At 34.5% G+C, this 60,948-nt stretch overlaps 2 protein-coding genes across 2 annotated transcripts; one reads left to right on the top strand and one right to left on the bottom strand.

Moving 5' to 3' along the window:
* The first annotated feature begins 15,320 nt into the window (after nucleotides 1–15,320).
* LOC107914424 (vesicle transport protein SFT2B) lies at nucleotides 15,321–22,626 on the top strand. Its single transcript, XM_016843335.2, has 6 exons — nucleotides 15,321–15,628; nucleotides 16,118–16,171; nucleotides 17,548–17,621; nucleotides 20,044–20,161; nucleotides 20,297–20,355; nucleotides 22,324–22,626. Exons 1-6 carry the CDS (start codon nucleotides 15,476–15,478, stop codon nucleotides 22,400–22,402), a joined length of 537 nt encoding a protein of 178 aa, XP_016698824.1. The 5' UTR covers nucleotides 15,321–15,475; the 3' UTR covers nucleotides 22,403–22,626.
* A 1,609-nt stretch (nucleotides 22,627–24,235) lies between these two features.
* LOC107915863 (putative calcium-binding protein CML19) lies at nucleotides 24,236–24,956 on the bottom strand. Its single transcript, XM_016845060.2, has one exon. The coding sequence runs from the start codon at nucleotides 24,855–24,857 to the stop codon at nucleotides 24,447–24,449; it is 411 nt and encodes a 136-aa protein (XP_016700549.1). The 5' UTR covers nucleotides 24,858–24,956; the 3' UTR covers nucleotides 24,236–24,446.
* Between the last annotated feature and the right edge of the window lie 35,992 nt (nucleotides 24,957–60,948).

Genomic DNA, 60,948 nt, shown 5'->3' with positions numbered 1-60,948 from the left:
GGTTAAAGTTGTGGGTCTTTATGAAGAAATTAAACCAATTTTTCAAAATCAACCTAATAAACCCCCATTCCCAATTATTTTCACAAAAGCTTCTTCCCATCTCCTTTGTGTTGCCGTCCCTTACTATTCCTCACCCTCTCAATTGATTTTTGACTCCCAAACTATAATACTTTGAATTTTTATCATTTTCAAGCATTAAACCTCTCTAAATCTTGAAGAAATTACCCAAAAATCTCACTAATTTCATCATCTTCTCCATTTGTGGGTTTTCTGGATTTTCATCGAAAACTCATTATTCCTCTTATTAAACGTAACCATTCTCATTCTCCTTAGTTTTTAATGTTATTGGGTTTTTGAAACTGAATTTTTAGTCGTTAAGTCGCATGTTTTGATTAAAAGCTAAAAATCGAGTCTTTAATGGTAAATTTCGATTTTATGGATAAAAACTTGGTTTTAAAGTATTTTTCAATTAGCTTTAACCTAATTAGAAGCTTTCTAAAGTAACTTTGAAGTTTCGTCAATGATTTCTTGGGTTTTAATGAATTTTCGTTGTAATAGCCACAACTTGTCAAAAAATTTTGATACCTTAAAACACGTAATTTTGTGAAGTTTAAAGGTGGGGAATTAGTTGTAGATGAATGGAATTCGTTAATGCGAAAATATTAAACATAAAATGAGTTATTCAAATTTTAAGTTTGTAGTGCTAAAGGTTTTGGTTAGAGAAGAATGTAGCTTAGGCTTGTGTTTGAGGCTATTTAAGGTGAGTTATTGACTGAATATATGTATAGTTTATCTTGTTGAAGTGTCGGATTTGATATGACATTCAATGAGTAAAGATAAAGGCAAAGGGAAGCTTGTCTAAGCTTTCGGTTTTTAGCAAAGGTGAATTTTTGGTGAGTGTTTTAGAATCATTGCTCGTAGATGATTCGTTGTGTATTTTAGGAATTTAGAGGTAGCCCAAATCTCCTCTAAATTCTGAGTGTAAGTGTTCTTTTACCTATGCTAAATATGTGATAAATATATTTGTGAATTGTGATAAAGAGAATTATGATGTGATGAAATATGAACATTTTGTGATGACAATTGGGATGGTAAATATAATGGGTATGTAATTCATGCAATGTGACACTGTGTATAATGTGCTAATTATATGATTATGTGGTGAATACGTGCAAATAATCGGTAATTAATATTTGATGACGTTATGGATATTTTAGCCTTGTGACTTAATGAAACCGTTGGATATAGTTGGCATGCCATAGGATTGTGAGTACTCACTTATTTGTGTTATGATATATGGGGCGCTAAGGCCCAGGGACAGTTTGGGAGAGATAAGGGAATATGAGCCAAGCTCTATTCACTGGGATATGTATGTGTGGTGTGCTAGAGAGCATTAACTATATGCTTCACTTATGGGATATGTTTGACTCTATGAGTCTATGTGTGGTGTGTTAGAGATTCGTGTATCTGATGGGTGGTGATAAAGTCCACTTTATGTTTCATAAACTCAAGAGCCAAATTATCATACACTGTCACTAAATGCAATTATATGTAATTATACGTGCTTATATGTGACTGATATGTGTCGGAATATTGATATATATTGCTAAACATTCGTATAAATAAGGTATAAAAGAATGCGTGGAATATGACTAAATATGTGAATTATGACACTTAGTTAATGACATTTTGGGAATATTATGTATGTTGTTTGGTTGATGCGTGATGACTTGCGTAGTGGTTGTTCTAGGCATTCACTGAGCTTGTTAAGCTCACCTACTCCATTTTATCCTTTGTAGAGTAGTTTTGTTCCTAGTGTGAGTGGTGTGGCCATCGAGGGATTGATCCAAGCCTTTATTTATTCATTAGAGAAGGTGTTTTGCTTATTCTAGTTCTAGGGAATAAAAAGGCAATGTGGTAGACATTTATATCGATTTTGTAAGATGTATTGGGGATTATTTGTATATTGCGTATGTTTGGAAGCTTGTGAACTTAGACACGGTACTTGGTTTATTGTTTAGACATTTTGATGCTTATGTGACTAGGTGAATGAAGCATGACGTTTAGGGGCTAAGTTTGAATGATTTAAATGCTCTTATATGTTGAATTTTTGTAGCCTAAAATAGAGGTATCAATATGAAGGCTTTTAAAATGATACCTTTGTATTTTTGAAAGTGTAGGGAGTCAGAATACCCATTTGGTATCGTTACCTTGGCCCGAGTATCGATACTCGAGGTGTAATTATCAATACTTTGCGAAATGTATCGATATTTTCCAATGTTTTGAGGTTTGGCGAGAAACAAATTGCTATTTTGGTATCGATTTTCAAGGTGGTATCAATACCACTTAAAGGAAATATTGATACCATAGAGGCGGTATCGATACCTACGTAATATTTTTGGGAAAATTTGATAAATGATCCTAATGCATGATTAACACCCATGTTATGCTATTTTATGAATTCTATGTGTGGTCATAATCGGAAAAAAGATGCATGAGAAATAATAAGACATTTTAAATGAACAAGTAGTGAGATAGTACTATTGCATATCGATATTCGGCATGGCATCCAGGCCAGGTATGGGGTGTTATAAGGAGACCATTAGAAGGTCTATTAACACGATACCGGTCACTAGGTTTTAACATGAAGCATGAGATGTCGCAGCATAGTGAGTAGAATAAGAAAAAAAATCCAAGACTTCCTTCAATGTCGCGACACAGCCTGAGGATGTCGCGAAACAAGATCTGGTGTGTCGTGACATCGCCTCTGTACGGGAAATAACTACGAGCCAAGGGCATTTTGGTCCGCACAATCAAACATTAAATCATTTAGCATACATTAAGAAAAACCATTCATATTGTATAATTTTCTCTTTAGGTTTAGTATTTAATTTTTCTCTTTTCTTAGGTTTTAGGTTTTATTCCTGTTCTTGTTATTTGCCTTTGTGAATAAATTAGATTTTGGAATTACTTTCAACTCCGTGAGGATTCTGTGCTTAATTTCAATACAAATCAGGCTTCTTCTGAACTCTATTCTTGAATTTTTCTTCATGTTCATTCCTTCATTCAAGTTCATATTGTTTACTAGATCTATGAGGAACTAATCCCCCTATAGGGGATTAGCGAGTGGAGGTATGAATAATTAATTGTTTTATAGGGATTTCTTAATGGATCATCTGTTTAGGAAACGAAGAATTTGAACCCTAGGCTTGACAAACCCAGAAAGTCATCAAGATGTTAATTAACCCAAATTTGGTATTACCTATCCGTGAACACCTTGACCCTCAACCAATTTGGATTGAGGTCGGAAGATAAGTAGTTATTGCTGACTCAATATTTTAGTGGATGTATCGAAAGATCCTGCTGTGGTATTGACTAGTTGATTGAATAAGAAAACCCGAGATGACAGTTGATTATTACTACCAAAGCGAGCTAATCACCCATGCCCAAATTTGATATATATTCGATTATTTGATTCATTACTTTTCATTTATTTACCTCATTATTATTTTTAGTAATTTATCAAAAACCTTCCTTTCAATTCTTCGTACTATAATTTGATTAAAGTATTAATTAGATCTATTTATGCTTAGATTAGAATTAGTTTAGTGTACGCCTCTCTTGGTTACGATCCTCGGAGTACTTACCTACTCCATTGTAACTATATTACAACCTGACCCGTATACTTGTGGATACCGCTGTTTCACATGTTTTGTGCAGGATTTTTACTCTTGATGTTGGTACGTCCAGAGGTGGTCAAGTAGTTGGCATTATTGCCACGGAGGCAACGTCACTACATTAGTTTTAATTTTTTTCATATTAATAGAATAATTAGGAAATATTCGAGTTATAGCTACAATATTTAGTTATCTTATTACTTGTTGACACATTTTTGCTCTTCAAGGAACTTAAGAGTATACATTTTCATCGAAGATACCTGTAACAACGACTATAGAAATCAGTCTAGCATAAACAATGGATAATGTTGATTATATGTGGATGGATGAGGACTTTGATTACGATAGTGATATTTACGAGGAAGGGGTCTATAAGGAATGAGAGATCCACGAGGACTAGTGACAATTGAGGCTTGAATTAAGTCAATTTCAAGAAGAAATCCTCATTCCCTTACCAGATGATGACATTAGCAGCAATACAAATACGAAGGGGTATCAACACAAGCAAGACCAAAAAGCAAGCAATGAGGAGAATTTAATTGAAACCACTTGTGAGGAAAGGGATCTCTCGAACAACCAGTTAACCTTGAGTATGGCAGAATATCAGGGCATATTAGAAGAAATAACATCACAAGAAGTTATAAAACTGGTTGAAGAAATGGTTAAATTCTCTCGACAGAGACAACTTGCAAGATCAATATGTTATTGATCTACCCCAAAAATCAGAGCAAATGATATTCACTGCCAATCTAGTGGAAGAATGCCCGAAGTCTAAAAAATCTGTGATAAAGAGCGAGGATAAACACGCACTTTTAGGGGATTTACTCAACTTGAATGTTTTTTGCAAGACATTAATCCTTAATCAAATCCCCAAAAGTCTAATGATTTAGGGATCTTTCAGATGTTGACAAATATAAAAAAATATACATCGATAGGACTTATGACCACATGGCAGGCATTATCCGAACAATACCACTAGTAAGCATGGGGATAAGGCTGAAGGAGCCACAAAGGACTCGATTACTACCAGAAATACTTGATCAAATGGTGATATGACCCATAGAAAAACTCAAAGGCCTCTGGAAATGGAACCCAAGTTATGTTGTACGAAATGGCACACTAATCGAGACGTTTAAGGAAATTCCTGTAATACCATCTTTTTTAGAAGAATTATCTAAGCACTTTGTGTATAACAAATACGAATAGCGACCCTCGAACCTTTTGTAAAACAAGGACTATAAATGAAAATTAGGATGGTTGCACTGTTCCTTAATTCTACAAGTGATTAATGGTTACAAGCTACGGAAAGAATTATCGATGATTAGTGCAAGACGAAAAGGAAAGTTCTGAGAGAATGATAAACGAAGAAGCATAGAATGGCACATTGGGTGTTAGACCAATACGACCATAAAAAAATTACCGAAAATGCCCAAGTGCATACCAACTGAGCTGAAGGATGAGTCCTGTAGCAATACTTGAAATTTTTACGTAACTTTAACTAGCAGTACAAAATTGTATATTTTGCTGACCAAGTAATTAAAATTTTGCAGGAAGATCAGAAGTAGGGCTAACATGCACTTAACGCACCCTGAAGATCGAAAGTTTGGAAAAATCAGATCTAGTGTTACAACGCGGTAACCCTGTGTCGCAACACCGCGGCCGACAGTAAGAAACTAAGAAAATTATCTCGATATTGCGACACCACTCTTCTGTGTCATGACAGAGAAGACAGTTTCCCAAAAATTCTAAACTGCAAGGTGTGTTGTGACATCGAACCCAGGTGTCGTGACATTGGTGAATTGGCAGGGATGTCGCGACACGGAACCCCTGTGTCACGACATTGTTGCAATTTTCTGCAGGGTCAACTTGACTCGTTCGCACAACTCGGTGGCATAAACATTATTTCACTCAGTTTTTAACTTTACAAACCTCTAATTTTAACCTAAAAGCACTTCCAATCACCCTCTAAACCTCTCTTAACTTATAAAAATCTCTCTAATCTCTTCCATCCTAAAATCCCCTTTTTTAATCCAAACCCTAACTACACTAATCTCTTTGGTTGAGTCTAAAAGTTAAAATTGGGTGCAAAGCCATAGAAGCATTTGGAAAAAGGCAAAGAGGTTGAGGTAAGTATATCTTTTCTCATTCTACTTTTCCATTAATTATTTCTAAATTGTTCCTTGATTCATTTAGAAGTAGAATAGTAGAAAATGCCTTCTAGGAAAAGTAAGAAAACTATGGTCCAAAAAACTCCAGTAGTTTCGTACCCTGCAAAAATTAAGAATCCAAATGATGAAAAATATTTTCTCGAGTTACAGGGTAGGTCTTTCATCCAAAAGCGAGGGTTCAAACCCTCGATGGTTTTGTGTAACAAAATTTGGACTTTAGTTAGGTACCATCGCTGGGAGTGATTCTGTATCACTCCTAAGGAAACTACAGTGATCTCAGTAGTGCAAGAATTTTATGCTTCCTTTAAAGACCAAGAAATACCCATTAGGAGATATGTGAGTTCTATGATGTACCTTTCTATAGCAAAGACTTATTTAATAACACTGATTTAGACAAATTTGAGGATATAGATATGGACAATGTTATGAAGTGCTTAACTCAAGATAGAGGTAAATGGAATCGTAGGCCAGATACAGATTTTCCAGACTAACTTCAATCAAGCAATAATGCTCCCAATAGCAAAAATGTAGATGTAGTTCATAGGTACTAGAATTGCATCGGCATTAAATGTTTCTAACGTTAATACCTTTTGAGCTATTTTGTTGTATGGCATTTTACAGTGCAAGCAGATATGTTTGCGTAGATGGATCTATCGTAAAATGAGGCATTGTATGCATAGCCAAAAAGCTGAAATCTTCTTTCCCCACTTGGTGACAGAATCGTATCAAAGGGTAAAAGTTCCAATGGACAAGAATGAATAGTTCATTAAACCAACAAGAAGCATCATTAGAGATTCATTGTATACACAGTACGTCGAGCTTCAAAGAAAACAAATCATGAACTGTAATCAGAGGTGGAAAGAAAAGATGGATGTCCTAGTTTCACTTAAATGAAAAGAGAAGACGAAAGCTCAAATAGGGGCCAACAGGAGTGCGGAGGAAAAGCTTGATGGGATGATTATGTAGATGCATGAAACAAACCCAGTACTCCAAGAATTTGCCTGAATGGACGGGTTAAGAGCTCTAAATTACCTACCGAACATGTTTGGCCAAATGCAGACACATCATGGAAGTGAAGAGGAAAAGGTAACTTCAGAGAATGAGAGTGAACAAGGCCTCCCAAGAGAAGAAGATGATTATGATGCGGCTTTTTAGCCGCAATATTCTACACCGAAAGGGCCCATAATTTGAAGCCCAACCCGTCATGCACCTTTGATAGGTGGGTGCTTTCACCAAGAATATGGCTCAGGTAAAGGAAAAACCCTGATGGAAAGGAAGCGTTCGCCTTGTTGGAATGATTCGGATGAAGATTAAACTGAACTTTTATCCTTCTATTTTGGGATTGTATTAATTTGGGATGATTTTTTTAAGTTGTTAGGAGTAGAAATAATAGTAGATTAGTAGTTGTTTTGTGTTAAATTTTTCATGTAGGAACCCCACATGAAAGAGGTACAGTAATTAAGAGCTTTCAACGCGTAATGGAAGAAGCACCCACCAATAGTCTATGAAACCATCACGATCAATTGGGTAACTTCTTTCTTTATATTTTTAGGGGCTACACATTGAGGACAATGTGTTATCTAAAGTGTGGGGGGTAACATAGAGAATTTGTTTTAAATTTTTATGCGTTTCTTTGATTTTTCTTGTCATTTGTGTGCTTGAGCTTGTAGAAATACAAGTGATTGGTTAGGAGCAGGTACAAAGGTTAATTGTATTTGCAATAAATTTATCATGAGGATTGGTGATTTTAAATTTTTGATTATTAGACTGTTAAGTTCTGTATATTACCCTGTAAATAGGCATTAAAGTAATTGAATGTACCAAATGATATAGAGAATACAAGGAAATGAGCATGCTAGTATGATTGATAAATTGTTAAATTTGTGGTTGTTTGGTTGATTAGAGTTGTGAATATTGAGATACCTTGGGATGACCTAAGGAATTGTTTGGAGTACACCCAAAGCCAAAAAGCTAATCATATTATTCATCTGTAGTACCTATTTTTGAGCCAGAAAACCCTTCTTGATGAACCTTAATACAAAATGTAACACCCCTAACCCGTATCCGTCGCCGGATTAGGGTTACAAGGCATTACCGAACAAAACATAGTTCAGCACATTCATTTACAAGCCAACTCACATGGCTAATTTCATATCTCAAAACATATCCTATTGACACTAGCCTATACATGTCATATACCATATATACACAACTCAAAAGTACCAAGTAGATGGTTAGATAGTGTGACGTAGTCTCTAACGATTCCCAAATTCGAGCTAGCCTTGAATTCACTATAAAACATAGGGAAAAAAAACAAGGTAAGCTACAAAGCTTAGTAAGTTCGTACTAAATATACTTAACAATTCATAAAACACAAATCATCAATTTAAACAAATTAATGTATAATTCATGATAATACCAAACCTTCCATGTAACACCCCCTACCCGAGACAGTTGCCGGAGTCGAGCACGAGGCGTTACCTGACTTAACTTACTAGTTCGGAGCATAAAAAAATTGCTTTTAAAATTAATTCACTCACATTCAATCAATATGTCCCTAAAAGAACTCTCGAGACCCTAAAACATGCAACGAAAATGGTTCGAGTCCCAACCGGGAACATTAAAAATTTTCTGATTACTTAAACAAATAAAAATAATTTATTTCACTATTCACAATAAAACTGTCCACCTGCATAGCAGTCACTAAATTAATTATAACTCGAGCTAAAAAACTTGAAATTTAGATCCGTAAATTTTCCCTAAAACTAGAATTATATATATTTTTACCAGAAATTTTTCAGAATTTTTGGTTTAGCCAATTAGTATAGTATATTAGTTAAAGTCTCCTCTATTTCACTGATCGACTGTCCTGATCTCTTGTCACTAAAATTTAATTATCTCATTGTACAGACTTCATATGGTGTTCTAACTTATTTCTACAGAAAATAAACTCAATAAGGAATCTATACATATAAATTAAAACTCATAAATATTTTTTTTACAATTTTTAATGATTTTCCAAAGTCAGAACAGTGGATTCCAAAAACCACTTTGACCTTGTCTAACTAAAATGCAAATATCTCAGAATGCATAATTCCTTTGTCTACACTATTATTTTTCTATGAAAATAGACTCAATAAGCTTTAATTCTATATCTCATCCACCCTCTAATTCATTTTCTACTATCCTTGGTGATTTTTCAAAATCACGTCGCTACTGCTGTCTCAAAACTGATTCACTGCCAATTTTTACTTTTTCATGATTTCTATGCATAATTTATCACCTAGACTTTTATAACAACAAACACCTTCATAATTAGCCATTTTAATAACTATTCATCATAAAATATTTACATATCATCTTTTGGTCATAATTTAAGAATATACAATCGAAATGACTAAGTCCCTATACATGCTATAGCTCGAAACATTTATCGTCTTAAAATACCGAGTTGTGGTGGTTGAAAGTGTGAACGCTCTCCGACGTCTTCAAGATCCCGACTATGCTTGATAATACTATATGAAAGAAAAAGAAATAAAAGAAGTAAGCATAAAGCTTAGTAAGTTTACAAGTAAATAAATAACAATATTTATCATAAACCATCATACTCATAAATTTTCATCAAGCACTAGGATCTTTACTTTCTTCTTTACTTACTCACTTACTTGCTTAAATAACTTACGATTATAACTTACTCTTCACTTACTGAAATTCTTTTTCTCAACTGATAACTGAGACATTTTCAATCCTTTATAACTCACCTGAATCTAGTTATCATGCTTTTCCTTGAACTTTCATGTAACTTAATTCATTTTCTAGCCCATTGAATCACTTGGAATACTAAGGATACTCGGGTCTCTTGTCTGAATGTAACATGCCAAAGCTATGTCCCAGACATAGTCTTACATGGGATGTTTCCTGAACTGCCAATTCCATATCCCAGATATGGTCTTACATTGGAGTTCTCATATCGGTGTCCATGCCATGTCCCAGACATGGTCTTACGGGGGACCTCTCATCTCGGTGCCAACGCCATGTCCCAGACATGGTCTTACATGTGACCTCTCATAATCTCAATGATGCCAATGCCATGTCCCAAACATGGTCTTACATGGGATCTCATTCCCTTAATGTCATGACATTTGTATCCAATACATTCCCAATGTTTCAACGGGGCTTTTATCACTGATTCTCTATCACCTCATACTTAAGTCAACATTAGATATTTTCATGAAATAAATACATAATTGCTGAAAAATAACAGCATTAATAATAATTATCAAAATATTTCATTTATTTACCGTAAACTAACCTCGGTACAGAATTTGACCAAATCTAGCAACTTAGTCCTCTATCTTTTTCTTTCCCCAGTCTAACTCCGAATTTCGTTCTTTTTGATTATGGAGCTTGGAAGCTTGAAAACCCTAACTATGGCTTCCCCCTTGCTATTTTCGTTCACCATGGAGAAGATGAGCACATTTTGCCATCTTTTTCCCTTTTTAATTCTTTTTATTACTAAATTACCAAATTGTCCCTAACTTAAAAATTTCCTATTTCACTTATCTCATGTCCATTTTTGTCTACCAACTTAACCAATGGTCTAATTACCATATAAAGACCTCCAATTTAAAGTTTCATAACAATTGGACACCTCTAACATGTAGAACTCAACTTTTGCACTTTTTACAATTTAATCCTTTTGACTAAATTGAGTGCCCAAACGTCGAAATTTTTGAACGAAATTTTCAAAAAATCATTTTGTGAAATCGTAGACCATAAAAATATAGAAAAATAAATTTTTCCTCATCGGATTTGTGGTCTCGAAACCACTGTTCTGACTAGTCCCAAAATCAGGATGTTACATTCCATAAGCTTATTCATATACTTATATGCAAAGTTTTAAACTTTTCTATTTGAACTTCATACTTACATGTACATACCTTTACAAATTCATAACGAATTCATACCTTCTCGTAACACTATCGAATACTCAATGTTTCGCACACTAAATGCCATCGCATAGTCGAAGCTCTTATAATCCTGCACACTAAGTGCCTTACATAGCCGAAGCTATCTCAGTCTCGCACACTAAGTGCCATATATAGCCAAAGCTATTCCCAATCACACACTAAGTGCCAGAAATAGACGAAGCTATCTTGAATCGCACATTAAGTGCTAAACATAGTTGATTAATCGTCAAACATGACCGTATTCTCGTGTATACAATTTATGCAATATCAAAGCATTAAAAGCATAATTGTAACAATTTTTATCACGTACGAACTTATCTGGGATGCTAAAACAGTGAATCGAGTCGTTTAGTTGACAACTTTAGTTTTCCCCTGATCTAGGTCCGAATTCCACTTTTCTTAATCTATATAATATCAAATTCAGCTTATTCAATCACTAATTTATTCAATTTAATCCAAAACACACATTTGGGCATGTTTACACTTTTGCCCCCAAAGTTTCACATTTTTATAATTTAGTCCCTATTTCACAAATACACAAAATTCATGCAATTTAATACCTTCCTAAGCTAGCCAAATTTTCCTAGTGCACATATTAGCCCATATTTATCATTTATTCACACATTTAATCACACATTTTCACATTTTCACAAATAAATCCCTATTTGACATTTTTGTCAAAAATCACTTAACAAAATATGATAATCTATCAATAAATATCCATTTTTCATCATCAAACATTTAAAAGCTTAAACATTCATCAATGGAACTTCACAAAAACATTGACAACTTCAAAAATTAAGGCGTGGACTAGCTATAATACAAAGCAACAATCTCAAAAACGTAAAAAAAATCATCAAAAATAAAGATCAAAACACTTACCAATTAAGCTCCCAATTGACCGAACCCTAAAATGAACTGAATTTTTTCTTCTTCCACCATATTCGGCCAAAGAAAGATGAAATGAAGCTTAGTTTTGGTTTTGTTTTAATTAAATTAAATTTAAATAAGAAATTACTTAATTAACCTTAATGAAATAACATTAAATATATATAATGGTTGTCCATAAATGTCCACTTACACAACCAATGGTCTAATATCATCATAAGGACCTTTGGTTTAATAAATCATAGCAATTAAACACATTTAACATATAGAATGCCACTTTTTCATTTTATGCGATTAAGTCTTTTTTTCTCAAATTGAGCTATTAAACATAAAATTAAATCACGAAACTTCCACACATATATAATCACATGCTGTAAACACCAAAATTAATATTAAAATAATTTTCCAACCTCGAATTTATGGTTCTAAAACCACTATTCTGATTTAGCTAAAATCAGGCTGTTACACAAAACCTGAGCCATAAATTTGTACTTATCCTTTTCAGTTGGTCTTAAACTGCACGACTGTAAACATCTGGCCATACGTATTGATGGTTAAGTAGATACATTATAGCGAATTTTGTAAAAATAGAGTGAGATAGGAGGGATTAGTGTGATATAGTAATCATAGTTAGCCAATATGTATAACAAAAAAAATCAAGAAGAAAATCAAAACAAGGAGAAAAAGTACTTGAAAAGTAAAAGCATTTATGAGTGTGATGTATTGAAAAAGAAAAAAATGTGATCAAATCACAAAAGTAGAGAATCTCATTCATTAGTGCACAAAAACTTATGAGCTAACCATGATTGTTATATTATGCTATGACTTCTTATGTGGAGAAATAAGGAAGGTGAAAGAAGGAGACATAAGGCAATGTGCGGGAAATGGTTACTAAGGGGAAGAATATGAGACAATATGATGTGCCAAATATTTCCGTGCTTAAAACTATTTGATGCTTACTATTTTTGAAATCCATATCTGTTCTAAGCTTCAGTACATTACAAGCCAAAAAGCCCTATGTGATCTAGGTAGACTTATTCACAATTCAAAATCATATTGAATAAGTGCATTTACGATTATTTGTATTTTGCTAGGATAATCAAATTAATTGTATAATTTATTGATGGATTCTTACGTTTGAGACCCTTAATGCTTGTATGCTTTGTAATACACTGAACTCAGGTGTCTAATAATAAAAGTGGTAAGTCAGTTATATCTCATGCCAATATTATATATGAGTATGAAATTCTTATTCATGTGCCCCAAAGCTAACACTTGTACTATATTTGTTAAAGGGTCATTTATTCATTTATTATTTTTGTTTATGTTGCTTGAAGACAAACAATGACTTAAGTATGAGGGAGTTTGATCTACCGTAATTCAATATGGCAGATTAAACTAGTTTTCATACTTTAGGAGCTTGAACATGAGCATTTCAATTAAGTACTAATTACCTTTTTGTAAGTATTAGTTAAGTTAATAAAATGTGTAATTTGAGTCTTTTATTGACCTTAGGGGCCAAATGAGGCCTAAGGGTGAGCAATATACTTTGTGAGTGTGCAGGAGACCATTAGAAGGCATACTAACTCGATACTGGTCGCTAGATTGCAGCATAGAGCATGCGATGTCGCAACATAGGGAGCAAAATAAGAAAAAAATCCAAGACCGCCTTCAATGTCTCGACACAGCCTGATGATGTCGCGACATACCCCTACAAACACCTTAAAGCTGAGCATACTACCCTCGATGTCGCGACACAGGACCTGGTGTGCCGCAACATCACCTCTGTATGGGAAATAACTACGAGCCAATAATGTTTTGGTCCGCACAATCAAACATTAAACACGAGGACAATAGCTGACCTAGGGTTGAGGATGACACCACCTTAAAGTTTATAAATAGGCTCATTTAGCACACATTAAGAAAAATCATTCATATTGTATAATTTTCTCTTTAGGTTTAGTATTTAGTTTTTCTCTTTTCTTAGGTTTTAGATTTTATTCTTGTTCTTGTTATTTACCTTTTTGAAGAAATTAGATTCTGGAATTACTTTCAACTCTGTGAGGATTCTACGTTGAATTTCAATACAAATAGGCTTCTGAACTCTATTCTTGAATTTTTCTTTATGTTCATTCTTTCATTCAAGTTTATGTTTTTTATTAGATCTATGAGGAACTAATCCTCTTGTGGGGGATTAACGAGTAGAAGTATGAATAATTAATTGTTTTATAGGGATTTATTAACGGATCAGTTGTTTAGGAAATGAATAATTTAAACCTTAGGCTTGACAAACCTAGGAAGTCATCAAGATGATAATTAACCCAAATTTGGTATTGCTTATCCCTGAACACCTTAACCTTGAACCGTCTGGACTGTGAGGTCGAAAGATAAGTAGTTCTTACCAACTCAATATTTTAGTGGATGTATCGGAAGATCCTGCTAGGGCATTGACTAGTTGGTTGAACAAGAAAACCCGAGAAGACAGTTGATTATGACTACCAAAGCGAGCTAATCACCTATACCCAGATTTGATATATATTCAATTATTTGATTCCTTGCTTTTCATTTATTTACCTCCTTATTATTTTTAGTATAATTTATTAAAAACGTTCCTTTTAATTCTTTGTACTAGAATTTGATAGAATATTAATTAGATCCATTTATGCTTAGATTAGAATTAGTTTAGTGTTTGCCTCCCTTGGGTACGATCCTCGGAGTACTTACCTACTCCGTTGTAACTATATTATAACTTGACTCGAATGCTTGTGGATACCGCTTTTTGACAAAATTTTTGCATGATTTTTACTCTATACGTTGGTACGTCCGGAGGCAGTCACAACCTTAAAGGAAAGGCAGAATGTACAAGTGAAGAAGCCCTAAGCTTTTCTTAGTACAGTGGAAAAAAAATTGGAAAGTGAAAAATTGAAGGGATAAAAAAAATAGAAAGATGGAGAGTATAATTTTTCTTTTCATTGGTGAGCTTAGTAGGAAGGATGGAAAAATGAAAAGAAAAAGTAAATTTCTTTTCATCCATTGTTTGGTAGGGTTGAAAAATAAAATAAAAGAAAATAAATAATTTGAAAAATGCATAATTTAGTACTAACGTACACATATTTCTGATTTTCTCTCTTCTCATCATTTCAATTTGAAAGAATTGTTTTTTATGCATTATAGTAAAAATGATCATCTCTCTTATTTTCTTTTCTCTAATTTTTCTTCTATATCAAGCACACCATTAAGAAGAAAATATTCAATGTGTCCTGTGTTTCATATTATAGAAATGTCTTGTATTTTCAAAACGAAAATCTCATGTAATTTGTATTATAGGTATTATTGTTATAAAATTGAATTATATCTATTTTAAGTAAGTTATTTACTTCATTTAGAATTTGAGCTAGATATGTTTGAGTTATTGGCTTTCTATAAGCTGAATTTTGATGATTCCAGTTTGAATCATTGATTATATATCTTTAATTGGAGTTGGGCTGGTAGGTAAATTGGGTTGAATTTAGGGTTTGGGTTAAAAGTAGAGGTTGAACCCAAATGGAGAAGATGAACCCGAGATGAGGTTCAGCCCAAGAGATAAAAGGAGCCCATGAAATAACAGGAAGGTGGGAATCTTGTAGCTTTCAATTTTTCTTAAAATTAAAGCAAAAGAACGCAGAGTAAATCCGAAGAAATTACTAACAATTCATTCTCTCCGGGCAAAGCAGTGAGTGGATTCAGATCCAGTCTGACCGTAGGAATTCCGAGAGAGAACGGTTAGGAGAAGATGGAGAAGATGAACAATGCGTTTGAGAAGATGAAAATGCTGGTGGGAATGGAGGTGGAAGATGAGCACCAACAGCCTGCAATTGAAGAAGATGGAAACTCTTTCTCTTTCATGGACGATTTCAATCGCCAGTGCACTTTGACCCCCAAACAGGTTTCTTTCGTTCTTTTTCTTTCTTTGTATTGCTTTGTCTTACTTGCTTCTTCTCACTCATCTCCGCTTAAATTAGTTGGAATTTGCATAATTTTCTTCCAACTTGAGATCTGGGGGCCACCTTTCAATTTTTCTGAAAACATTCAATGTGCGTCTCTCGTGTGTCAACCCATGACACTCAGTTCAATTGTAGTGCTTTCAGATACAGGATCTCATTTATGCCAATATTTCATTGTTTAGTTATATATATCCAAATTAACTGCTAGGTGTTGAGTAGATATGCATTAGCTTCCTTTTTGCTCATATAGATCGAATAGTTATATTAGAATCGAAGTTGCACTTTAGTGTTTTGTTCTCCTTTTTACCAATTATGCTATTATTTGTTATCCTCTGCTTTTTCTTTTAGCAACTCTTTTAGAAGTTAAAAGCAAGTAAAGAAAGTAAGACTAATTTATTTGAACTAATTGCTTGATTTATCTCATGTTTTAGAGGTTTTATGGGTTTGCCATCTGCTTGGTTTCTGGGTTGACTTGTACACTCCTGGTAAGTACTTCCCCATATGGTTACTTGTATTGTTAGTTCTAATAGTCCATTGTTACTTGGTTTCCCTTTGACGTAGCCTTTCAAATAGATATGACTACTTCAATAAAGTAATTTCTAAGTGGCAAAAAGTAATTTCTAAGTGGCAACTAAGTAAACTGATGATTGGATTTATTTCTCCTAGACCTGAAATAATTTTAATTACCATAAGAGCCTAAAGAAGGCTATATGATTGTGAGGGTTGCATTCCTTTCTTTTCATCTAGTACTCTTTGTTTGACCACCTGCCCCCCTCTTCTTTCCTGTTTTCCTTTTCTTTCAACTATTGAAGTTCTCCTTGATGTGCTCACTTTATGATTGTGTTTATCTACTGGATTTTTTTGATCTGTTATTTGCGTTGTTTTTTTTTTTTTTTTTTACCATTTAAGCATTCTATTTTAAAAGCTTAAATTAAGCAAATGCTGACAAATGAAAAAAAAAAAACCCTAAGCTCTTCAAATTGCTATATTTGATGGTAGTTTATTTAAAGAACTTTTCTTAATGTATATAAGTGTTACTTTTGGGGTGCTTTAGACTACAATAGTTATGGAGTTACATTCTTTAAAACTCATGCTGTTAATCATTGACCTTTCCTGGAAAATTACAATTTCGTAGTGTTTAATTGTTCTTGAAGAAAATAGTACAAGGCTTTGTATACTGGAAGAGATATTGAAACAAAGCTCTAAAAGTTCCTTGACAATAATTCCTTAAACCTACTAAAAGTTTCTACTATTAAGAAATTTGTGTTGATAGCTGGTTATATATTATATCAATCTTCAGAATTCAGGTTCCAAGAGATCTATTTTTGTTGTTTGCATTCCTCACAAGATATTTATGTTTTGAAACTTTCTCTGAGTCTTATGAGTTCTTGTCCATGGAAACTTGCTTTTGCTTGGGAGACCGAGATTTGTGTGAAATAAGATGTATGTAGTGTGTCTTCAAAATTTGTCTAATTTACAATTTCTTCTGTCCATCCTCTCGATTTTTGACAAGTGTTTGCTATTGTTTCTCTTTAATGTTTGTTTGACGTATTGTTGCATTGATTTTTTTATTTTATTTTATTTTATGTTAATCAGAAGTTTGGAATTTTAGTTATCTCAGCTTGCACTGCTAAGTAAGATAGCATCTTCTTTTCCCTCACTTTTATACATATGAAGATGGTGATTGATATTGTTCCTTTGTGTTGCTAGAAAACTTGGAAGTTCAGTCTTGAGCACTTTCTGGTTAATAGGATAGTGCTTTGAAATTTTTTATGTAGTTATTATATTGCTTCACTTTGCTTCATTGAATTTGGTGCTGTTGGATATACTAATCTAATTTCACTTTTTCTTCATCTCACAGTCAATCCTTGTTTTCTTCCATCCAATCAAGTTTGGAATCACATTTACATTTGGCAATTTGCTTGCACTTGGAAGGTTTGTATCTAAATTTATGTACTTATTTGTCAGGCTCCTAATTTGTTAGTAAAATTATAACATGTCATTGTTCATTTTTCTTATTCAATTTTTTTCCTGCAAGTGCATATAGTCACATGTTCTAATGGTTTAATTGTTTATGCTTTTATTTTTTTTTATTCTTTTATTTTAGGAGTGGTGGAAACTAGTTAAGCAATAAAGCTGTAGGCTTGTAGTTCTTGCTGTATACTAATGTGAAAAAAACCAACTAAAGCGTCTAGCAGATATGATATTTAGTAACTTCAGTATTCCCAGCCTTGTACCCAATTCGCCAAAAAGTCAGAATAAATATTGGCCTCCCTATATATATGACCAAAAAATGGCAATGTCTACTCATCAACATTTTACAGTAAAAAATTCCCTGGTATAAGGATTACTTGTTCTGCAGAGGCTGTAAAATCTTTTTTAGAGTCAAGAGTGAATCGGACCCAATTTTTTCCCTCCAATATCCTTGTTTTGAAGCTAAGAGCATTCCAATGTAAATAGCATATAGCCCTACCAAGCCCCTACCAAGTGTCCTAGTAAAGCTGATAAATGATAACCATTGCCTCAACTACCTGTGCATTGTCCACCGGCTGCAAGATTACCTGGATCGGAATAAGAAGCGCCATCAACATTCATCTTCACATAATTTTGTGGAGGAAATTTCCATGCATTAAGTTTTACTTGCTGAGCACTAGTAGTTTCCTTTAGCACCTAAACTGTAAATAATCTCAAATGATAAGGAAGGATCAAACAAATAGCATTTGGTGGCTGCTTAAACTCTTCCTGAAAGACATATTTATTCCTTAGTTTCCAAATATGCCAACTAACAATAATGAAACATGTGGACCAAGAGATCCAATGTGAGTGCTATGTAACCCACAAGACCAAATGGTTTAATCTCTAAGTAAGTATAGCACATTTCAACCTCTCAGCATACTTGGAATATCGAGTAAAGAGAGTAGTCTTTCTTTTAAAACAAACATCCTTTGTTAATATCATGTTTTGAAATACCAACCAAAGAAAATGTTAAATCTGAGAAGGTACATCAATTGTCCCGATTACTGAACAAATGTTTGTGAGCTTCATTCATGGATTCTGTTGATTTTGGTGGCTTGTATAAATTATCAAAAGCATGCATGTGATTTTCTGCACTTCTCGTTGACACTTAGGTTGCTAAGGAATAACCAGAATAAATAGGGAGCGTGAAAACTGTGAGATTCAACAATTTTTTGTATGCCATAGTGCAATTGGGAGGAATGGAAAGAATCTAGGTTTAGTTTTTTTGTTTCATTTTCCTTTAGAGTGGATTTTCTGTGTGAAAGAATGCATTGTATGTTTCCATTTTTCTTCAAAACAAATAAGAAAAATGAGGTTCTCTTTTTCATTCCTACCAAGTGTTACTATAGAACATAAATAGTGAGTTGATATTATTATTAGGTCTAATTATGCTCTCAGTCTTTGTACCCTTCGCACATTTGAAATTTAGTCTTTCTACTTCTAATCCCAGGAATTTAGTCCCTTTACACTTTTGATTTAATAATTTAAATCCAAATGATAACACCATCAAAAGAATTTGATTCGACTAGATTATGTGGCATTTTTAAAATAAAAAAATTACTCACCTGGTGAATATTTCACACGTAGAAGGCCAAATAAACAAATAAAATAGTTGAATATGGGGTTGTAATGTTTTTCAACACTGTTTCAAAGAAGTTGAGTGAAAGTCAATACTTTCTTTTTCTTTTTAATGCTTACTTTGCTTTCACTCAGTTTTAAATTAGCCATGTGAGCTTTTTTTTTTTAAATTTTAAAAATACTGTATAATCCAATTCAATGGAAGTCCTTTGACAGTCTTATCAAAAGAGTAGAGGTACTAGATTCTTGGTATTAAAAGTAGAGTGATTGAATTTCAAATGTGTAAAGAGTACAGGGGATTGGAATTTTTATTATTATTAGTGAAGGATCTTAGTTCTTAATCCACAGCAAAGTTGAACTGGATTCATGCTGAGCTTCTTGAACATGGGTTCATGTATGTAATGAAGTTCTACTGGTTCCACGCTGAGCCACACTATAATTCCTTGAAAGCTTAGTTACCTTTACTCCTTTAAGAACTAAATATAGCCAGTTTTTTCCTCATCTTTCCTTAACTTTCTCATGTTTTGAGTCATTATTTTTGCTTCTTTATGTAAAAGTCGCTATTCTTATTCATGAACCTCTATTTTGACATATTATGTGGATTCTGAACTTTTTGCAGATGGTTGGTTTCTTTGTTGCTTTTTTATACTTTATACCTAAGCATTTGTAGGCCCTTGTCAAAGTAGCTCTATTTCTTTTATAATTTTTCTTTGTGGATATTGTGTTTATTTCAGATGCTAAGTTGGAGTCTTTTGTATGGCAGCACCGCATTCCTCATTGGTCCAAAAAGGCAGGTGTCAATGATGCTTGATCCTGTTCGTATATATGCAACAGCTATATATCTTGCAAGTATGATAATTGCTCTGTTTTGTGCCTTCTATGTAAGTCACTATCAGCATTTATTTCCACTTTTATAAATCCACATCTTTTTTTCTTTTACATTCTTTTTAGCTTTCAGTAATTTTAGAATGCAATAGGTTAAGTGATAACCTTAGCTCTCCCTTCTTACTGAACAGGTTCGTAACAAGCTATTGACACTTCTGGCTATCATGTTAGAATTTGGTGCACTGATTTGGTATGTTGAACTCAATTTACTACTTATAGCTTTTAAATGTTACCACATTGCAAAGGAATTATGGTTCTTTAAAGAGCCAAACAATTATTATTTGCCCTGTGTAGCATTTCAAATAAATGAGTATGCAGCACATACCACAAGTAAGAGCAAAATGGTTTGGATCAGGATATATTAATTTCTCCTCTTATAAAAAAGGTCATGCTGTGAATGGGGCAAGCATATATCATTGGGGTATGGTTCAGATTGTATTCCATTGTAGGCTATGTATGGTTTAGATTGTATTCCATTGTAGGCTAGACTTATATTATAGATACTACTGGATTTGGTTTGTGTCAGCATCTTCTATTCCCTAGCAAGTAAAATGCCCAAGGATGTGAGAGTCTTGTGGTTTGCGTTTGGTTTGCAATTGTATTGTTCTCATGGAAAACTCAAACGAGTATTGTTCTTAGTATTAGTCCTGTTGTGGTAATGATAAAATTAGGATTTTCTTTTAGTTGGAAATGGCAAAAAGACCAATCAAATTTAATAAATTGAATAGTTTAATAGAAAATGAACTTTGCATGTTAAGAATATGCGAAATTATCTTCGTGTTGCAGCATGATTGATGGGCAAGCTAAAGTCAATTGTGTTCTCTTTATCTCGATTTCTAGAACAACCTATTGTGGTTGACATTTCAGACTTGTCAAAAGCAGATTGAAACCTTGGGACTCGTTACATAAATAGGAAACCTATTCTAGAAAGGAAAGGAATCAATTGAAATAAATTCACAATCATGAAATCTAACCCTTAATTAGAGAATTAAAATTAACGGCCTTTCCTAGCATAGGTTTGTCCCACAAAAGCATTCATAAAATTGCCCGTATACATATTTGCCCAAGCCAATTAGCTATGAGCAGTAGTGCAGATCCTATAAACCAGCAAACCCATCTCCAGTGTGGTGCCAGCCATAACTAGCGATCAGTCTCTACCTCTTTGATCAGACAACGTTTCTCTCCTTCCAATTCCTTTTCTGATTCTCTGTGAATGGTAAGAAGAGTTTCCCTCCACTGTACTTCTACTTATAGGAGATACGTGGTCTACAAACTACCTGGGAAAGCACAGTGTTAAGACTTCCATTTTCTGAGAATTCTAATTGGTCATGCATGCGTTTATTAGTCTTCGATCTTCGTGACATAATTGTGGTTTCCTATTGAAAATGTGTGAACGAGACATAATGAATTCGAAGAAGCATAACACGTTGTCTTGTACAGTTCCTGATATGCATGCTTTTAATAATTGCTTTATATTGATTATATGGTCATAAGGTGAATGGATATTAATTTTTGGACATCAAATTATTAAGGAACTGATTACATATTAGCGTAAATATAGTTTCCTATTTTGTGTCCTAATGGAACGGATTTGCAATCAATAAAAATTTGTTTAAAACTTTGAAATAATCTCGTATGTGAAGTTAATAGTTAAAGTCGATAAAAGAATGGAGATGGTGAAAGGAAATTCAAACTGAAAAAGTGGTGTAAATATATCTGTATACAATATTAATGGATAATTTGATTTTAGATAGACAAATATTACGTAATTTCTCATAGATATGATTCACTTTATAGCTTTGTATAGGAACTTATGAACTTAAAAATGGTGCACTAGATACATCCAGTTATTAGATGTCTTTAGGTTTTTATCTATAGAATTAGTGCAACAATTTGGTTTGAGACAAGGATGCATTATTTCTTTGTTCTCATCTTTTATTCTTTATGTGTTATTCAGAACTTCTTTGATGCTTTCTCTAAATATCTAAATGTATTTTGGAAGTTTTCTTCATTTATACGTGTATCGATATATGCATTAACAGTAATATAGAACCATTGAATTAAAAGCTTCATATGTACTGTTGACATTCCCTTCTCGTATAAGATGGAGTTAACTTGGATGGAAGTTGAGAAGCTGGTTGATTTACATGATTTACAGGTATAGCTTGAGCTACATCCCTTTTGCGAGGTCAATGGTTTCAAAGATCATGGTATCCTGTTTCGACACTGAATTTTAATCTGAAGACGATCTTGAATGAATCTACCTGTGGGATTTCGTGTACATACAAATACAAAGAAGGGAGGTCAGTCCTGATCTGTAAAACCGAAGTATGGGATATGTCTATTATGTACGAATAGTAAATCTCAAAGACGAATTTTCCATGCGAAATCTCTTCTGCTCTTAATTTTCTTACATATGATGAGATGTTTCTTTGATAATGGAAACTGCAACTTTGAACGAGTTTGTTTTTGGGGGGAGGATTTCGTGCGTGTAATTAAGCGGTTTTAGCGTGATGCAGATCATTCTGCCTGGTTTAAATTTTGATTTTTAAATTCGGTTCAACCAGTTTCTAGTGGTTTGTTTAAATTTCAGTTCAACCTTCTGCCCAAATTGATATATTGTCCCATTCTCAATCTAACCTGTCCGGTTTTAAAAACCATGAATAAAACATGAACATGATGAAAGCATAATTTCTTCAACCATCAAATTCTTAGCCAGAAATCACTACTCGACAGATGATGGTTATGGCAGAGCAAGGAACAGGAACATTGGTTGGCGGTGGACAACTGAACAAGTATCCAAGGGTTTGGGTTTAAGGAGGTGTAAATCCATCCTAATCTTTCTTTAGATTTGCTCTCCAATGATAGAGTTCTTGATATGAAATAGGCGAGCCACAAGCCACCCTAGTCCTATGATTTGGTCAGCAATAATATTTTAGTTTCTATTAGTTAATGGGAAAATATTTGGTATATTTTCAACCACAAAGAATGATGTGAATTGTCTTATAAGATATAGTAAATTTATTTTTATATAGTAAAATATTTAAAAATAATTATAAAAGAATATTTTTAAATTTGGTTATGAAATTAAAAAAAAAACACCACTAGTATACAAATACTAAGTCTTAAATAAATAAATAAATAAAACTGAGTTTTTATAATTTATATTTTGAATATGATTTTTTGTTATATTAATTTCGTTAATTAGGGAACAACATTTTAATTTTAATTATCCTAAATTTGTATTAATTAATTAAATAAAAAAATTAACGACTAATAATAGTAAAGCAAATTTTCTGTTTTTGTTATATTAGTGTAGGAGTTAGGGTTTATGATTTAAGCAATAAAATTTTTGTTTTTGTTTGTTAATTACAATAAGAATAAAGTGATGAGAGTTTTTTTTTTGTTAATTATTTATAATAAATTAATTCAGTGTAGTTTAGAAATGAATTTATATATTATTCAAGATTCTTCTTTAAGAAAATGACTTTTTGACGTAGTCCTTTATGTTAAACTCTCTCTATGTAGTTGGTACTTGTGGGCTACTTTATATTGAATCTGAAGATACAAACAGGGGAGACCAGACTTCTCTCCAACGTTGTCTGTTACCCGCGTTGTACCCTCTTCTGACCACAAATAAACTAATAAACGACATCAAGTCTAATTCATCGTCGCATGTCCATTGGTAGGATTAAAATTAGGGTTAACAGCAGACAAGATCATTATACGATTCATAAATTTATGATTTGGTTACAAAATTACAAAAAATTATAAAATAGTTATTGAATTATTCAAAAACTTTCATTTAAATAATTAAACTATTATTCATTTTAAAAAAAAATATCAACTAATGAGTTCTAAGCGGTGATTCGATAATTGGTATGATGAGAAACAAAATATATTCTAAATTTAAGTCGATTTAATAGTTAATATCGAAAAATTAAGAAGAAAATTGTTTAGATTTTAATTTACAGATTTATAGATTCAAAATTGCTTTATAAAAAAAAGAAAAAGAAAAGAGTCATTTTAATTAGTGTGAGCAGTCAATAACAATATCAAATTAACTTAAATAAAAAAATTAAATAATTCGAATTAAATTATTAAAACTGAACTTACTTATAGTTTACGGAGAAGATTATTATTAACCACCGCCCACTTTCATGATGGAGTATATTTAACTTGTTGGAACAATTTCTATTAGTTAAAAGAATATAATGAATGATGATCCCTGACACAGATGGAAAGCAAAGGAAAAAAAAAAGGAACAACCATGGCCTTATATTACTGCATCATTACTCTGAATTCATCAAAGCTGATAACTCCATCACCATTGATATCAAAATGCATGATCATCACCATACATTCATCAATCGACTTTGACTCCCCAAGTTTTGTCAGCATTTTGTTCAGTCCTTGGGGTGTAATGAACCCACTTCCTTCTCCATCATACATCTCAAATGCTTCTCTCAAATCCTTCATCTTTTCTTCTTCTCCTCCTCCTTCCATCAACTCTATTACGTCCTCCAAATCCAATAACCCATTCCCGTTCCAGCCCAATGCTTCTTCTTCATTTAACATCAACTCTCCGCCCATCCGTCCTAGTCTATGCCTTAACTCCCACGCTGAAATTTTCCCATCTCCATCTTTGTCGAAACAACGAAGAATGCGTTTATATTCTTCGCTTCTCATCATTTGCGGGTTCAAATATGAACAATGAAAGAAATTAAAGCAAAGATGATATAATTGAAAACTAAGTTGGATTTGCAGAAATGGGTTTTCGGAACCAAGTTTATATAGACAAAAAGAGAGTTAAGGTTTTAATGCAGTCGTCTCAGATATTAAGAGGAAAGTAGTGCGAATCTTCAATCGAAACGAGAAAAAAGAAGAAGATTCAAAAATGGGAAGTAAGCTGAATTCTTGCTTTCTCAGTTGTTTCATGTAAATTGCCTGTCATACGGAAAAAAGAAAAAAAAGGAAACAAGGGCGAAATGTCGACCTTAGCCTACAACTTTCTTTTCTACTTTCTTTTGTGAAAAACCGTCATCTTTCAACTATCACATTAACAACATATAGGGAATAATTTATACTAAAATCATAATTTAGAACTTTTAATTTTTAGACATTTCCTTAATTTTTAAAAATATAAAATTAATATTATATACTCATCTATATTTAATAGTCTCTAATTTAATTTATTTAATATATTTTCTATTTCAATTAATTTTAATTAAAATATTTAAAAACAAGTAGTTCAAATTATAAAAAAAACATTAAATGTATTAGAAATGAATTTATTAGTTAGATATGGGTCGAGTTATCCGTCTAAGTTAGAAAGGCTACTTAAAAAGTGAAAAACTTAAAAATGAGTTTGAACAAAAATATATGACCTATTTTTTAAACGGGCTGTGCCTCGGGTAAGTTTTTTTATTCGGACCCGGTCCGACCCGAATTTGCCTAAAAAACTGTTATTTTGTTGTCATTTTGTTATTATATTGCTATTATTTTGTTATTATTGTTTAAATATTGTATAACTCTTATTTTATTGTTAATTTTACTCCAATTTTAGACAGATTTGATTGTTAAGTTGCAACTATTTTAGTATTATTTAAGTATAAATATTTTTTTAATATATTTTCAATTTGTTAAGAAACATTTATTTTAATGTTTTTAGTGTTTTTGATGTATTATATATTTAAATTTATTTTTATATAAATATAAAAGAATTAATACGGACTTTAGTATTTTTTATTTGGGACAAGTTTAGACAAAATTTTAAGTTTATTTTTCAGATCAAGTTAAATCTAAATAAAAAAAACTGACCTAAAATTTGACATCAACTTGACCCGAACCCTGACCTATGATTAGGTGTACTATTAATAGCCTTTATTTATAAAAATTAATGAAGAAATTAAAAGTAAAACAAATACTGCTAATGGTTTTTTTTTTCTTTTCCAAATTCATTCCACGTTTTTTTTATATAATTTGAATTAATGTATTAGAGAATATATTAAGAATTGAAATCCTCTGCCAAAAATAAATCAAAAGTTTGAAACTAACGCCTAGCATGACTGCTGTAAATCCTAGTTGTTCTGAAGCGGCCATGGAGGTGAAAACGGTGAAATTAATATCGGAGGAGAAGGAGGAACTTCTCAAAAGCATTAAGAAAGTTAAAAGAGCCGATGGCTTAGCTAAAAGAGCCGATGGCTTAGCTAATGAAACTTCAAGAAAAATCGTTTCTTATAGGGATACCCTTGTTGGTGAAGACTTTTGTAACTTTGAAGCCTACCTGGAAAAAGAACCCGTCTCCATGGAGGAGTTTGATGATTGTCTAAACGAGCCTGTATTGGAGAACATTAAAGATGGTATTATCTCTATAACCTTTTCTTCGGATGAAAAGGATAGGACACGACTAAAATGGGATAAAATCCTTATTATTGAGGCCTTTGGGAGAACTTTTGGCTACCAATATCTCCTTTTTAAACTTAATCAGCTATGGAATCTTTCTGGAGAGCTCCAACTCATCGACTTGGATTCGGGTTTTTTTGTTGTTCAGTTTAGCTGTTTTGACGATTTTGAGAAGGTGCTAAAGGGAGGACCATGGTTTGTGAATTGTGAATGGGCATTTCGTTACCATGCGACGATGGAACCCTAATTTTAGGGCCTTGGAAGCTTCCTTTAATTTGGTCGCTGTTTGGGTTCGATTACCAGAGTTACTGCTTGAGTATTATGATCCGACCATTCTCGCTAAAATCGAACAGAGCTTAGGCACCCTCCTTCGAGTGGACAACGCCACTAGTTCGGAGTCGAGGGGAAAGTATGCACGCTTTTGCGTCCAAGTTAATATCGAGAGCCCTTTAAAACAGTTCATACTCATTGATGGTAGAAAACAATATCTACAATATGAGGGTCTCGATTTTTTCTATTTTTCTTGTGTTATTATCGGTCATAGACATGAAAATTGCCCCATTATTCTTGCCCGGTCGAGAGAGGCAACTTGTTCAAAGGTTGCAGCCACTGTTGAAACTAATCACACGTTCACAGCGCCTGTTACGCTTGCTTACTCCCATCCTATGGACATGTCCACCTTTTCTCCTTCTCCAGCTTACGTGTCAACTGTTCAGCATCCTATTGTGGAACCTGCAGTTTCGGGCACATGGCTTATGGTGCCAAGGAAGAGCCGGGCCAGGAAACCATTTATTGAAGCTGCTTTAAAGTCTCCGACTGCTGCTGCCACGTTTTCTGCCGATAAAGCTGGCCCTGGGTCAGCTGAACCTGCTGGTTCTGCTGCTGTTAAAGCTGCCGAAAGCCAAAAAGTTTCTCGCTGTTAGTAGTAAAGTGTCCAAGGGTAGAAGCAAAGACCGAAAGTTGGCTGTCTCAAAATCAAAACCGATTAAAAGAGGTAATTTAAGTGGTAATTCTTGTGAAGAGAACTCTTTTAAATCGGTGACTTGTGACCCTAGTATTCCTCTTAAAGACAAATCGGATATGGTCATTGATAATAACATGGGTATTGATGATAGTAAAGTTGGTTGAAATTTTGATGGTAGTACTCTAGGTTTCTATGGATAGGTCTAAAGAACCAATGCAATCAATCAAGTTCAAAACAGCTGCTAAGGGTAAGGCCTTATTTTGGAAAGCATTGGTAAGAAAAAGATGGTGATCTCAGAATCCGACTCCAATGCTAAAGTTGTTAATTCTCCCTCTTCTGCTCCTATTTAAGTTGATGGTTCGCACGCTTTACACTGCAATACTGTTGAAACTCTAGAGTTCTCTAAGTCTTCTTTGAAGGTGCTTCTCTTTCAAAGTTGCTTTCTGATGGGGGCAACATGGAACCTTCGAGGGGAGAAACGTTGTTGAAAAATTCAGTTTTTAAATTGATTTTTTAAATGAATGGCTAGATTTGAAAGTGAAAATTGTGTCATCTACGTGATAGATTAAATTATTGAGTAGAATTAGCATAAATTGATTGATAGTTATATTATAAGGATTAAATTATAAAAATAAAGTCTCAATTGAATTTTTAATTTAAAAAATAAAAAGAGATTTAATTAAAAAATTAAATTAGGGAGTATAAAATAATTTAACTAATTTTGTATTAGATTAGTGGAATGAAACGATAAGTTCATTTATTAATAATGGTTTCATGAAAAAGATAAATAAAAGTTAATAAATTGTTAAATTAAAAATTATATACATATTAAGAGTTAGTGGAGAGAGAATATCCGCTTTTTTATTTGAATATTATGACAAAAAAATATATCTAAATAGTATGTTAGGTGGATTATGTACCGAAATGGTACATTGATGCAAGTGAAGGGTGGTGCATAGGCGGCACCACCCTAAAATCTGATAGAGTTGACTAAAAACATATATTAAAAAAATCAGAAATGCCATCTAAATAGGCGGCACCAAAGAAATACGGGTCATTTACGTGTAACGCCCCAGAATTTTTAAGAATTTAATTGTGAGAATTTGCAGTAATTAGATTTTTGTATCTCTGGTTCTGTGCTCTGCTTTTATGTTTAAGGTCTGACGTTCGAGTTGCACTGTTAAAAGTTTTGTTATTGTTTTTAAAACAACCTTCATCCATGTGTTTCGTAGATAAGTCCAATTCTAGTTAGGAAATATTTTTTTTTTTCAAATGCCAGAAGGTGGGATGGTGGTTAACTTAAAATAGTCTGAAGAATTTCTATCGTACCTTCTTTTTTGTTTTTTTTTTCTTCTAAAGTTTATGTTCTTTTCTGATTCTCCTTCTTTTATTTTATTTTTCCTTTTACGATATTCAATTCTGCGTTAATTGGGAGTTCTTTGTTGCTTGTAAGGTTGACTATATGATTATTGAGTAAGTTTCGTCGTTACTTTTCTCTCATTTTTGCGAGTTCCGTTGTGTTAACAATGTTCTGTTGAAACGAGATTTTGCTCGGTTGCTTGAATGTTCTGTTTAATTATTCGATTGGTTACTTTTTTAGGCGAGGATAGTGCAAGAGATGTTATTCCGCCGTGTTAGTTTGATTTCCTCTGTTTCGTGCGAGGTGAGTATGCGAATTGAGTTGGGATTGCGTCGAAACTTTCGACATAATCTTGGCGGTAGGTTGATTTTGCTAAAATATTGAAATCGTTGGTGTAATTGATTATTGAATGATTAATTTGGTTTCGAGTAGTCTCCGCGTTGTTTTCCCGTCAAAGAGAAATCAGGTGCATATCAGAAACCTTAAATTTGTAAGTTTTGGTGATAAAAAATGGTGGCTGTCGATGCCACACGGGCGTGTGTCCAGGCTGTGTGGGTGACCGTGTAACTCATTGTTCATCAACATGGGGCCACACGGGTAAGGCACACGGGCATGTGTGGCCATATTGGTATAGGGTTCACACAGCCAGGGACACGAACGTGTGTCCAGGCCGTGTAACACATTGTTTATGCTTTGGAACCACACGGGCAAGACACATGGGCGTGCGACCTGGCCATATGGTAGGTTATTAGGGCCCTAAAGTGTTTTTCCAGGCCGTGAATGTTACTTAATATTGATACCGACTTTCTTAATGTACGAATGATCAAATTTGATTATATGAGAACCGTCTGATACTCTGAGACTGATTTGTGAGTAACATAATTATATTTGTTCTATAATACTTACTCTGATATTGAATCGTCTTATTTAATTGTGTAATGAGTTAGAATGACTGAATACATGTTACGGTTATTTGTGCGTTCTGCATTGGCATGGGTTGGGATGTTGTGAAAGGGAAAGAAGTCTGTTCTGAAATCCTGGCTACGCCACAATGAGTATTACTCTGATTCTGGCGCTTATCGCATACTAATCTAGTAGCTAAGCTGCATATCTGTAAAAGTGTCAATGAACATTTTAAAGGTGTGTAGGGTTGGTTGGGCATTAAATGTCCATAATGGTGTGTTGGGATGGCTGAAGACGGTGTGTAGCTGATGGGGATAGGAATGTTGCATCTTAATTTGATTTGTATCATATATGAACTGAAATTGCATATATATATATAACCGATCTACTCTGAATTTGAACTGGTATTACTTTTGCAACGAGCTGAATCTCTAAAATTGGAACTACTTTTTAAGCGAGCATTAATTGAATAAACTTCCTTTTCTGAATTGAGTTCACAACTCATTTTGTTATTGATTGGATTTCAAGTGGTCCCCAGTTTTGAACGGGTCGGTGCCGTGGGAGCTCGGTCAACCGTTTATCTCTTTAATTAGTATATTAGAAGTTTCGGTAAATTATAATAGTATGACTTTGAAAAAGTTATATACTTAATTATCTTCTATGACGTATATTATGTGAAGCATGGTTAGTTTTATTGTGTGGTTTGTGTGGTAATCGATAATTGATGATGTAACTCTCTAAATCTGGGCTGGACGTTTAGGCTGGGTTTAGGATATTACATTTAGTGGTATCAGAGCCAGGTTTGTCAACACTCGGATTGTGTTTGGGCTCATAATGTATGAGAAAAGTAGTAGTGATAATTTAGGATGTGAATTACTATGGAAAGACTAAAACTTTAGTGAACGACCGAGCCTCCGACACTGACCCTGTAAGTATTTCTGTTATGTTATAAAGATTGTAATACATAAACTGTTGTTAGCAAAATGTTTTGATGTGAACTGGTGGAATCATCCTGTTGGATGTCTAAATTGATCTGTGTACTTTGACATTGTAGCTAGATTGCCATAATGAGTTCACATGGTAGTCGTGACGCGGTATGCAGGGGCGTCGAAGACGCCGAGGAGGAGTTCTAGTAGAGTTATCCTCTATGGGTAATATGCCCAATCTAGAGACCAGCGAGATTGTTGGTACTCCCATTGCTGAGATGGAGTCCAAGACTCCGACGGTTGGGGACGACACATTATCCCAAGCCATGATTTGAGCACTGGAGAGGGTCACAAGGACCCAATCAGGATCAGGAAGTCGGGGGTTGATTACTGAATGACTCCGGTCGAATGGGGTTGAACTATTTAGGGGCGTCATAAGAGTCGCTTCTATTGTTGCTGAATATTAGCTCAAGACCAATGAGCCCATTACGACAGATCTTGACTATACTCCCACTTAGAAATTGAAGGGTGCTGTGTCCCTGCTCCGGGACGAAGCTTATCAGTAGTGGTTGATAGTTGAACAAGGTGCTCAGCTCGAACAAGTTAACTGGGATTATTTCAAGAACGTCTTCTTAGGTAAGTATGATGGGGCGAGTTATTATGAGGTTCATCGACATAAGTTTTTGAGCCTAGTTCAGGGTGACCGATTTGTGGCTTAATATGAAGCCGAGTTCCTGCGACTGAGTAGGTGTGCACAAACTTTGGTAGTGTTTGACTACGATAAGTGTGTGAGGTTTGAGAAAGGGTTGAGATATGATCTGCAGGTTCTGATAGCTCCTCAGAGGGAGCAGGTTTTTGTGGTCCTAGTTGACAAAGTAAAGATAGTAGAAGAAGTGAAACACACTAAGCGCGATCGATGTGACCGTGAGAAGGATCAGAGTAAGGTTAAGAGGGATTCGAGTCCCTATGGTTCTGGTCAGCATCCTAAGAAGTGGACAAAATTTGATAGGACCCCGAGGGCTGAGGCACCAGCTGTAGTGACTGAGATTCAGTTTTGCGGTGATTGCGAGATGCGCTATCCAGGTGAGTGTTGGAGGAAATTAGGAGCGTGTCTCCGTTGCGGGTCGGTGGAGTATCGAGTTAGGGATTGCCCCCGTCGACTAGACCCAATACCAGCTGTGGCACAAGCTCCAGTTCCAAATTCTGTTTGGCGTCCAATAGAGGTTCATCAACCATTCTGAGGTCATGGTACTGGCAATGGTAGGGGTGATAATGGATCTTGAAGAGGACAAAGAGCACCGGGCAAAGGTGCAGGTCAGGCTAAGGCTCGTTAGTTGACACTGGTTTATACGGCGAGGCACTACGAGGAGAACGATAATGCTGATGTCATTACATGTACCTTCTTTATTCATTCTGTTCTGTATTATTCTTTCATTGATATCGACTCTCTTCACTTGTACATAGCTAGTTTTGTTTCTTTAAATTTGGGTTTAACTGCTGAGAATACTACTAGAAAGTTTTCTGTGATTAGCCCTTTAGGTCAATCAATTCGAGTTGATAGAGTATATAGGCGGGTACCCTTAGAGTTCCAGGGTATGGTATTTCTAGCTGATTTAATGGAATTACCCTTTAATGAGTTCTATTTAGTTCTGGGAATGGATTGGCTTGTTGAGTATCGGGTCAGTCTAGACTGTGCATCCAAGAGGGTTACTTTGAGATCAAATAAGAATGACATGGTTGGTGACCATCGAGATTACCTCTCTAATGTAATCTCCACTCTTGTAGCAGATAAGTTAGTTCGAAAGGGGTACGAGGCATACCTTACTTACGTATCCAATTCTGTTCTCGTAAAAATTTCGGTGGAAGATATCCGCACTGTAAGGGAGTTCTCAGACTTATTTCCCGAGGAATTATTTGGAGTACCTTTGGATAAAGAGGTGGAGTCTGGAATTGATCTGTTACCAAGTATTGCTCCGGTGTCTATTACGCCTTACCAAATGGCATCGAAAGAGTTGACCAAGCTAAATGCCCAGCTTCAGAAACTCCTTGATAAGGGATTTATTCAATCGAGTGTGTCTCCCTAGGGGCACCGGTGTTGTTTGTTAAGAAGAAAAATGGGTTGATGAGAATGTGCATAGATTACCGGTTAAACAAGTTAACAATAAAAAATAAGTACCCGTTACCAATGATTGATGATTTGTTTGACCAGTTTCGAGGAGCAACCGTTTTCTCCAAAATCGATTTACGCTCCGGTTACCATCAGCTGAAAGTCAAGGAGACTGATTGTATAAAACCAACTTCAGGACTCGTTACGGAGATTATGAGTTCCTACTGATGCCTTTCGGCTTAACGAAAGCCCCGACGACGTTTATGGATTTAATGAATCAGGTATTCCAATTGTACTTGGATCAATTTGTAGTGGTTTTTATTGATGATATTTTGATCTACTCTAAAAATGAAACTAAGCATGATGACCATTTTTGCATTGTACTTCAGATACTCTGAGAAAAATAGTTATACGCCAAATTCAGTAAGTGCAAGTTTTGGTTGTAGGAAGTCACATTTCTAGGTCATGTGGTGACTGTGGAAGGGATCTAAGTTGATCCCAAGAAAATAAAAGCTATTGTTGAGTGGAAACAATCGAAAAATGTATCTAAGCTTCGTAGCTTCTTAGGTTTAGTTGGTTACTACCAAAGGTTCGTTGAAGGATTTTTTCTGATTGCGCCACCTCTAACGAAGCTGCTGCGTAAGAGTGCTCCATTTGTATGGTCTGAGGCACAATAGTCTAGTTTCGATAAGCTCAAGTCCGTTCTGACACAAGCTCTTGTATTAGTTCAACCAGAATCGAGTCGGGTCGGTAAGGTGGTTACTTATGCATCGCGAAAGCTTAAGACACACGAGGGTAACTACCTGACGCACGATCTTAAACTGGCTGCGGTTGTGTTTGCCTTGAAAATCTAGAGAAATTACCTGTATGGTGAAAGGTGTATTATTTACACCGATCATAAAAGTATCAAATATTTGTTAACCTAAAAAGAGTTAAATCTTTGGTAGTGTTGGGTTGAGCTACTTAAAGATTACAATTACACGATAGAATACCATCCGGGTAAGGCTAATGTGGTAGCCGATATCCTTAGTCGTAGAGCGATAACTGATCTGAGAGCAATGTTAGCTCGTCTGAGTTTGGTTGAGGATGGGGGAATTTTGGCAGAATTACAGGTCAAACCGATTTGGGTGGAGTAGATTTGAGCTAAGCAATTGAACGGTGAGTCTTTAGTTCAGCGATTGCAACATGTTGGTTCAAACGAGACTTTCGATTTTAGCTTGAATAGCGATAATGTGTTATGCTTCAAAAGTCGGATTTGTGTACCTAATGACAAGGAGTTAAGGCATTCGATCCTATAGGAGGCACATAATAGTTCTTATGCTATGCATCCTAGTGGGAACAAGATGTACCAGGATCTCCGAGAGCTTTATTGGTGGCCCAGACTGAAACGGGAAGTAGTCACTTTTGTATCCCACTGTCTGACATGTCAAAAAGTTAAGGCTGGACATCAGCTACCCTCCGGATTGCTTCAGCTAGTTAAGATTCCATAATGGAAATGGGAGCAGGTAACAATGGATTTTTTATGGGGTTACCTTTAAACCCCGCTAAGAAAGATTTAGTTTGGGTCATCGTTGATTGGTTGACCAAATCAGCCCACTTTATTCCCATCCGAACAGATTACTCCTTATAAAATCTATCTAAACTGAATATTGTTAAAATTGTGAGACTACACAGAATTTCAGTTTCGATCATCTCTGACAGAGATCCGCGATTTACATCTCGATTCTGGAAGAAAATCCACGAGACTTTAGGCAATTGACTTAATTTTAGCACTACGTATCACCCTCAGACCGATGGACAGTCGGAGCGAGTTATTCAGATCCTAGAGGATATGCTTCGGGGTTGTGTGATAGATTTTAGGGGTAGTTGGGAGGAGTACCTATCGTTGGAAAAAAATTGCATATAATAACAGCTTTCAATTTAGTATTCAGATGGCACCCTATAAGGTCTTATATGGTCGTAAGTGCCGTACTCTGCTATGTTGGAAAAAAATTAAGTGAACGTCGGATATTGGGTCCTGAGCTAGTTTCTGAAACTGAGAACACTATGAAAGTCATTCTTGATCACCTGAAAGTAGCCTTTGGTTGACAGAAGTCTTATATGGATTTAAAAAGAAGGGATATTGAGTTTTCAGTAGGTGATCAAGTGTTTCTAAAGGTATCACTGTGGAAAAAGGTTCTCCAATTTGGACGCAAAGTTAAGTTGAGCCCCAGGTTTATTGGACCTTACCGTATTCTGAAGTGTGTTGGACTTGTCACGTATCAGTTGGAGTTACCGTCAGAATTGGAATGAATTCATGATGTGTTTCATGTCTCGATGTTGAGACGGTATCGATCTGGTCCATCGCATATTGTTCTTGTCGATGAAGTCGAATTGTGACTGGATTTAACATTCAAAAAGGAACCTGTTCTGATGTTAGAATGTATTGTTAAAGTGCTGAAGAAGAAAACTGTTCCTCTAGTAAAAGTTCTGTGATGAAACCATAGTATGGAGGAAGCCACGTGGGAACTTGAAGAATTGATCCACTGACTGTATCCGTATCTGTTTGACTTAGGTAAAATTTTGAGGCTGAAATTTCTTTTAGGGGGAGAGAGTCGTAGCGCCCCAAAATTTTTAAGAATTTAAGTGTGAGGATCTACAATAATTAGATTTCTATATCTCTGGTTTTGTGCTCTAGTTTTATGTTTAAGGTCTGAAGTTTGAGTTGCATCGTTAAAATTTTGTTATTGTTTTTAAAACAACCTTCATCCATGTGTTTCATAGTTAAGTCCAATTATGGGTAAATCAATGTCAAGAATGAGCCTACTGGTTCACTGGTTAAGTATCTGTCTGTATTCTGTCTAGTCACGAGTTCAAATCCCATCGTATGCGTTAGGAAATATTTTTTTTTGTAAATGCCAGAAGGTGGGATGGTGGTTAACTTAAAATAGTCTGAAGAATTTCTATCGTACTTTCATCTTTGTTTTTTTTTCTAAAGTTTATGTTCTTTCCGGTTCTCCTTCTTTTATTTTATTTTTCCTTTTATGGTATTCAATTCTGCATTAATTGGGAGTTCTTCGTTGTTTTTAAGGTCGACTGTGTGATTATTAAGTAAGTTTCGTCGCTACTTTTCTCTCGTTTTTGTAAGTTCCATTGTGTTAATAATGTTCTGTTGAAACGGGATTTTGCTTGGTTGTTTAAACGTTCTATTTAATCATTCAATTGGTTACCTTTTTAGGCGATGATAGTGCAAGGGACACGGGCGTGTGCCCAGGCTGTGTGAGTCACACGGGCAGGGATACGGGCGTATGTTCAAGCTGTGTAATTTATTGTTTATGGCTCGAAACCACACGGGTAAGGCACATGGGCGTGTGACCTGGCCCTGTGGCAGGTTATTGGGGCCCGAAAGCTATTTTCGAGGCTATGAATGTTATTTAATATTGATACCGACTTCCTTAATGTATGAATGATCGAATTTGATTATTTGAGAACTGACTGATACTCTGAGACTGAGCTGTGAGCTACATAATTATATGTGTTCTATAATACTTACTCTGATATTGAATTGTCTTATTTAATTGTGTAATGAGTTAGAATGACTGAATACATGTTACGATTATTTGTGTGTTCTGCATTGGCATGGGTTGGGATGTAGTGAAGGTGAAAGAAGTCTGTTCTGAAATCTCGACTATGCCACAATGAGTATTACTCTGATTCTGGCGCTTGTCGCATACTAATCTAGTAGCTAAGCTGCGTACCTGTAAAAGTGTCAACGAACGCTCTAAAGGTGTGCAGGGTTGGTTGGGCAGTGAATGTCCATAATGGTGTATTGGGATGGCTGAAGACGGTGTGTAGTGAACGAGGATAGAAATGTTGCATCTGAATCTGATCTGTATCATATATGAACTAAAATTGCATATATATATGTAACTGATCTGCTCTGAATCTGAACATGTATTACTTCTATAATGAGCCGAATCTCTGAAATTGGAACTACTTTATAAGTGAGCATTAATTGAATAAAATTCCTTTTCTGCACTGATTTCACAACTCTTTTTGATATTGATTTGATTTTAGGTGGTCCCCAATCTTAAATGGGTCGGTGCCGCGGGAGCTCGGTCAAGCGTTTATCTCTTTAATTAGTATATTAGGAGTTTCAGTAAATTATAAAAGTATGACTTTGGAAAAGTTATATACTTAATTATCTTCTGTGACGTATATTATCTGAAGCATGGTTACTTTTATTTAGTCATTTGTGCGGTAATCGATAATTGATGATGTAACTCTCTAAATCTAGGTTGCACGTCTAGGCCGGGTTTAGGGTGTTACATTATGACCCGTATACGACCAAAACTCGACCCGCTGATGACCCGCTGTTGACCCACTGACATTGAGGTGACAGGACCACAGGTGATGCCTTATAGATAGGCGGCATACCCCCTGGTCATGCCAAATTTATAGGCGGCACTGGGGTGGTGAAGCCAACCTCATAGGTAGCACACCCCTAACCCCTGCAATAGTGGTAGCGATGGGACGTGACTATGCCCGTGAAATGTGCCTCGGGGACCATTATAAGGTCCCCAATGTCCCTATTTTGGCTGGATGAAAGGAAAAAGAAATTTAGAAGAAGAAGAAGAGAGCAGGAAGGGAAAAAAGAAAGAAGAAAAGAGAAACAGGATCGAGAGAGGAGAAAGGGAAGGAAAAAAATAGAAAAGGAAAGAAAAAAGGGAATGAGAAGAAGTTGTGTTTGGGATTTGAGAAAAAAATTAGGGTTGTGTTTAGGGTTTGAAAAAAATTAATTAAGAGGTTGTATTTGGGGTTAGAAAGATTTGGCGTTGAAAAAATAATGAAAGATATTTTTTTATTTACTAATTTTTTTGTTATAAATAAATGTTAAATTTTTTTGGTTGTTTTTGATTTATTTCGAAATTAATTTTTAATTTTAATTTTGTAAGGTATTATTTGGTTAAAAAAAACTATTAAGGTATATTTGTATTTATTTTATATTTTCATTCATAAGTTTATTTTAATGTTTATTCAAGTAAAAATGCCTATTTATGTCATGTAGAAAGAATGTTTTATTTTTTATGTAATTTATTTTGTCATGTGTGTTTTAGATTTATTAGATTTATTTTTTATGTAATTTATTTGTCATGTATGTTTTAGGTTTATTAGATTTATTTTTTTATGTAATTTATTTGGCATGTTATTATTATTATTATTTTAATATAAATTTTTTATTTTGGATGTAGGTAAAAGATGAGACTATTGAGATGAAATTCGTGAATGAGACCATTGAGTTGGTATTTATGAGATAAATTAGGAATAAGAGTTTATGTGTTTTAATTTTTTTAGATTTTATAATTGAAATAAGAGTTTATGAGTTTTAAATTTTATTTTATGTTTTTTTATAAATATTATAATTGAATTTTCTTTTGAATCCTTCTGTGAAAAAAAATATTTTTTGAGAATAATTAAGTTGGCATGTTCTTATATATATTATCTTTGAAACCAATACATTTTACTTATTATCATTTTAAAATAATAATATTCGTATTTATTATGTTGAGGTAATTTATGCTATGTTTTTGTTATATTTTTTGATTGGCATGTTATTTTTATTATTTTAATATTTTTTTGTTTTTTATGTAGGTAAAAGATTAGACCATTGAGATGGAATTTGTGAATGGTATCATTAAGTTGGAATTTGAGTTTGAATTTATAAGATATATTTATTTTGTTAATGTAGTATAGCAAAAAATATGATGTGGACAAAACTGTTTGGTATTTTTGTAATTAAAAGGAATATATAAAATTTAGGTATTTTGATAAATATTTAAAATGCATCAAACTTAGAAATTAATTATCGAAATTTGTTTTGAAATTGCAGGTATTGAAATGGGTTCACTGATTAAGAACGATGATCACATATCAAACACAGTCAATAATATGGTAATATATTGTTATTTTTTATTTACGGTTTCCCTTAAAAAAGTTCCACGTCATTTCTGGAAATAAATTATGTTATAATAACTATTTTCTGTAATTCAATAGTGTCAGGGCCCGTACCGTATATTGAAAGGTTGAGTGAATGCTTTAGGATATCCCCCGGATGAATAACTGATGCCATACATGGAGTTAGCCGAACTCGGGTCAGCAACATCGATCTGGACGTTTGATTTGCGGTACGATTTAATATCCGTGTTGGTCGAGCGTTGGCACCCGGAGAACTACAGTTTTCATTTGCCGTGTGGGGAGTGCACTGTCAATTTGGAGGATGTTGCACTGCAACTTGGGCTCCCAATCGATGGGAGTGCCGTCAATGGCGTAAGTACAATATCTGAGTCGGCCGCCCTTTGTTATAGCCTACTAGGAGTCTCGCCCAATTATGCTGAGTCCAAATTTAAGGGTTTGAGATTTTCATGGATGAAAGCCAATTTTGAACATTTATTAATTAATGCCACTGAGCAAGAGGTGATCTGCACAGCTCGAGCATACAATGGTTTTCTAGTACGGGAAAACTATATTTACGTGGTAGGCAATCGATTGTAGTCCCCTTGCACATGCGTCGACTTGGGGCATACGAGCCAGAGCCCGAGCTAGAGCCCGAGTGGTCGCATAAACATTTTGGGGATAGTTCTTATCATCTGGAGTTGCGGGTCAATGACTATTTCCCGAGCTTGTCAGGGCACGGATATCATTCTGAGTTTGATATCTTCATTCCAGTACCACCGCAGTACAACACTCCTCCTGGCCAGTATCCACCGCATTACTCCACTCCTCCCGACTCGTATCCACCGTAGTACTCCACTCCTCCCGGCTCAAGTTCATCGATGGTGTTCGGGGCATATGATTTTTCTTCTATGTTTCACACACCCAACTGCGGTTGAAGAGAATGTTGATCGTCGCGATCACCAGCAATGTGAACGTCGAACCTTGCAGAAATATACCCCTAGGACCACACCATCAAACCATCAATTTAAAGGGTTTCTTGCAATTTAAATATTACAAATTTTGTACTTTTTTAATTCTAAAATTTTATAAGTGAAAAAAAAGACAGTCTTTGTATTTATTTAATTAGATTAATTGCAACATTAAAATCCTCTAAAGCAATCCCTAGAGGCTGAAGACAAACCTGAATCGGATGAGGTAATTGCATTGCAATGGAGCAAAAAAAAAAAAGAAATAACTAAAGATGCTGCCATTACAAAGATGTCATTCCCTTTAAGACTAGAAGAAAAGCAAAAGCGGGATGAAGATGAGTTTGTAAGCTTTCTAAACTTGTTCAAAACATAAAATGTAAACATGCCTTTAATTGAATCAATTGAGAAAGTCCCTAAATACGCCAAGTTTTTAAAAGAAATCATGTTTAGGCGTAGGAAAATTAAGGCAGGAATACAAGTTAATTTAAGCGCCTCTTGTAGTGTTATTATTTCAAGGCAGGTTCCCAAAAAATTAAAAGACCCGAGATGTTTTATTATTCCCATAGAGATAGGGAGTATTCATTTTAATAGAGTCCTATGTGACCTTGGAGTTAGTATTAATTTAATGCCTCTATCAATTTTTGAAAATATTGGGTTGGGGGATCTTAAAACTACTTAAAGAACACTATAGTTGGCTGACAGGTCTTCAGTACAGCCGAAAGGTGTATCGAAAGATGTGTTAGTCAAAGTGCACTGCTTCATTATCCCAACAGATTTTGTGGTTTTAGATTTTGAGGAAGATTAAGAGATACCAATATTATTAGGTTGACCTTTTCCAGCCACCTTGAGGTCCACCATTGATTTACAAAAAAAGAAAAAAGAAAAAGAAAAGAACTAACCGTGAAAATCAATAGTGAGACTAAAACTTTTAAATGTGGCTATAACTAAGCGAGGAAGGTAGGAGGAAGTTAGGGGAGAAATGCAAAGAATTATTTATTTCTAACATTCCCAAGTCAAGGGACAGAGAAAGAATAAACAGGTTCAAAAAAAGGGATAAGCGGGACAAGGTGGAATAGCACAACATACGATGGACTAATACTAATAGAGCGAAAGAATAGCCCTCTATGAACTGATGATACTGTCGAATGAATCCGACAATAAGACGTAACATATTTGATCTGATGCTTAAACATTTATAAAATATTGTATATTTAGCTAACTGTTAGTATAGATTTTTAATTTTTATCAACTTTAAGTTTTATAGGAACCGTAACACTCTAGAGAATGGAGTTTTGAGTAAGAACTAAGCCCATGTCACGACACAAGAATCCTGTGTCGCAACACTAAGGGTAGCCTTCAAAATCAATAAAATTCTTTCGATGTTGTGACACAGAATTTAAATGTCATGACACTGCAACCACTATACTAAAAAATCCAAAAATTTAGAGTCTGTCGTGGCATCAAACCCTGATGCCACGACAATGGTGAAATACAGGGGATGTCGTGACACGGAACCCCCGTGTCGCGACATCGCTGCAATTTTTCTATAGGTAACCTGACCTGACAAGCGCAACTCGACGGATAGACCCTTATTTTACCCATCTCTTAATGCTAAAAATACCTCACTTTTAACCCCTTAATCCTCCTAAATCCTTGAAAATCCCTTAAACCCTAGAATTCCAAATCTCATTCTCTTCTTTTTAAGTTGTGTGAAATACTTCATCGGTTAAACTCCTTTAGTGTGGCAAAGGAGGGGAGCACTCGAAGGAATGGTAACCCAACACATACAATAAAGAACTAAAGGAATTTTTTGAGGTTAAGTGTTCCTAACTCAACATTGTTACTATTCCATTGGATTTTACTTAACATTTTGCTTGAATTCTTAGTTTAATCATGCCTCATCGAAATATTAAGTGAACTAATGAGCCGAAATCATCGATGAGTCAAAATACCTCTAGTTTTTCAAATTTGGACGTTGAAAAATATTTCAATAAACTTCAAGGAAAGACATTCATTCAAGAAAGGGAATTAGAATCAGAAGAGAAATGAGATTAGAATAATCGTGGATTTATATTAAATGGAGAACGAAGTAGCAAATCGATTGATTGGAATAATGAAATATATTGAATGGAAAGAAAAAATAAACTGAAATAATTTAATAAAATAAATAAAATCTTGGATCAAAATTGATTCCAAGAGGAAAAACAAATAGTTATGAAAAGCTGAAAGAAAACCAATATAATCCTACTCCTAAACTACTAGGGTTTTTGATTGTGTCTAGGATGACTTAGTTACATCAAACCCCTAATGTATTATTTATAGAAGAGTTGGCATCCTAGATTAGGTCTTTGAGACATCCTAGGTCTCGTATTGTAAACGAAAATATCCTTGGCATTCTTGGGCGTGAAGTCGACCTATGTCACGCCATGCAAGGGATATGGTGCGACACGACATGTGTTCCATGCCAATTTTTATTCGTTTTATGCTTTAACATCTCGAGAAGCTTGTGCATCACTTGTCCCTTACTTCCACGTCAATTGGGCTTATAAATCTTCATCTTACACACTTAATTAAACATATTAGAACTATCTAAGGCCCATGTCGACCAAATGGGTCACAACACTTATAAAATGTGTTAAAAACACTTATTTACTAATATTTAATTCTAAGTACTTAATACAGGAAATATAATATTAAATACTAAATTGCATAGAAAATAAGCTCCTTAAGTGTGAAAATGACCAGAATTTACTACTACATTTGATGGCAGGTCAGTATCCTAGCTAAGTACAGGCATGACTACTGGATACATCTGCTCTAAATGCATTCATTTAAATACAAGTACACGTAAGTAATGAGAAAGTATATTCCAGAATCTTACAAATTATTATATCCAACACTTCCCCTTAATTTGAAATTTTCTTGATTACGCCAAGTTTTCCACGCATTATTTGAAAACCTTCAACTTTGAGAGGTTTTGTAAAAATATTCATTGCCTTAAAAAATACTTGTCGATGTGGCTATACCATGCACGGGGTGCTTATTTTAAGCCATATAGTGCCTTTTTCAACATTAGGCATTTATCTTATTCCCCTTGGACTTTGTATCCCATGGGTTGCTTAATGTAAGTTTCTTCTTTCAAGAAACAGTTAAGAAATGCTGATTTCACATCAAGTTGATGTATTTTCCATTTCATTTGATCTGCCAAGGAAATAAGCAAATGAATTGTTTCCATTCGGGCAACGGGTGCAAAGACTTCATCATGCTTTTTCTTGTAGCCTTTAACAACAAGCCTTGCTTTGTACCCCACTACTTTTACTTGCATTTTTCTTTTTCTTGAAAATCCACTTGACCCCAATAGCTTCATAGCCTTTTGGATGTTCAAATAACTCCCAAGTGTTGTTATTCTCAATGGATTTTATTTCTTCATCCATAGTTAGTCTCCATTTTTCGTCCTTCATGGAATCATCAGAGTTAAATGGCTCACTATCTACAAATAGACAAAAAAAAATCATTAATAAATTTCGTAGTGTCATACAAGTAATATATAGTTATCATCTTTTGAAGTCTTTCACTCGAGATTTCTTCAAAAGTTGCTTCATGGATTGGAGTAGGTGAAGATAGAGTTGTCATATCTTGCACTAGTGCCACTGTGTCTTGTTCGTCTTCAAAATAAGAAATGAAACCATAAGATTGTTCTTCTTGTGCCTCTCAATTACAACTTGCTTGTTCATTAAACTCAACATCTTGGCTTATGATAATCCTTCCATTGCTTGGGTTGTACAACTTGTAGCTTTTGAAGTTTGAGTCATAGCCAGTGAAAACATACTTTGAATTTCAATCATCAAGCTTCGATCTATCTTTGTTGGACACATGCATGTAAACAATGCTACCAAACACCCGTAGATGTCTAACACTTTGCTTTCTTCCACTCCATGCTTCTTGAGGGGTTAGCCCATTCGCATTTTTTGTTGGTGAGAGGTTGGACAAGTAAAATGCACAAGAAATAGCTTCAGCCTAAAATTTCTTGGGCATATTCTTTGCCTTCAACATACATCTAGCCATGTTAATAATAGTTCTACTTTTTCTTTCTACTACACCATTTTGTTGTGGCGGTTTAGGCAATGTTAAAGGACGACAAAGTCCATGTAGTTTACAAAAATCATTGAATTCATTAGAAATGAATTGGCCTCCTTTATCGGACCTTAAAGATTTTATCTTATAGTCACTCTCCTTTTCAACAAAAGCATTGAAATTTTTAAATGCAACAAAGGCTTCAGATTTTTGCTTTAAGAAGTAAACCAAAGTATTTCTACTATAATCATTATTAAAAGGCAAGAAGTATTTACTTTTACAAAATGATGGTGGATTGATTGGTCCACACACATCAATATGAATAAGCTGAAAATGATCGATTGCTCTTAATGCTGCTTCTTTTGGAAAGCTTGATCTGATACTTGCCTAGGAGACACGCCTTATACATTTGATTAGGATGGCTACTATTTGCAATTACTTTAACCATTTTCTTTTCTCCGAGAACTTTGAGTGCTCCAAAATTCAAGTGGCCAAATCTCATGTGCCAACACCGTGCTTCATCCTTCACACTAGTCTTCAAGCACTTTGCTTCAATTGTCTTAAGATTCAACATAAACATTCTATTCTTTGATATGGATGCTTTTGCAACCAAGTTGGCATACTGATCTCTTAGCCAAAGAAAAAATCATTTATGTGAATTTCATAACCCCTTTCAAGGAGTTTTCCCAAACTAAAAATATTTCTTTTTAGCTTGGAAACATAGTAAACATCGGTAATAAGGCTATGACACTCATCCTTTAGAGAAATTAGAATGGTACATTTCCATTTGGGATTTGGAATTTTGAAGAGTCTCCAAATAAAACATTGCCTCTAACCTTCTCATCAAGCTTCACAAAGGCCTCTTTGTTCTTGGCAATCTTTCAAAGATACCTTGGCTTTGAGAGCTTGTTCTAATGACTCATCTTGTCTCTTCTTGAATTTGTCTTCTTGTGCTTTCAACTCACCTATTGCTTGTTCAATAGTTATAGAGTATAAATATTTTGATTCAATGACTAAAACCACATAATCAAAATTTGGAACCGAAGAATGAAGACAACAGCTAACACCTTTGAACAATAGTCCAAAATTGACTTAGATTTCTTCAGTCGCAAAGCTTTAAACTCACCTCGTAATACTTGGAGTCGAACCTTGTTCACTTTGTCAACTCCTTGGAGATAAATTTGAAAAATATCTCACACTTCCGTTGTGATGTTAGCATTAGCTACTTTCAGAAACATCAATTTATCCAAACATTGATCGATGAGGGTTAGGGCTTATTGATTCTTCTTCCTTGTCCTCGCCAAGACATCCCCATCTTGTTACGACAAAAAAATGCCTTATGTTCAAGAAAATCATAACCATTTTGTGTGATCTACCAAACATCTTGTGAGCCAATTAGAGATTTCATATGGACGCACCAAGTTTCATAGTTGTCTTTTGTAAGACAAGGAAATTGAAATGGAAACATTCCATTGTTGGCCATGTTCTCTCACTATCAAACCAAGCTCTGAATACCACCCAGCTGGAAGGAAGTGGAAGAGAAATAGCCTTTATGAAAGAAATGAACTCACTTTGTATTAAACCTTGTCTTCTTTCTCTCTCTCTTAGCATACTTCATCACATACAACTATTTATACAGTAGTTGTAAGTAACTATTAGTTTCAACACATTCATGTGTCCTAGTTAAGTACATGCATGACTACTAGATACATCTACTCTAAATACATTTATTAAACTAGATACATCTACTTTAAATACATTTATTTAAGTACAAGTACATATAAGTAATAAGCAAGTATATTCTAGAATGTTAGAAATTATAATATCCAATAGAAATTGCTTCTGAGGTTAGTCCTTTGTGTAGTGATTCCTTCAAGTTTCTTCTGATTATAATATTGCCAATATGATAGCATGCAAATGCATTTTAAATGTACTTCCTTGGGTAGATTATGGCAACAACCAAAGATGTTCAAGAAAAGAAGGTAATCTACACACCTCACAACATGCTTCCTTTTGATGCTGTCAGAGATTCTAAGTTTATTATGCATACTGATGAGGTAATAATACATAATGTCCTCTATCATTCCTTTGATTAAGCGGTGGATCTAAAAGTTAGCCACTGAGATCATAATTAGCATCTTATGATAAAGATATGCACAACTTAAATTATGAAAAAATTGGCATAAAATTTAGAATATTTAAAACATAATAAGAGACTAGTTACATAACTTTGTTATAAAAGTGTCTTCCACTATTATTATTATTAATTACAATAAACGACCATCTAATATTTTCAATTATAAAACATTATATGTTTTTAATAAATATAATGGTAATATACATGCATAAAAAATAAAAACAAATTGATACATAAACTTCTCTGTAGGTTGATATTTAATATTAATTTATAGTTCATTTATCTCTTTTTTTTTTGCTCAATCGGTTAAAATAAACAAAGAAAGACGCTGGAACCAACAAACTATTTCAAGAATAGCAGGAATACAACATAATTACAACAGACAACCAAATACAAAAACCTCTGCACAACAAGTACTAGAATGCATTAAGCAAATTCACCATCAAGCTTTAAAAAAAGAAGATCTCGATATACTTGGTTTCACCAAAGCATCCTCCATACCATTACTTTGTCGATGAATATATACAAACTGAAATTGAGCCAACTGGTTACTGCCACAGCCGATGTCCAAAAATAGTTTCCGTAATGACCACAGTCTATAATTCCTATTTGTCAGCCATTCCGAAGGAACACATGAACAAAATTCGATTACTAATGGTACATGTGCCTTTCGACTCGATCCAATATACATATACAAAGTTGTTTAAATTGCCATTATTTTTTCCATTTCTAATCCCCTAGCTTCAATCCACCTCGAGAATAATGCACATGCCACTTTTTTATCATCTCCTAGAACCCCACCACAACTCGTTTCATCCTCCAAAACAACACCAGCTACATTGAATTTCATCCACTTGGGAAGAGGTGGTTCACAATGGCAAGTAGAATTCTTCGCCATGCTCCTTGAGGAGCTACATTTCGTAGGCCAATACCACCAATAACCCTCCAAAAATTGACAGTCTTCATGCACCGGCCTAGCCCACATAAAAGCTCTCATTTTAGAGTGATAAAACATTGTATCTAGATTCGTCGATGTCATGTTGAACACTTTATTGTTCCAAAAGAACCACATGGTCCAACATGACAATAAAATAGCAATCAACCATAAATTTTTTGGATGCCCGTCGAATTCACATCACAATACATGGAGAAAAACTTAACAAAATTCTCGACAGGTTTCTATTTAATACCCTATAAATTGAAAATTCATTACCAAAATCGAGTCACATATTTACAAGCAAAGAAAAGATGATTTGCACTTTCCATCTCCCTGTCGCACCATGGGCAGTCATAGCTTAATGTATCTAGATGCAACCCCCGGCTAATCAGAAAATCCTTAGTTGGGAAACACATAATTACCATCATCCACAAGAAATTTCAGACTCTTGGTGGTACCTTCAATTTGTAAATCCTATCGAATGGGAAATCATTAGCTCCCATTCCATCACAGGTTAACAAATGAGACAACTTTTTAACTGTAAAATCCCCAGCACTGTCGTGAATCCAAATAATACAATCCTCAACTTCAAGATCTAGTTCGAAACTCCCCACCAATGCCTTTAAATTGTTCAACATAATTTCCTCTCTATGCAACAACTTTCTTGAGAAAATGTCCCCCAATGCACCTCCCAAACACATTATTCCTTGCTACAGCTTTGACCACAATATTTTTCACATTAGCAAGTCTAAACAATCTAGGAAACTCCACCTTTAGAGGGTGGTTACCACACCAAATATCCTCCCAAAAGAGAATCGATTTCCCGTTCCTGATTGCCCACCTAAATAATTGATTCCCAATCCATTTTGACACTTCCTCTAATTTGGAATTTTCTACAATACCGCACCATACAACTAACATCTCATTTGGTTTGGATGTCTTAATTCTCGAATGTTGCATAGGCGAGCCATACTTCGAATGGATAAATTTTCTCCACACAGCGTTATTTGTCGTAGCATATCTCTATCCCCATTTTGCCATAAATGGCCGATTATTTATTTTAAGGTTTATCACTCTGGCCCCTCCCAATATTTTCGGTAAACATAAATGATTCCACCCAACTCTTGCCATTTTTCTTCTTTCATCTGAACCACCCCACAGAAATTTTCTTCTAATTTTTTCGATTCTATTTATCACCATAACAAGGGCATATAATACTGAAATGAAATATATAGGGAGAGCTGACAACACCAAATTAATTAGAACAACTCTTTCAGTAAAAGACAACAACCAACATTTCCAATCAGCAAGTTCCTTCCGAAATCTTTGTACAATTGGCTCCCAAGTAGCTATTTTTCTCGGATTAGTACTTAAAGGAATACCCAAGTAATTAAATGGTAAATTCCCAATCTTACATTGACAAAATGCTTCCATCCAAAAAAGAAACTCCTTTTCCAACCCAAATCCCACCAATCATGATATCTGGAAATCAATGCTAAGACCAGAAAAGGATTCGAAGCACATTAAATATATTTTATATTTTAAACGTACTCTTCCTTTGCTTTCAAAAAGAGAATGGTGTTGTCTGCAAATTGTAGATGAGAGAATGAATGATTCGGGATTATATTCCGAATACCAGTAATCAACCCCATATCTTCAGTCTTCTTAAGCATCAAGTGAAGCTCTTCTATTACCAGAATAAATAGAAATGGAGAAATGAAATCCCCTTGTCTAAGACCTTTGCTTATTCTGAACTCATTTGTTATCGATCTGTTGACTAGAAAAACTGCTCTTGCTGTATATACGAACTTAGGTATCCACCCTATCCATTTCACCCTGAACCCCATATGAAAAAGCACCAAATCAAAAAAGTCTGATCTAACACAATCATAGGCTTTATAAAAATCCAGCTTTAAAATTAAGCTACCACCCAAGCTCAAATATTTTTTGATTGACTGAATAATTTCATTCGCCACCATAATTCCATAAAAAAATTGTCTCCTTTTAATAAATTCAAATTGAGTACCGCTCACTACACCATCAATAACCTCGCAGGTTCACCTAGACAGGACCTTAGCCAATATTTTATACAGAGATCCCACCAAACAAATCAGTCTAAAGTCCAAGATATCATTCGGGCACTCCATTTTGGGAATAAGAGCGATGAAGGATGAGTTTATACGTTGTTCAAGCTTTCCGAATCTAAAGAACCATATCATCATGTTGAAAAAAATCCTCCCTCACTACCTGCCAACATTTTTTAAAGAAGCACATATTAAACTCGTTAGGCCCTAGAGCATTAGACTCGTCTCAACTCCAAATCGCATCTTTAATCTCCTCCATAGTGAAAGGCAGTTTAGGCCTTGAAGCCTCTTCCTCTGATATTCTTTTGAAATTTAGATCCATCTTCACTTCCCATTTTCTAAATGGGCAACTAAAATAATTGCTAAATTACTTAAGCACTTTTTTCTTCAGTAGCATTAGTTCTTTGCACCAATAAGACCTAAATCTGAGCCCATTTACCATTTTATTCTTAGCTCTAAATTTCACTGCTTTGTGAAAGAAATCAGGTGTTGAAATCACCTTCTTTTAGCCATATGAACCATGATTTTTAACACCACGCTGATTCACGGAACCTAGTTTCATCCCATAACTCCATATTCAATCGACCAATTTCTTTCATTTCCTTTTCATTCAAATTTTTGTGGTTGCCAATATCACCCCATTCTGAAATTTTTCTTTCAATCAATTGTATTTGTTTATCTTCATTATTACAGGTTTTTTCATTCCATTTTTTGATAGCTAGTTTCAACCTTTTCAACTTTTCAGACATCCTTATTTTAGATCCTCCCCTCTCTCCCCACACTTCATTAATAAGATTCATGCACTCCTTTTTGGTAAGCCACCCATTAAAGAACTTGAGCAAATGTAGTCCCTAATCCAAAAAATCATTTGATAACAATAATGAAATAAAAATCCTAAATGAAACACAAATCCACTCTAGCTTTACAAATTACTATTTTGGGATAACTTTTTTCATATCCAAAGACATAAACCTAATGTTCCACAATAAAATCCTCATTTCTATCCCAAAAATAGTCCCTTACATAGTATAAAATCACGACTACAATTAGTATTAACTTGCCCCATGGCCTACTGCCCTCTGCACTTTTCTTTGTTGCTCAGTTCTACCTTTCTTCCAGTCTCATAATCTATTCAACAACATATTGTTCGTTACCCCTAATGCTAAACCCAAGTTTTTCCCCCATTTCCCTCGCACGCCTTGCCTCCCTAAGGACCACTCTCTTTCAATTATTGATGTCAGAGTTCGAGAGAAAAGCATTAACAACAGCCTCCTTTCTGCCCCTGGTTCCTTTGCCTTTTTTCTTTCTCAATGCCCGATCTCTCATCATCTTCTTCTTCGTTATTGAGAGAATTCTATCTTGAATTTCATACATCGATCTAATCTTTTTACCATGACTCTTTTATTTCTTTTATTTAAGAAAATTTGGAGATTCCTCATCAAAAACCTTTATTTCTCTGTCTATTTCTCCCCCTCCTAAAACTCCAAAATTTTCATTTAGGTTGCTATAATCTGTTCCCCCCTTAACTCTTTTAGATTGCCTTCTATAAGCCCATATCTACGACCAAGCCTGTACCACCTCAATGTTTCTTTGCTCATCTTGGTCTCCCTCTAAATTTTCCAGGCATAATTCAACTACTAAAAAGCCCATATTACACACATCTTCCTGATAAGTTTTGAAAAGAGTTATAGGCCGCTAGATGAAATTATTTGAAATTAAGTGAATACATCTGTATTTTTAGATAATTTTATAACATTGCATAAGAAAGCTTGGATTGAGCTACATTGGCCATAATTTGTTACTTTTATCACTTGGAGAGGAAAAGTGTGGTTTTGTGTGAATATAGGGGTAGAAAGAGTAAGAAGATGAAGAGGGAAACTAAGGGAAGTGAAACATTATTGAGGAAATTGGCAAGATTGATTGCTAGCAGCGTTGCCATGGCAATTCCCAGAAAATGAATCAACACTCTATCCACGTCACTCTCAGCCAACTGGACCTGTACAAAAAAAACTAACCTGAAGAGAGGAATGAAAAATGTGTGCTGAGGTGGGACGGATCTACCCAATAAAAGAATGAGAGAGAATAAGAAAAAAAGGGAGGAGAATTTGTGTGAGAAAGAGACTGGTGACAACAACTCTCTCTATACAAAAAAAACTCCATTAGAGAACTTCAGAGAAAGAAAGGGTAGCAGCTACATAGAGTAGAATACAGAAGTGAAGAAAGGGAAGAGACCTCTATCCTAGATTTGCAAAAGATCAGATGATAAAATAGAAACTAGAGTGTGGCGACAAATCCTGCAGTTCTGCCTTTAGTTTTCTTGATTTTCGTGATTCAAACTTCTTTAAAATGTTGATGAATAATTGAAATTCAGCGTTTACTTTTCGACCCATGAACTAAATCTTTTCTGGGTTGGAGTTATTTGGGTGGATGTTGGTCATTTTAAATGTTCATGATTTGAATTTGCCTAAACCATTATTTCATTTGATTTATACTTATTTTAAATACAAGCATGCAAGCTCTAGACATAATTGATTATATGTTGTGTTCATAGAGGTATTTTTAATTTTGAAAAGTTTAAATATACTGGATCTAGAATCGTGTGGATCAAGCGAATATTTGACAAAATACTCATAGCACTTTAGACATAGATGTTACGAATTGTGCGGAGAAGAACGTTCATTGCAGTTATTAATCTAGAGTTTTGTAGACATACAATATCTCAGATTTCTAGTTTAAATCTAGCTATCGAAAGAGGTAGGTTACAGTAGTAATTTTCTGAGCAGTTGATTAGACAATCTTTTGCCATGGCATTATTTTAATATGAAGATTTCACCTGAATAATTCCAGCCCTGTCCATTTAATAACAAAATTACTCTTGCTTTTCTCTGTAATTTTCCACTACATATTATTTGCCATATCAATTTTCTATTTTTAGCATTAAATTACATTCATTCATTATACAAAATTCTTATTCAGTTTAAAAGTATTTCCTGATATTTAGTATAGTTAATAGGATTATAATAACTTAATCAATTTCTTACTAAAATTCTGATTTCTATGGAGATGATACTTACTTATCACTTTATTACTTGAAAGACGCGTACACTTGTACAATTGCATTAGTATTTTACATGTAACAAGTTTTTGGTGCCATTGTCGGGGATTGACAACATTGGTAAAAAAATGATTTGTTATTATTTTTTTATTTTTGTTAGAATAGTTAATTAGTATTTTATTTGATTTTTCATGTTTTGTACTAGTGCATGAGAAGAAGTATTCAAGAGGATACAAAATAGTGTTTTGATCTTGAGATTAAAAGGACATTAAGGCAAAGAAGGAAAACATTAAGAGAAATGGAGAGGACTATAAATGATCCAATCAGAGATGATCAGGTACTCTAGAATGAAAGGAATACTGGTATTCCTTGAATCGTAGATGACAGGGATAGGCCCATTAGAGAACATGTAGCGCCTACTTTGGGTGATCTAAGTCCAGGAATTGTTAGGACATATATTTAAGCTCAACACTTTGAATTAAAACAAGTAATGTTTTAAATGTTGCAGACTATATCGTAGTTTAGTGGTTTACCAACTGATGCTCCCAAATTGCATTTGAGACCTTTTCTTGAAATTTATGATTCATTTAGGTAGCAGGGTGTTCCTGAAGATGCCCTTAGATTGAAATTACTCCCTTATTCATTGCGAGGTCGTGCTAGATCATGGTTGAATGTATTACCATCAGGTACGGCGGCATCTTGGAATGAATTGTATCAGAGATTTTTGCTTAGGTATAATCCTCTCAACATGAATTCCAAGTTGAGGAATGACATTACATCGTTTAGAAAATCTGAAGATGAGACATTATAGGAGGCATTAAAGTGTTTCAAGGAATTAATTAAAAAATGCCCGATGTATGGTTTTCAGTATTGGACACAAATAGAGATGTTCTAGAATGGATTAAATGCTTATACACGAATGGTGGTGGATGCATATACTAATGGGATACTGCTTGACATGTCCTACAATGAAGCATATGAGATTCTAGAAAGAATAACAAACAATGATTATCAATACCCCATTACCAGAGTTGGTACTGGTAGAAGAGTTGCTAGAGCAATGGAACTTGATGAATTTCATTGTTAACAGATTAGGTATCATCTTTAACGATATGATTAAAACTATGAAAAGACTCTCTGCAGTGCAAGAGATGAAGGTTGCAAAACTAACATGTGTATACTGCAGAGAAGATCATGTTTTTGATGAATGCCCATCCAATCTAGCCTCCGCGTATTATATGGGAAATTTTAGTCGTAGTAATAACAATCTCTACTTCGACATTTACAATCTAGGGTGGAAACAACATCCAAATTTTAGTTGGAGTAATCAGGGAATGGGAAATTCCAGTACTGTTAATAGACAAAATGCGACCGGTGTACCACTTAGACACAGTCAACCAATGTCGCGGCAAAATATGCAACAAAGTTCATCATCTTCAACATCAGCTATGGAAGCTTTATTAAAATTGTATACAACTAATAATAATGCAATTATTCAGAGCCAGACAGCTTCCTTAAGAGCTCTGAAGAATCACCTGGGACAAATTGCCACTGCTTTAAGCTCTAGACAACAAGGAGCATTGCCTAGTGACACAAAAAGTTCTAGATCTCAAGGAAAAGAACAATGTAAAGCCATAACACTTCAGAATGGCACTCAGCTTCCAGGAGTTGTGAATGGAGCCTTGTTTGAGGAAAGTTCTGAAGTTCTTAGAAGCACAACTTTTCAACTAGAGGTGGAACAAACTACAAAAGATGGGAGTAGACAGAAGCATATAGAAGCGAATTTATCTTGCCGAGCCAATACAAATGCCATGGCAAGGCAACCTTAACAAATGGAAGGAAGGCCACCGCCACCTTTTCCCCAGCGTTTCAAAAAATCAAAACAAGATGCCCAATTCAAGAAATTTATGGAGGTCTTGAAGCAATTACACACTAATATACCTTTGGTGGAAGCATTGGAACAAATTCCTAACTATGTGAAATTCATGAATATCCTATCCAAGAAGAGAAGGTTAGGGGAATTTGAAACTGTTGCACTTACTGAAGGGTGCACAAAAATGCTGAAGAACAAATTGCCACCAAAATTAAAAGATCTAGGGAGTTTCACGATACCCCGTTCGATTGGAAAACGTTATGTAGGCAAAGCATTATGCGATTTAGGTGCAAGTATCAACCTAATGCCTATGTCTATTTTCAGGAAACTTGGGACAGGAAAGGTAAGACCTACCACAATCACATTGCAACTAGCTGATAGATCATATGTCCATCCAGAAGGTAAAATTGAAGATGTTCTGGTAAGAGTCGACAAGTTCATCTTTCAAGCAGATTTTATTATTATGAAATGTAAAATAGATAAAGAGGTACCTATAATACTTGGACAACCTTTCTTAGCAATTGGTAGAACATTGATTGATGTGCAGAAAGGTGAGTTAACTATGAGAATTAATGATCAGCACTTGACTTTTAATGTGTTTGAGCTTTAAAGTGCATAGAATGCCATGCTGTAGAATTTGTTGAAATTTTAATTCAGGAAGAATTTGCAGAACATATGCATAATAATTCTGATGCAGAGTCTGTCCTATTAAATAAAACAAATTTGACTGAAGAATCTAAACAACTGGTGGAAACTAATAATACACAGCCTATAGTTATTTCTGTTGAGCGTACAACAGACAGGGAGATGCAATTACTAGAGGTTTTAAAGAAATTCAAGAAAGGTTTAGGATGGTCAATTGCGGATATCAAAAGAATTAGCCCAGCAATCTGCATTCAAAAAATAATACTTGAAAATTGCCATGGAAAATCTATTAAATAGTAGAGGAGATTGAATCATGTCATGAATGAAGTAGTTATGAAGGAGATTATCAAATGGTTGGATGTTGGGATTACATACCCAATTTTTCGTAGCTCTTGGGTGAGCCCTGTTTAGTGTGTATCAAAGAAATGAGGAGTCACAGTAGTTAGCAATGATAACAATGAACTCATTCCCACACGTACTGTCATTGGTTGAAAAATTTGTATGGATTATCGAAAGCTCAACAAAGCAACGAAGAAGGACCATTTCCCTTTCCCTTTTATAGATCAGGTGTTGGACAGATTAGCAGGGAAAGCCTTCTACTATTTTTTAGATGGCTACTTAGGGTACAACCAAATTTCCATATCTCTTACTGATCAAGAAAAAACTACATTCACCTATCCTTATGGAACATTTGCTTTTAAAAGAATGCCATTTGGGTTATGTAATGCCCTGGCAACATTCCAGTGTTGCATGATGGTAATATTTTCCGACATGGGTGAGAAATTCCTTGAAGTATTCATGGATGATTTCTCAATGTTTGGTGACACTTTTGAAGATTGCTTAAAAAATTTGGTGTCAGTACTTTGTTGATATCAGGAAACAAATTTGGTGTTGAATTGGGAACAATACCACTTCATGGTTTGTGAGGGAATTATTTTGGGCCAAAAAATTTCACAACAAGGAATTGCCATTGACTAAGAAAAAATAGAAGTCATTGAAAAGTTGCAACCACCCATTTCAATGAAAGGAATAAAAAGCTTCCTCGAGCATTCTAGATTTTACCATCGCTACATCAAGGATTTTTCTAAGATATCCAAGCCTCTATGTAAATTGTTAGAGTAAAACAAACCATTTTATTTTGATGAGTTATGCTCAGAGGCGTTCGAAAAGTTAAAGGAAAGGTTAACTACAGCACCTATAGTCATTGCACTAGACTAGAATCTACCATTTGAAGTAATGTGCGATGCAAGTGACTTTGCTATCAGAGTAGTGCTTGGGAAAATAAAATCTAAGATGTTTCACACTATATATCATTCCAGTCGCTTGCTAACAGATGCAAAGCTCAATTGCACCACCACGGAGAATGAATTTTTTTAGCAGCGGTGTTTGCCTTTGAAAAATCCAGAGCTTATTTAGTTGGCACCAAAGTCACAGTTCATACAGACCATTCTGCCATCAAACACTTGGTGACGAAGAAAGTGACCAAACCTAGACTCATTAGATGGATATTATAACAACCTATTTTTAGTAAAATCAAAATAGTGATTTCGGGATCACAAATCTAACGTCAAAATAATTATTTTATTAATATTTTAATGTCTACAACATGTTAGTAGTCTATTATAAAAATTTTGTTAAGAAATTTTACCGTTTGCATGCTGAATTCGATGGAAAGGACTAAATTGCAAAAGGTGGAAAACTTGAGTTCTATAAGCTAAAGGGATTTAAAAGTAATGAAATTAAATGGTTGGAGATTTTATATTGTAAATAAACCATTAATATCATGAGTGGACTATTATGGACATTTTATATGTGTTTTTAAATGGCGCATTCGATTGCTTCAGAGGGTTACCCTGATAGAGACCGAGGGAAACATTATGCTGGTTCTAAGACACAAGCTACATCTGTGGCTAGTGTAGGTAGTGTTAAGGATAATAAACCTGATTGTCAACGGTGTGGAAGTTGAAATTTTGGCGAGTGTAGAGCGAAAGACGGGACGTGTTTCAGGTGTGGTTCGTTTAAGCATTTTATTCTTGATTGCCCAAAAATATAAGAGAAAGAAAATGGTCAAAATGTGCGACCCGGTAACACTGCCATGAGGGGTAGACCACCTCGTAACCCTGGAAACACGAGTGGTAACCCTGGTGGAACAAAAGACTCTAGTATGAGATCTGAAGCATGAGCACCAGCTAGGGTTTACGTTATTTGCGCACGAGAGGAAGCTTCTACGTCAGATGTTATTACGGGTACTTTCTCTATCTTTGAAACTGATGTTATTGCTTTGATTGATCCAGGATCAACTCATTCATATGTGGGCACGAACTTAGGATTCTGTAAGAATTTACTTGTTGAGTCCACTGAATTCGTGGTTAAAACGTGGAATCCCTTAGGTTAGTATGTATTAGTTGATAAAGTTTTCAAGAACTGTCTGTTGATGACTTGGGGTAATAGTTTTCTAACTAATTTGATGTTATTGCCATTTGACGAGTTTGATTTGATTTTGGGCATGGATTGGTTAACTCTACATGACGCTATTGTAAGCTATAGATGAAAGCTTGTTGTATTGAAATGTTAGAATGGTGAAACACTTTGGAATGAATCAGATTGTGTGAGTGGGTTACCTATGGTTATTTCAGCTATGTCAACGCAGAAATATGTGGGAAAAGGTTTCAATGCTTACCTTGCTTATGTATTGGATACTAAAGTGTCTGAATCGAAGCTTGAAACACTACAAGTGGTTTGAGAGTATCCTGATGTGTTTCCAGAAGAGTTACCTGGAGAGGTTGAGTTTGCTATTGAAATTGTACCGGGAACATCACCGATATCAATAGCACATTATAGAATGAACCCTACTAATTTGAAAGAATTGAAAGCATAATTGCAAGAATTGATAGATAGGGGTTTTGCTTAACCCAGCTTTTCACCTTGCTATGCACCAGCTCTGTTCGTTAAGAAAAAGGATAGATCAATGAGATTATGTATTGATTACCGTCAACTTAACAAGGTTACAATCAAGAAAAAATATCCACTGCCTCGAATTGATAATCTATTCGATTAGTTGAAAGGTGCCACAGTATTCTCGAAGATTGATATTTGTTCTGGCTATTATTAGCTTCGAGTGAAAGATTTGAATGCGCTAAAAATTGCATTCAGAACCAGGCACAGACACTAAGAATTTCTTGTGATGCCATTTGATTTAACTAATGCACTTGCAGTATTTATGGTTTTGATGAACAGAATCTTTAGACCATATTTAGACAGATTTTTTGTGGTATTTATTGATGACATTCTGATATATTCACGAGATGAGTCTGAGCATGCTGAACATTTAAGAGTTGTGTTGCAAACCCTGAGAGATAAACAACTCTTTGCTAAATTTAGCAAATGCGAGTTCTGGCTCTGAGAAGTCGATTTTCTGGGACATTTAATATCGGCTAAGGCATCAGACTTGATCCGAGTAAAATTTCTTTAGTTGTTGATTGAAAACCACCGATAAGCTTATCTAAAGTTAGAAGTTTCCTGGGATTTGCTGGTTATTGAAGAAGATTTGTAAAAGGGTTTTCAATTATAGCTACACCGATATGTGACTTCTATAGAAAGATGTAAAGTTTGATTGGTCAGAGAAATGTCAGCAAAGTTTTGGTCAATTGAAAGCATTGTTGGCCGAGGCGCCAATTCTGGTTTAGCCTGAATTGGGTAAAGAATTTTGTGAGAAAAAGATACATGGAGTTGATTTGGCTCGCGAGACTGAAGAAAAAGTGTAAGTGATCCGAGGTAGTTTGAAAGCAGCTTTAGATCGTCAGAAATCATATACAGATCTTAAGTGTAAAAAAATTGAATTTCAAGTCAGTGATAGAGTATTCTTGACCGTATTGCCCTGGAAGAAATTTCTACGGTTCGGTCACAAAAGAAAGCTAAGTCCGCGATTTATCGGGCTATATGAAATTATTAAAAGGATCGGGCCTGTTGCGTATCGATTAGATTTACCGTCAGAACTAGAACAGACATAATTTCTTTCACGTGTCTATGTTACGACGGTACTGATCTGACCCTTCACATGTTATCTCCACGATGGATGTCGAGATTTAACCTGATATGTCGTATAGTAAGGAACCGATTAGAATTTTGACATAAGAGGTGAAAAAATTAAGAAACAAGAACATAGCTTTAGTAAAAGTTATTTGGCAATGACACAGGATGGAAAAAGCCACCTGGGATCCTGAGCAAGTTATTAGAAAGCAATTTCCCAACCTCTTTTCTGTTAAGAATTTTCGGGGACGAAAATCCCTTTAGGGGGAGAGTTGTAACAACCCGTTTTCAATGAAATCAGAATAGTGTTTTGGGACCAAAAATCTGTTGTCAAAATAATTATTTTATTAATATTTTAATGTTTACAGCATGTTAGTAGTCTAGTATAAAAATTTTGTTACGAAATTTTACTGTTTGCATGCTTAATTCGATGAAAAGGACTAAATTACAAAAGGTGGAAAACTTGAGTTCGATAAGCTAAAGGGATTTAATAGAAATGAAATTAAATGGTTGGAGAGTTTATATTGTAAATAAACCATTAATATCATGAGTGGACTATTATGAACATTTTATATGTGTTTTTAAAGGTTAATAATAAGGTTAAATAAGTAAATTATTATATAAAGGTTAATAAAATTAAAGAAAAACAAAGACATAATCTTTGTTATTTTCTTCTTCCACTGAAATTAGCCTCAAGGAAAGCCATTAGTGAAGCTTCAAGGTTTGGCCATATTTCATCCTTGCTTGTGAGTGATATTTTGTCCCGTTTTTAATGATTTTTATGATTTTAGAGTCGCTGTAGCTTAATCTAGCTAGCCTAGGGACTTATTTGTAAAGTTGTTAAAAGATTAGGGTTTTTCCATGAATGTGTTCATGTTATATTTGATGTTTGGTTGAAGAAAATGAATCTATGTTGTTAGATAAACAACTTTTGTAAAGTGATTTTTGATGAAAATGCCAATTAGGGATTTAATTGAAAAATATGAAATATTCATGGTGTAAATTGTAAAATAATAAAATTTGTGGGCTCCTATGAGCTTGTATGAAATTTGGCTAGGCTTGGGTAGGGGTGAAATTGCATTAATTTCATTTTACGAGCCTAAGGACTAAATTATGAATAAATTAACATTATAGGGGTAAAATCATAATTTTACTTGTAAAACCCCAAACCCGGTCTAAACGTTATGATCGAATCTGGCGATGTCACATTGTAACACCCCTTACCCATATTTGACGCCGGAATAGGGTACGAGGCATTACTACAAGACATACATTTGCATACGTATTAAATCGAGTTACAAAATTTCATCCGAATTAAAACTTTCAAATTATTAACGTGCTTTTATAATTCTTTACAATATATCCTCGAAATATTATATTCATAACAAATAGGGCCTACGGGACCCGATCTTACTCATGTAATTCAAAGCTTTATTTCCATTTCATTCAATTCATAATTTCTCATTTTCACAATTCAAATCAATTTCTCAAGCCAATATATATATTTCAATCATCTAAGAATATAATTCAAGTTACACGAACTTACCAGGCTAAATTGCAGAAATACCAAAATTCAGGGACATTTTGGTAATTTTCTATTTTCCTCGAATTTCCACCCAATCTTGATATAAATTAATATTTCATTCAATTTATTAATTTGAATAATAAAACAATTCATTTCATGCAATTTGGTCACTTTTTGACATTTTTACAAATTGACCCTTAAAATGTTACTTTTTTTCAATTTAGTCCCTAAACCTAAAACATGCAAATTAGTCATTTTTAATGAAAACTCGTGCTAGTTTAATAATCATATATTTTCCTCCTCCTCTCCATTCCACATCCTTAATGTATATAACATGCTTACATGTAACATTATCTGGAATTTCACTATTTATTTATTTGTTCATTCAAAGCTGTCCACTTGAGTCATTGTCACAAAATTATTTATATATTGAGCTATGTAACTCTGAATTGAGATCCGTTAATTTTATCTGAAACTAGACTTACATAGATTATTATTATAAAATTTTCATAATTTTTGGTTTATCCAATAAGTACATTTTATTCTTTAAAGTCATCCCTGTTCTGCTGTCTGACAGTTCCAACCCTTCTTCACTAAAAATTTATTATCTCCTTGTAGAGGATTCGGATGATGTTCTAATTTGTTTCTATTGAAGGTATACCCATTAAGGATTTTAAACATATAAATTTAAGCCCATAATTATTTTTATCCAATTTTTGATAATTTTCCAAATTCAGAACAGGGGAACCCAAATTCATTCTGACCTTGTCTCACATAATTTATTATATCTCATGATTTACAATTCCATTACTTACACTGTTTCTTCTATGAGAAACTAGACTTTATAAGATTTAATT

Source organism: Gossypium hirsutum, chromosome D10 (genome assembly GCF_007990345.1).
Source record: "Gossypium hirsutum isolate 1008001.06 chromosome D10, Gossypium_hirsutum_v2.1, whole genome shotgun sequence".
In the NCBI taxonomy this organism is placed as follows: domain Eukaryota; kingdom Viridiplantae; phylum Streptophyta; class Magnoliopsida; order Malvales; family Malvaceae; genus Gossypium; species Gossypium hirsutum.
Note: the sequence above shows the minus strand (reverse complement) of the source record. Positions and strands in the feature narration are given on the sequence as shown.

Coding starts and splice junctions, on each gene's coding strand:
- LOC107914424 (XM_016843335.2), top strand. CDS start 15,476: ATGGAGAAGATGAACAATGCGTTTGAGAAGATGAAAATGCTGGTGGGA. Junction 16,172..17,547: donor GGTTGACTTGTACACTCCTG/GTAAGTACTTCC, acceptor TTCATCTCACAG/TCAATCCTTGTTTTCTTCCA. Junction 20,356..22,323: donor GAATTTGGTGCACTGATTTG/GTATGTTGAACT, acceptor CATGATTTACAG/GTATAGCTTGAGCTACATCC.
- LOC107915863 (XM_016845060.2), bottom strand. CDS start 24,857: ATGATGAGAAGCGAAGAATATAAACGCATTCTTCGTTGTTTCGACAAA.